The sequence below is a fragment of the Betta splendens genome, chromosome 2, assembly GCF_900634795.4.
Source record: "Betta splendens chromosome 2, fBetSpl5.4, whole genome shotgun sequence".
NCBI classification, from domain to species: Eukaryota; Metazoa; Chordata; class Actinopteri; order Anabantiformes; family Osphronemidae; genus Betta; species Betta splendens.
Window position 1 is genome coordinate 20,844,821 of NC_040882.2, and position 60,948 is coordinate 20,905,768.

Below are 60,948 nucleotides of genomic sequence, written 5' to 3' on the forward strand. Positions count from 1 at the left end.
TGGACACCGGGGGTAAGGGACACCATCAAGCTGAAGAAGGAGTCCTACCAGATATGGTTGACCTGTGGGACTCCTGAGGCAGCTGATGGGTACCGGCATGCCAAGCGTGCTGCAGCCTCTTGGCCTCAAAGGGATTTTGGCAAACTGTTCGGCACCTCAGGAAGGGGAAGCAGTTTTTACCAACTCTGTTTTCAGTGGAGGTGGGGAGCTGTTGACCTTAACTGGGAATGTTATTGGACGGTGGAAGGAGTACTTTGAGGATCTCCTCAACCCCTTTGACATGCCTTCTGCTGAGAAAGCAGAGGTAGGGGACTAAGAGGCGGACTTGCCCATCACCCAGGCTGAGGTCACTGAGGCAGTTAGTAAGCTCCTCGGTGGCAGAGCAGCGAGGGTGGATGAGATCCGTCCTGAGTACCTCAAGTCTCTGGATGTTGTGGGGCTGTCTTGGGTGACACGCCTCTGCAACATTGCATGGACGAGGGGGACAGTTCCTCTGGACTGGACAACTGGGGTGGTTGTCCCTCTTTACAAAAAGGGGGACAGGAGAGTGTGTTCCAACTATAGGGGGATCACACTTCTCAGCCTCCCTGGGAAAGTCTATGCCAGGGTCCTGGAGAGGAGAATTCAGCCGATAGTCGAACGTCGGATACAGGAGGAACAATGTGGTTTTCAGCCTGGTCGTGCTTTATACCCTCAGCAGGGTGCTTGAGGGTTTGTGGGAGTTTGCACAACAAGTCTACATGTGCTTTGTGGATCTGGAGAAAGCATTTGACCGCGTCCCTCGTGACATCCTGTGGGGGGTGCTCCGGGAGTATGGAGTCCAAGGCCCTTTGCTAAGGGCTGTTCGGTCTCTGTACAACCGGAGCAGGAGCTTTGGCAGGGCTGCCCTTTGTCACCGGTTCTGTTCATTATTTTTATGGACAGAATCTGCTTTTTGCAGATGATGTTGTCCTGTTGGCTTCATCAGACCAGGACCTCCGGCGTGCGCTGGTGCGGTTTGCAGCTGAGTGTAAAGCGGCTGGGATGAGAATCAGTTCCTCCAAATCTGAGGCCATGGTTCTCGACCGGAAAAAGGTGGTTTGCTCTCTCCAGGTTGAAGGAGAGTTCCTGCCCCAAGTGGAGGAGTTTAAGTATCTTGGGGTCTTGTTCACGAGTGAGGGAAGGAAGGAGCGTGAGTTTGACAGACGGATCGGTGCGGCGGCTGCAGTAATGCGGTCGGTGTATCCATCCGTCGTGGTGAAGAGGGAGCTGAGCCGAAAGGCAAAGCTCTCAATTTACCGGTCAATCTACGTTCCTACCCTCACCTATGGTCATGAGCTTTGGGTCATGACCGAAAGGGCAAGATCACGGATAGAAGCGACTGAAATGAGCTTCCTCCGCAGGGTGGCTGGGCGCTCCCTTAGAGATAAGGTGAGGAGCTCTGTCACCCGGGAGGAGCTCGGAGTAGAGTCGCTTCTCCTCCACATCGAGAGGAGCCAAATGAGGTGGCTCAGGCATCTGGTTCGGATGCCTCCTGGACGCCTCCCTGGGGAGGTGTTCCGGGCATGACCCACTGGTAGGAGGCCCTGAGGAAGACACGCTGGAGAGACTACGTCCCTCGGCTGGCCTGGGAACGTCTTGGGGTCCCACCGGAAGAGCTGGAGGAAGTGTCCGAGGAGAGGGAAGTCTGGAACTCTCTGCTCAGACTGCTGCCCCTGCGACCCGGCCCCGGATAAGTGGATGAAAATGGATGGATGGATGGTGAATAACGCACCAAGCAATCTCCAAATGGAACTTATTGAGCTGCATTGTCATGACACGATCAAGTCAAAATATGACTCTGTCGGTGCTGCGCAATTTCCACCTTACCTCCCTGACACGCTGGCCGAACTCCGTGCCCAAGCCGCACAAATGCTCTCTATGTTAGGGAGCACATATCTGTGCGAGAAACTGTTTTCGTTAATGAAGATGAACAAAATACCACATAGGAGTCGTCTCACTCATGAACACCTTCATTCAGTCCTAAGGATTTCTTCTGCGCAGAACCTGACTCCAGAAATTGATGCATGTTGGGGGACCTCTTCTGTATAATCTGTTATTAACAGAATTATTTTTAAGGCCCCACATGCTCAGACAAAGGAGGCACTGCGGCCTGCATGTAATGTCTTCATCCTGATAGTAGTGAGTGAGAACAAAGAGATTTCAAATCTCAGCGCCAAAACCAGGCGCCAGGCTGGGGACCCATACCTGGCTCCCCCGCTGACATCCAACTCCCGCTGACACGAGCGACAAACGGAGGAGAAACTTGGACGTCAGCCATCCTGATTGGACCAAATAATAGGACGGGCGTGACCAAAAACACGGTTATAAAAGTCGCCGTGACCAAAGATTTGCCCCTTGTTCTCTTCGACCCTCTCCTTTCCCCACCTGGAGCTTCCCTCTGCACGCCTGAAGCCTCCACCGCAGCTGAACTAACGGGGACGTCGTCACAGAGAACGGGCCTGATCACCCATCTACTTCCAGCCACACGGCAGCTAATTGCCTGCCTCCGCCGCATCAGATGATCACGACGCGATCACCGCGACGCACACCTGGACCGAACCGGACCGCAACAACGCGAGCACGCCACGCTGGATCTTCTCACCAGGATTGCGCAGTAAGTCAGAGGCATTCTTAGGTCTGAGCAGAGTAGAACTCTTAGGGGATCATTGTTTTATTGTTGTGTTGTTTTTTTCCTGAACACGCGATCTGATCACTGTATTTCCGCGATCACGTGACTGTAACGCTGTTATAGAGCTGCGTGAATCTAAGAGGTGCACATTGAAGCGTTGTAATCTGTGATTTCGCTAGCTTAAGTGCTTTATTGTGTTACTGTTGCGGTGCTCTGTTTCTTCTGCGACCACGGCAAGCGCACATTTCAACCACTGCACGCTTCCGCGATCACGTGACTATATCGCAGAATATAGACCCACGTGTTTGTGAGACCGCAAGCCTTATCCACGCTAGTCCCACTTCACACTTTACACGCTTCTTTCCCTGTAAGCGCCAGACACGCGCGCTCCATTCAAAGGGCTCACTGGCACACGTGCAGCTGTGCCACCTCACCACGCTCCTAAAGGGGGGGCGCCCTCCTCCTCCTTTCTCTTTCTCTTCCTCTATTTCTCTCTCTGTCTCACACACACACACACACACACACACACACACACACACACACACACACACACACACACACACACACACACACACACACACACACACACACCCCTTTTACCTCAGGCAACACGCCTGACACATACACATACGGTACTTCCAGACGAACACCATAAGATTAAGTTGAATAGTTATGACCCATGTGCATCATCAGAGTAAATGAACAGTGAAAAAAACTAAAATGAATATATAAAATATTATTTTATTTACTGATGGCATGGTCTGTCCAAAGTTGAAAGAGATATCTTTTTTAGGTGTTGGCCTTGATGGTCTGTGATGAAAAGATTTAGGTTACAATTAAAATGAATAAAGTTAAAGATACTGTATAGAAGCCTGATATTTTTTCAGTTTTTGTTTTTATTATTTTCTTAAACCTGTTCTGGTTTCAGTATTTAAGCAAAAATTCAATTGTAATATATGATGATGGTTAATACAGTAGTTTACTGTATCTTAAAGATAATAAAAACATAAAGAAAATTAATAAAAAAAAATTGGTCTGGCCCTCGACAATGTTCTTTTTTAATTTTGGCCCTCTGTGAGTTTGAGTTTGACACCCCTGAACTAGAGGATTTAATGTTGGGGTTGGACCTGAACCATAATGATAATGATCTCCTCCATCTTTGATTAATCTAATTTCCCAGTCAGTGTTTTCTCCCTCCTTCATGTCACATGTGAAGGTCACAGACTCTCCAGTAACAAATCTGGACCAGTTGGGTTCAAGGGTCAACACAGCATCTAAAACCAACAATAACATAGAAACAGCATCACAACCATTAAGATATGAAACTTGTTGGGTCTCAGTTTAGCTTCATTTTTGAAGTTGAATACAGTTTTTAGTTTTATTTAATGAAACTGAATTCTTTATTTGTACAACTCTTTCAACTTTTAGCAAATGTGTGAAGCCATTTGACAGAAGGAAGAAATGACAGACGATCCTGCTGCAGCCAGACACAGTCAGAATCATTACTTCACACAGAGCTAATAGCTGATGTGAGCGCTGCACAGGAGCCTGAAACTGGACAAGACAACAACTAAATCTTTAGACACGCTGTCATTTATCGAATTCAACGACTATAAATAAAAAGTCACTTCACTAAGATTCTCCCCTGTTACAATTTAAACATTTGAACAGTAACCTGGTCTCTGGTGTTCACACATGAAATACACACAGAAAGATGAATCTACAGTAGGAAGAAAAGAAGGACAATTACTCACCAGCATCATTTTTGTAGACGTTCATATTTAGCACTGAAACGAAGATGAAAACATGATCAGACATAAACAGTAATAAAGACATTTATCATCCAGGTGGTGTTTTATCAGATTCAGTTACTGTTATTTAAAAACTGTTCCTGTTAAATCTGAGCCACACTAACAGTAAACTGTGAAGAACATCCCAGTTTTACTGTGAATGAAGCTGGGTCACATCCCATGTCTATAAAAACCACCATGTTAAATAAAGTCAGAGCTGCTGACGTACTCACAGAATAATGACAGTACACAGAGCAAAGTCAGCTCCATCTTCACATCCACAGACACGGTCACTGTCGCTGTACAGGAATGACAGCAAACACTAAGACACACGCTACAGATCATCACCTGATTCAGAGCTGCTCTGTTCTTCCTTCCTATTCACTCAAACAGCTCTGACCACAAGTTTGTGCTTCCTGCTGCACAAATGTGTTAGATTGTTTGTTAATAATCTATTAAATGTAAAATAAAAATGTGAATTATTGCAAACATGGAACTAATGAACCTTGATAATATAACGAATAATCTGTGTTATTTGTGTGTCTGTGCATGTTGTGTTGTTGTCATGCAGTATGAATGAAAGGAAGTCAAAACCTATGTATCAAATCAGTAAACACACACTGAACTGAATGTAGCTGCAGGTTTTATTTAGTTGTGTTTGACAGTTTTTAACTTTAGCTGCTGTGGCTGAGATAAAACAGTTAAGTTAAACACGTCAACTCTTCACTTTCTCTTTTTACATAAAATGTGTAAATAAAACATAAAACGTATATATTATCTGATAATTTCATACATTATTTCTTAACCCAGAACCTCTAAACTACCAAAAACACAGCTCAAAATAGTGAAAACATGTGTGAAGAAGGAGCCAGGGTCAGATAACAGAGCTTCATAAACACAGATGTCATTCTGAAAGCAGACACTTTGACACATTATCAGTCTTTCAAAGAAGTGATGCCTCCTAAATGAAGCTTCATACAATAAAAAGATCAGAATGAATATAATGATCACATTTCTACAATTATCACATCAGACATGAAAGAGGATGTTTATACATGACTAAACACATTTGTAGAACATCAGGAACCTGGAGAACAGTTAGTGTGTGTGTCTCATACAGACCAGAACCAATTATCAGAGATGAGGAGCAGCAGGACAGTGATGTGTCTAAATCATTCACATACTGTAACATGTCACCCTCAGACTTTATGAAGACGCTTGCACGCGATGCACTTCCTCATTATTTTGACACCACTACTGCACCTCACTAGTATCACCAGTGTGTTGTCACCAGCACAACACAGACTCTATTCTACATTAGTCTTAGTTCTAACAAGTACTTGTTTACACCCACATTAAATCCATTTTAACAACATTAAATCTAAATATTTACAATCAGTTTCTACTGGTAGGATCATTTTTTTCGTTCTAATAGCACTGAGACAATTCATTTCCCTCAGATTTCACATTGCCTTTTTTCCTATCTTTTCTTTAAGTCTTTAAGTCCCTGTCTCCCTGACAGAACACACGCGTTTGTTCATTAGTGGAATTAGATTCGTTTGTCGCCCTCTTGTGGTCTCTTAATACGATACAGATCATTGCAGTAATGTTTTATTAGATCATGTCTACTTGAAAACCTTCCTACAGGCAACAAAGACTGTTTCAGTTTGGACCAGAACATATCAACATTATTGGTACATTCCTGTACTAATGGTATATAAAAATGTAAAAGTAAAAAGCTACAACAACACTCAGCACCTTTGTGTCTCCACTACATTACTGTGCTGTGAATTGAGGATGCTGAGTGTAGAGTCAATGCTTCATTCATCTACCGTCACTGCTTTGCATGTTTCCACCTCACTGTGATCTCTATGCACCACTTAGACACAGTTACTGCTGCTCTACATGTTTAGAAGTCGTATGACACAGAATCCCAAACACTTACATTATACATGTTGGACACACATTCACACTACGACTGGTTAACCTTGTCTGGATGGAGAGAAGGAGACAAAGCACAAGGACACAACACACACACAGAGAACAGGCAACGTTCACATAGAAACCTGAGCCCATGTATAAACCCAGTCAGTCCAAGTAAAAAACAAACCATGATCATGAACACGTCCTCACACTTCATCACATAGATACAACTATGTCTCATTTTTCAGTGTTTACATATTTACATATGTTATGTTGTGTATTAACTCATGGAAATGATCCTGCACTTTCCTTTAATATTATCCAGTGTTTTAAAGTGCAGAACATTTACTAATACTGTATGATACATTTAACGTTATAACCCATCATTCAGAAACTAGAATCAGGTTTTAAAAAGTTATACATTTTTATACATACATTGTTTTTATGAAATCATAATTCAAGAAACCTCTCACACTGTATAATGTATGAAAGTTCATCTCTTACCTGCAACAAAGCAGCTCAGATTCCGTACATGCTCAGTCCACTTGAATTAAGATCAGCAAGTGTGAAACTACAGTAAACAAGCAACAAAGTCAAAGGCAGCAAATGGTCACATATAGTAGGCGTCATAACCTTCAAGGTAATGAAGTCATAAACACGACAGCTTGTACCTTTTCACTTGCAGCAAATGAGACCTGAGATATTTTAACTTATTTGATGTTTTCTACAGAGTCTAAACCTAAAATAAACTAAAGATGAACATTACTGATTAAAGTCACAGGCAGGAAACTGACCAGAATAGCAACAGGTAGAAGCCACAGTTGGTCTATTTATGATGATGAAACCAAAATGTTTCCAGGCTTCACTTCTGAATTTAGAATAAAAGAGTCACCAGATCTAGTTCATGCAAACCTTCGCATTAAGGACTGAGTTTATCTGTCAGACTTAAAGGAAAGTTACATTTTATGCTAAATGTTAATTGTCATGACAGGATCTTTATATGAATCTAAATTAATTACACATCTAAAGCAACAAGGTTAATTCTATTAGAGTTTGGTCATTTTGCCTTTTAGTGGCAAAACACAGGAGGTCAAAAGGACTCTATGACCGAAAAGCTACGTTCCATAAAACGTGCTGCACTTTCATTTATTGTCACATTATTTCTTGTCAATTTATGTAGATTGTCTTAAAGAAAAGCATTTTGAATTTTTAAGGCATTTTGAATTTCAAATAAACATTGACTCATTCTGACTGATTTCCTATAAAATCCGCATAAGCCACTTAGTCACTGACTTTTTAACGTCACCATTTGTATTGATTATCAGAAGCTTGATGAGATGGTTCTGATACACGCTCAGCGATATCGTTTACAGCAAAAGAACATGCATCGCAATCATACAATAACCCATAACCCCACTGTTGGCTTTTATCCGCTGATTGTTTAAAGGCTAATACAGAATGTACAGAGATAAAAAGACAAAGTATCCAAGCAAGAGAAACCAAGGTCAAATATTACAACACAGGATAAGAACAAGACGTCTTTGGCCTCTACTTCCAAAATTGTCTCCATATAATTTAAGATTAATTGTCTACTTGTTAATAATAATAACAAATAGAAAAGCTCCATCAGTAAGTTCCTAGTAAATGTTGCATGTCCTGAGACAGGAGACGTTGTGGAGTGTTCTGGTTTGAACAGAGTGAACTACAATCAGCAGCGTTACAGCTGCTACTGGCTCAGTCACTCAGCGACTACAATGAGGAGAATTAAGTATTTATATTTATTGATGTGTTTAAATACTGCATCATATCATATTTTATATGGTGTGCAATGGATTCAAATGATTAGTTTTATAGTAATGCAGAAACAATAACATTCCTCGAAGTTGGGGCACCAGGTTGTTTATAAAGCTGGAACCACGCTTGTATCAATCTAGTCAACGGCAGATGTTAATTCAATGAGTTACCAGTTATGAACAACAATAACCACTTTCTTGCGATAAAACCAAATCAGACAATTCTTGTCACGGTTCAGTGACCTCTGCTTAAATCTGAAGAACAATGCACACAAAACCAGATTCCTTTTAACGTTTTATTAATCTAACACTACTGGATATATGAATAACATAATATGGAAATTCTCAAATAAACAAAACACAAATGAGCAAACAATCAGCATGAGATGATCAGCAATGGATGAACACAGTGTTGGTAAATGAGGGTGTGTGTGTGTTGAAAGCTTTGTATGACAGATGATGTTAATGGCAATTAATGAACATATGTGAACACGATCACAGAAAACACAGCAATCAGCAATGAATGAATCGATAAGTGAAAGGACAAAGAATGATCAAGACCTACACACTTTGATCAAGCAAAAAGAGTATTTGTTTCTAACTTATACAAATCTAAGGATAACTAATGAATTTGGAATATTTAATTTTAGCGCTTTAAGAAACACCAGACTTCTCAGAGGATCAGAGATGTTCGTCTTGCCTTACTTTAGAGCTGTAGCCGCTGTGCAGCGTCTCCCGTTACCGGTTGGTTGAGCAGGCGTGCCCTCTCTGGTCCAGGTGCCACGGCCTCTGGGCCAGAAATCGTCGCCAGCGGTGATGATGACAGCTCAGCAAAGTAACAGTCAGTAAGGCTGGACTTTCAAGGTGTTTCAAAGCGTCACCGCCTAGCTAAACCAGCCCAAACAGGAAACGGTCTGGAATCTTTTTTAATTAGTTTCGTTAATTAGTTTTTAATTAGTTCAATCAAAAATTGCGAGTCAATTAACGACTGTTGGTTATAGTTTCAGTTTCTTAAGATGACCTTCTAAACTAACAAAATTTGCTGCTCGTTCGTATTTCTAAGTTTAACGTAAGTTTACAAAATTTAAGAACAAAGGAAAATTAAAGAAAAGTAATGCGATGCAAAAAGAGAAGGTGAAAGAAGTTTGAAGATAGAGGGAAATCCAATTCCACTAGGGTGTCACTGGTTTAAATACCCCTGGGGCAGTGGTCACTGCGGGGCGGAGAAATGACTTCAACCAGTGGTGAAGAGTTCCACCTCTTCAGATCAGGAATCAAACTATTTGATTTGGACTGCTCCTAAATCTGGGATTACTAAGCTTTCCTCTTTTCATCAAGCTCAAAGTTCCATCACACCATAACACACTTTGATCACTTTGGCACTCAAATAAGCAGAGAAATCAGAATGGTTAAACAGTAAATTAAATGCATAGAATATTAATGTCTTATACGTGGTCCTTTAAAACGCTGTAACAAATGAAATTTTATTCATCATGACTGGTCTTGTCTTATGTAACACCCAAAAAACACTAAAACATACACAAATAATAAATGCAACCAAAATTAAATTATAAATGGCTTAATCTAGACATTACTAATTAAACAATTTTTATCACTTAAAATACAACACAAATGCAATGAGGTTACATAATTTACCTTGTGGACATGGAACATACAGTATGTATGGTGCACAAATTTAAAGAAGGTGAGTATCTTTTATTTCAGTTTTATACATTCACACAAAGGAAAGCAGGCGGCACGGTGGTGCGGTGGGTAGCACTGTCGCCTCACAGCAAGAAGGTTCTGGGTTTGATTCCTGCACGTTATCCCCGTGTTTGCGTGGGTTCTCCGGCTTCCTCCCACAGTCCAAAGACGTGCATTAGGTTGATTGGCTTCTCTCCATTGCCCGTAGGTGTAAGTGTGTGAGTGAATGGTTGTCTGTCTATGTGTTGCCCTGCGATGGACTGGCGACCTGTCCAGGGTGTACCCTGCCTCTCGCCCGTAGCCAGCTGGGATAGGCTCCAGCACCTCGGAGAATCTCCCAAAGTTCCTCATACTCGTGCTCCTGGAGGTGTCACTTTAGCACTTTAGCACTTTAGTTCCAGGGTTCTGAGGTGCCTTTTCCGCGGCCCTCTGCTTCCCCCGGGTTGGGAGAGTTGGGCAGGGCTGGGGAGGAGCTGCGGTCCCTGCCTGGGGCCACATGGACGGCAGGCCGGAGACCTACCCTCCCCACGAATGTGATCAATCGATCACACCGATGGGGTCGGCCCCGCTCTGCTCGTGTGGGGGTGGTGGACTGGGCGTGGGCCCCACTCTGGGCGCGGGGGAATCTCCTGGCGGGCTCCCTACAGACCGTGGGTCCTCTGGTTCCGGTCTTTCAGGCCGACCCTCCCACCAGGGGGGAGTGTTTGCCCCTGGTTCTCATGGGGCGGACAGCGTTGACCCCCGGTGGCCCACTCTGACCTCAGGTGCTGTCTCTGTGGCTGCTGCAGCTCTGTGGGGGGCTCTGTGTGGGCGGCTTGGGTCGCAACACCTGCCCTGAAGGTGTGTGGGCTCCCTGGCTGCTGGGATTCCTTCCTCTGCTTGCTGGATGGGCGTAGTGGCCGAGCCCCTCACATCACCCTGGCTTCCACAAGTGGCATTGTTCATGCACCAACGTCTGCCTCACCCTTTGGGTGAATAATATCAAGCTACAGCCTTACTAACCTTGTAGTGGGACACTTTCCAAATCCAACTGTAAGTATTACTGATACTTATCACTACCAATATCAATAATGTGTGAATATGGAAATTGTGGTGTTGTATGTCATGACTTTTATTAAGTAGTATAGGATATGTATAACAATGCATATGTGTATGTATATGATATGTATATGCATGTACACATACCTTAACACTATTATTGGTATTAGTATTAATCTCCAAGGTAAACCACAGTACAACAGTTGTTTAGTTTAGTTGAATGTGTTAGCCTAAGGTACATCCCTGCTTATTTATTTTGCTCCAATTGTTTACTTTTGCTTGGTTTCAGCAGCTGGTTGCACCCCTACAACCCCCCCCTCCACACACACACACACCCTCCCGCATACACACCCTAAAGCAGAAACTTAACCTGTCCACCAACACAGAAACATATTTGAATTGTTTATTTATTAAATAAACCAGAAATCACAAAGAGTATATATATTTTATATATACCCCTCTTGTTAAAGCAAAGCTGTCCATCACAATATGGCATTCAGCATAAGATGCTGCTTGTTAAACTGCTGGACAGAACAAAAAATAAATAAATAAATAAATAAAATTTAAAAAAAGGCAATAATAATAATAATAATAGGGCGGCACGGTGGTGCGGTGGGTAGCACTGTCGCCTCACAGCAAGAAGGTTCTGGGTTTGATTCCCGGAGGCGGACCTGGTGCCTTTCTGTGTGGAGTTTGCACGTTCTCCCCGTGTTTGCGTGGGTTCTCTCCGGGTTCTCCGGCTTCCTCCCACGGTCCAAAGACGTGCATTAGGTTGATTGGCTTCTCTCCATTGCCCGTAGGTGTGAGTGTGTGTGTGAATGGTTGTGTGTCTATGTGTTGCCCTGCGATGGACTGGCGACCCATCCAGGGTGTACCCTGCCTCTCGCCCGTAGCCAGCTGGGATAGGCTCCAGCACCCCCGTGACCCCGCACTAGGGAGTAAGCGGTTAAGAAAATGGATGGATGGATGGAATAATAATAATAATAATAATAATAATAATAATAATAATGTTTTACACTATATTGAAATAAACATAATAAGTCAAACTTCATGGAAAACCCAACAATACTAAAACAATATTAACACCAAACATACATTATATTATGACATCTGACATATCAAAGCTGAATAAGTTATGAAGGTTTGACTGCTGGTAACACAGTCTCAGCATGTTGGTACTTTAACTGAGCAGTGTCGTCTTGTGGTTCTTGTATTGTCGTTGATCAACTTTTCTTTATGCATCTGTATAAAAATACAAATTGACATTAAACATAACTTAGATGCGCCAAAGACTCAAAGCATTGAAGAGTCAGTTGGAAACACGTGATCTGCTGCAGTTCGCAGAATGTTAAGACGTTGTGTCATTAATGTTCAAGTCAACTCTTTTTGTTTTTTGTTAATATTTATAGTTTACTTTAACTCTATCACACCTCCTGAACTCAGCTGTGATGTGATCTCAGACATCAACATTATCTGTGGTTCTGACTTGTTATACAGTATAAACACACTGTATGAACAGTAATGCTAAACTACTGTGAAGATCATATTTGTACCTGCATTTGGATCCACGTTGTTGCAATTATCATCTTCCTCTGTATCATCATGTGTCCCTGTAAAGATGCTAAAGTTTATTAAAGGTTTCCACAGCTGTAACCCAATTATTACTATGATCTATCATTAGGTGTAGTTTTTGTGAATTTATCTTGTCAGGACATTGACTATGAAGCAGCACTGTGGTTTTACTGGGTTCATCTGTTGGTTCCTCTAAAATCATCACATCTGTTTCAGTATTTAGTGTCATATAATCTCTGCATTAATCAGATATTATACTGTACCACCATCATTGTTTCCAGAGCCTTCGACTGATTCATAGACACAAACATCACCTACATGTGAGTAAAGACAAAAGAATCAAACTTACTTTAAACAGTGTGTGTCGTACAAAGTGAGTGTTACTGATCATGACAGTGATGATTGTCAGACTGACCGTGGAGCAGAGAGGAGTAAAGCTGAGGTTCAAGCTGGTTGACTGTTTGCTGTGTAGCAGATCTTTTATCAGTGCTCACACTTCTGTGTGCTGTGAAAATGGAAATTATTGTTACAGCTAAAACAAGAGAGGAGACTGTAGAGTTATTATGTAGATTTATACTCAAACTGCTCCAGAGCTTTATCAAGTCTTAGACAGACACAAAGACCTCACCTTTCATGTTTCTCCAAACACACAACAGCAGCAGCAGCAGCAGGAAAACAATCACTGAAAGTCTAACAACCAGTCCAACAGTAAAGGAGGCAGAAAATGATGGAGCTTCAGGACTGAAACCTGTAATTATACGGTATTTGAAAAAAACTCAATAAAATACTCATAAACAAAGTTAATGACACCACTACTTAAAGTCAAATCAGAACATTGTTCTCACTTAGTGTACTAAATATTATTTAACTTAAACTCCATCTATAACAGACACTAATAGTTATCTGGAGTAATTAAGCAGTTTACACACTAGATTCCAGGTCATGGAACAAAAGAACATTGATGGACCATGTATGGACTTTACAAAAGGTGTCTATAAAATGATATAAAAAGTAAAATAAAAACTCTGCTTCGCTCATTTCCTTTTAATAGGAAAATCAAATTAAGACAAAAATATTACTGTAGAATGAACTAATGTATGAAACAAATTTTAATTAATATGCCACATACATTAGTAGTATGTTCACACTCTACTTCAAATACCGAAAACTCATATTGTGGCATCACATGAATGTCACAATCAAACTCACCATGAACAGTGATGTTGACTGAGTTACTGAAGTGTCCTGATCCAGACTCACACCAGAACACTGCAGAACCAGACTGTGATGTGTTGATGTCACATCTGGATCCAGATGTTGTCCAGTAGGAGCAGGATGACAGGAAGCCTCCTTCAGGAAACCTCCTGACTCTCCACTCAGTAGAGTTTCCCTCACAGCTCAGTGACACAGAGTCACTGGTGAAGTGTTGAACTGTGTCAGGACTCACTGTGAGAGACGCTGACGGATCAACATCTGAACAACAACACATTTAACAACAATCAACAGTGGAACTTTAAGGAACAAATCCACACGGTTCCTCTCAGCAAACGTTGGTAGAGAAAGAAGCAAGAGTCCAAACAAACTGACCTCCAGACCAGACGAATGCTGCTTTGCTGTAGTCAGTGTAATACACTGGTTCTCCTCTTGCAGCTCTACACACATATCCTGCTGTGTGTGTGTGTCCATCAAGCATGTAGGAGCCCTGTTCAGTCCCATGCTCACTACCAGGTAGCAGCTCATATCTGTAGGAGCTGTGTGAGCCATCAGGAACAGTCTGGTACCAGTAGAACCTCCATCCTGCAGATGGAGGCTCAACCTCACAGCTCAGAGCTACTGAGGCTCCAGGACTCAGCCAAGATGGAGACGCTGTGAGGACACACTGGGCTTTATCTGATGGAGAGGAAAGTAACCGGAGCCCTATTAAGACCCTATTACTGTAAATATTAGAAGCTGATTTGCCATACTCAAATTTAAATGGTTGTTGTTCCTAAATAGTACAATATGGTGCTTGGTGTCAGTGGAAAGGAAATTCCTTCTTTCGTGTTTTCCTTTTTTCGTAAACACTTGATTAAATTTTCCCTTATATTTATAAGCAAATATCTCTTCGGTGACTGGTAGGAGAAACTCCAAACAAATGGGAGCTAAAATAATGACGCCTTATGCATTTATATATGAAGAAATTAATCAAATAGTGTTAAAAAAACAAATGAATCCTTGTCTTCTCTTCAGCGAGAGGAAGTTGCCTTTGCTGTAAACTGCTCACTCCTTGCAAGTAAAATCCTGACGAAGGTCTCGACTGATTGTGTCTGCTTTATTCAAGATTTATAAAAGGAACTAATAATTTCCCTATTTCCCCCATTATGCTAACGGCTACAACCAGTCAACCGAGCCTTTGTCCCCTTAAAATGGTCTGCAACCACACACCTGTGTGGAAAAAAAGCTAATGGCTATCAGCCTTCGGGCGGCCACAGGCAGGGAGCGGTGGATCAGGCTTTTGTCCAGTTAAAATGCACTGCCGTGGGTTGCTGCAGCTTCGCACAACTGTGGGAAACAGCTAATAGCTATCGGCCTTCGAGTGGCTACAGGCAGGGAACGGTGGACCTAGCTCGCTGTAGTAAGTGCATGCTTGATACGTGATGTCTTAATATGTTAGTTGGTCTGTTTAAAATCTAGTAACCCACATGAGAGACAAGCTAATAGCTAGCTTTGCTAATGGCTACAGCCAGTTGACCGAGCCTTTGTCCCCGTGAAATGTGCTGCTCTGGGTTGCTGTAATCACACACCTGTGTGGGGTTCAGCTAATAGCTATGGGCCTTCGAGCGGCTACAGGCAGAGAGCGGTGGCTCAAGCTTTTGTCCTGTTGAAAAGTGCTGCCGCTCCTATTTGTGTGTTGCGTTAGCATTATTATGCATTATTATACATATTATGCACATATGCATTATTATACATAATCTCCTAATACTTAATAGTAGCTGTGACATACAATGTCACAACTACCATAATCACTACTACATTGTTCATTATCATCGAGACTAGGTTTGAACCACAAACCTTTGCTTCATCTGACTGTCACTTTACCAACTGAGCTAAGAAAGGTCTTTCCACCACCACGACAGCGTCCTCGTTGCACCGCCTCTGGCCAAAGTAGGACACTGCGCTTGTCTGATCCTAATACAACAGTAAGATTGTACAGTACAGTAACAAATGTTGGTACTGTGTGTTCTCAGCCTTTGGTTTAAGCGCTGTTACATTTAGAACTAACGCATTTAAGGGTCATAATGAGTATCCATGAAATAACTACTGTTATTATTATATTTTTAGTAAATATTTGTCAGTGAGGCTCTTATCGTATGGTCAATTTACAGAGATAACATAAAATAGACAAATTAGAAGTGCTTTATGTGTAAATAAAACACTGATGTATAAAGACATCATAAATGTCTTTATATGAAACCAGGCATCCAACCCAAACAAACCATGATACTTAATTTTGACTGACTGGTCAATTCCCTCAAGTTTTTATATCTTTATATCTACTGTATTTTCTACACTATGATGACGTCACAGAGCACCTCAGCGTCACACTGCTCTCTACTGGGACGTCTCTGACATCAGTCAATTACTGTCTCTGTGCTTTATAACATGAATCACTTACGTTTCTTATTGTTGCCCTTTGTAAAATATGACCTGAGACCAAATTGATTACTGGAAAACTCTCTGAAATCTGATACAATTAACTTTAACTGGTTTTACTGGTTTTTATTTGATTTGTTTTCCCGTGGGCACTAAAACACTGGTATCTACCACTGTCTCTTGTAGACAGAAGTTTTTTTGTGGATCAAATATATGTCCTCAGCCAAGATAGCGAGTGAGGGTCACAAGCCAGCTCTGATGTTTTAATTGGTTCATCAAAAAATCATCAGGATGAAAGTCATCCTCCTCACCTTCTACAGTCAGGCTGATGATGTTACTCCAGTCGGTGAAGGTGTAGCTGTTCTTTCTACCTCGGCAGCTGTAAATCCCACTGTGATTCTTAGAAACCGGACTGATCTTGTATTCACTGAGTGCATGAGGTATATTTGACGCCTTTCTGTTCCATTCATACGTCCATTCTGTTCGTCCACCTTGGATCTGACATGTGACACTGACTGTTTCACCCGGGTACATCACAGACCAGTTGGGCTGCATGTCCACAGTGGCCCTGTTAGGAACTGGACGCATGAAACACAACAGTAATTAAACTACTGCATCACTAGGACACAGACAGAAACATGACATCTCACAATGATGTCATCAGTTTAATAGGGAGCATCTTCTAGTGCTGCTGGGATAATTAAACCAACTCAGCTGTTTCTGCCATCGTCAGAACAGCAGAAGCTAAGAGAACCTTATCTGCTTAAATATTAAATACAATACAAATATAAAAATATTTACTGTTGGTAATAAAATGTCTATTTTCTCAAATGTTGATAAACAGGTTTTTAGATCTCACTCACCAGTTTCTCTAACAGTAACTTTGCTGCTGTTTTGTGTGTAGAACGGTGGCTCTCCTCTCCCTCCTCTGCAGTAGAACTCACCTCCTGCTGTCACTCTGACATCAGCTCCGTCTGGGTCAGAACCTGTCATGGCCTGAGCTACAGAGGAGTCTGTGGAACGTTGGTACCAGTAATATTTCCAGCCATCAGAACCGTCCACAGAGCAGCTCAGTGTCACACTTTCACCTGTTTGTATGGTTTGTGTGGTTCTGTCTGGTTTCACAGAGGCTCTGGGTTTAGATGCTTTTCAGTTAGAGACAAAACAGAACAAAGAAAGAGTAAATGATTAGAATGTGATTTATTACAGAGAATTGATTTCATTCTAACTACTGTACAATTTAGCCTGTAGAGAGAAGCAGACAGTGGCGAGAGAGACAGTTTCTTTCTGTATTTCCTGTGCAGGTCCCTCATTACCATCTCTATATCCACTCTGTCTCTGAGTGAGAGATGGGAAGTTCGATTCTTTTCACTGACTCGGATCTTTAACTCTCAAACAGTAAAGTGAACAAAACATTTTGAGTCATTGGTTTATTCTGGCAGCACGGTGGTGCGGTGGGTAGCACTGTCGCCTCACAGCAAGAAGGTTCTGGGTTCGATTCCCGGAGGCGAATGGTGCCTTTCTGTGTGGAGTTTGCACGTTCTCCCCGTGTTTGCGTGGGTTCTCTCCGGGTTCTCCGGCTTCCTCCCACAGTCCAAAGACGTGCATTAGGTTGATTGGCCTCTCTCCATTGCCCGTAGGTGTGAGTGTGTGAGTGAATGGTTGTCTGTCTATGTGTTGCCCTGCGATGGACTGGCGACCCGTCCAGGGTGTACCCTGCCTCTCGCCCGTAGCCAGCTGGGATAGGCTCCAGCACCCCGTGACCCCGCACTAGGGAGTAAGCGGTTAAGAAAATGGATGGATGGATGGGTTTATTCTGTTCATTTAGAGTAGGCGACGCTGTAGGCGTTGTTAAAATGGCCGCGGTTCTCAAACACTGTATACTGAAGACAACATGATTTGCTTCAGCGGTTGGGAGCAGGTTTTCAGTCTCCGCCCCTTTTTAAAGTGAACAGTGTTTAAATACCTTGTTTAATCTTTCAGTACATTCATAGATTGCACCTGTTTCCTTCATGCAGAGACCAAAATGGCATGTCCGTTTCTAGACGATCCTGTAGATGAGGAGGCTGTATTAATTCACACAGCAGTGACATTTTGACGTCATATCCCCGTGCATATTTATTAGAGCGGTACCGTTTTTCTCGAGACTCCGTAACCTATGTCAATAATCGTATCCACTCATACTGTACATCAGACACATCACCCATCGTGGCCGTGCTCTTACAGTACATCTGAGCAGATTATTTGTGTTGCTTTAGGATGTATTGCAAACGGTAGTTTTCTTTATAACAATGGAGAGGAGGAGGAGTTTTACAGGATTGCAGGTATGTGGTATTTCATGCGTTTCAGTGAGGCTAATCTGAAAAATGATGATCAGTTAATAACATCTTGCTGTGACCTGAAATAAACTAATACTTACCCCGCTTTACGGGTTTAAGTAACCTCGCTTTCTGAAACCAAAAACTCTGAGTTTTCCTTATTTCGGGGTTAACAAACTCAGAGTTTCCACAAAACCTCCTTCTTGAAACGGGCCCCAGACCACACGGTCCTGTAGCTGAGCCACAGCTGTCACGTGACAAAAGAACGATCCATAAGGATCTGTAGGAAAGAACAAAGGAGCGAACTGGAGCGCATGCTGCTCGCTACAGCGCCTGCGCGGCTCGACTGTCACGTGACAAAAGAACGAATACCTGAGGACTAATGCCCAGTTAAGTGAGTCGTGAACGAATAATTTCTGTTTCCTGTCCTGCTGACTGACGTTATGCAGCTGCTACCATGTGGTACTGCATGAAAATGAACGAATCGTTCACTGAGAGGACTCGTTCCTCCCGAGTCATATAAAAGATTCGTTTATATTACAGTTTTTCTCAGTCGCTTTAGTACAATTCTCAGATCAGAATTGAAGTTTGCAAATATGTGTGTGCATTTCTCAAAACAATTTGGATTGCGAGACTGGACAATGGCAGCCAGGAGGGGCCTTTGTTTATGTGGCTGGTGATCATAAACTTTCCATCCTGATGCCTGATGATGTTGGAGTGATGAAAACTCACATTGTCCCAAACTATCACATACATACAGGTGATCTCCACTCTGACCCCTCTCTTCTTCAAGGATGAGATCTCTGTAGAGAGTTTCTAGAAAGGCTATAAGATGCTCTGTGTTGTACGGACCAATTATGGGAATATGTGTAAGCACACCATGGTCAGACATGGAACATTGTGTTTTGCTCTGGCCATATATATACTTGCCAGGTGATGGTTAATGAGATGCACGTTTGTTAGAGAAAGTCAAGTCACCTGAGAGCAATTTACCAAATCAGGACAGATTTAGAAAAAAACATATAATGGAGAGTTTAGAAATATGTTTGTCACATTATGACAACTTGGTCAACCATTTTGCAGTTAAAGTTTCTCTCTTTCTCGCTTTAGTACAATTCTCAGATCAGAATGAAATTCTCAAAACTATTTGTTCAATCTTCACATCATGATGTCACGTGTGCACATTATATAAGTTGCAAATGCTTTGGTACATCCATTCAAATGGTTATGTACAATTCTCTGCTCTTTGCTACATTATCAGTTGTTTATGTCATGTTGATCAAAATGTATTATATAGTTCACTTTGCAATAGTCTGACTCTTTAAAACATCTAGTCATTAGTTCATTGTATAAGTCTATAACTGCAAAATGGTTGACCAAGTTGTCATAATGTGACAAACATATTTCTATACATCCCTATTATATGTTTTTCTTCTGAATCTGTCCTGATTTGTTAAATTGCTCTCAGGTGACTTGACTTTTTCTAACAAAGGTGCAGTTCAATAATCATCAACTGGCAAGTATATATATATGGCCAGAGCACAACACAATGTTCTATCTCTGACCATGGTGTGCTTACACATATTCCCATAATTGGTCCATACAACACAGAGCATCTTATAGCCTTTCTAGAAACACTCTACAGAGATCTCATCCCTGAACAAGAGAGGGGTCAGAGTGGAGATCACCTGCCAAAGTATGTGATAGTTTGGGACAATGTGAGTTTTCATCACTCCAATATCATCAGGCATCAGGATGGAAAGTTTGTGATCACCAGCCACATAAACAAATGACCCTCCTGGCTGCCATTGTCCAGTCTCTTGCAATCAAACAAAAAGGTGTAACTTACATTTTACAGTAGTTTTCATCCAAACTTTAGCCATAGTTTATGTCAGAACCTCCCTCCAAAGTACACAGTAATATTGACAAAATGACTAAGTAATTTGACTGGCTTGTTCGTAGACAATGACACAAGGACTTGATATTCTGACGCCACTGACACGTTCAATGACATAAAAACTTAGTTTTGAGAGATGAACGAAAGATTTTGAGACTTTGTGGCTTTGGCAAGAAATCCACAGTGTTTTGCTGTTTGTACAAATTGTTTTGAGAAATGCACACACATATTTGCAAACTTCAATTCTGATCTGAGAATTGTACTAAAGCGACTGAGAAAAACTGTAATGACTTATACGATGAACTAATAACTAGATGTTTTGAGGAGTAAGACTATTGCACAGTGAACTATATAATACATTTTGATGAACATGACATAAACAATTAATAATGTAGAAAAGAGCTGGGAATTGTACATAATCATTTGCATTGATGTACCAAAGCATTTGCAATTTGTTCAAAGTAGTGAGAAACTGCTTATATGATGTGCCCACGTGACATCGTGATGTGAAGATTGAACAAATAGTTTTGATCCACATTGATTCTGATCTGAGAATTGTACTAAAGTGACTGAGAAAAACTGTAAAGGAATCGTTCACGAACGACACATCACTACTCTGAGTGTCATCCCTCCCAGAGTTACAGTCCTACTCCGTGTTCAGTCCCTGACCCGTTCATCCTCCCTGACCTCTAGCCTGGTGTCCTTCTGGAATGAGTCTAGTTTAGTTCAGTGTTTTAGCCGTTTTGTAGATTCTGCATCTGCAGTGTTTTCTGTTATAGTTTTCAAATTTAATAGTTTTTGTTCCTGCTAGCAACAATTTTGATACATTAGTTAGTGAGCTACTGGTAGTTTACATCTCGATTAGATATTCAGTCATCTGCAGTGACTTTGTTTTAAAGTTTTTTTTTTCATTTTTTGTTTTCAACTTCATGCATCGCCAACTTTTTTGTGTTTTGTAACTACATATTCTAAACGTAGAGGATCACTCCATCCTGTGAAGGAATAACTGTTGGTTTTCTGTCGACCCCTACACTTGTAGTCTCCACTACTGGAATCAGAAGCAGTGAAAACCCAGATTTTACTCCCATCTGGAGTTCTTCTTACGTTGCCTCGGGTCCATTCATATTCCCACTCAGTGTCTCCTCCAGCCTGGATCTCACATGTCAGAGTGACCTCCTCTCCTTTGAATATCTCAGGCCAGTCATGCTGCCTTTTTACAGCAGTCTTGTTGAGAACTTCACACATTGTGGGAAAAACACAAACCTAAAACCATGAATAGTTTTAGGTGATGAATTAATGGTGTTTATTACAATTGATAAGACCTTCACCTAATTTCTCAACAGTGACTGAGTCACTGTACTGTGTGTAGTAAACTGGTTTTCCTCTTCCTCCTCTGCACCAGTACAGTCCTTCCTGAGAGACACTGGTTCTACCCTCTTGTGTGATTCTGATTTTAGAGGATTTGTCTCCTCTGTACCAGTGATATTTCCAACCAGATGATGACGTCACAGAGCAGCTCAGCATCACACTGCCCCCTACTGGGATGTCTGTCTCATCACTTCTCAGTTTAGCCTCTGGTTCAGATGCTGTTCAGTATAAAACAAACAGTATGAGGGTCATTGTGAGTGTTCATGAAAAAACAACTCTGATTTGCTATGTGATGTATTTAGTAAATATCTTAATAATAACTCTAAATGCTACTGTTTTTTGTGATGTGACTGATGTTCCTGACAAGCAATAAGACATTCAATGATTCGTAAAGTTCATTTCCCGTATGTATTAATGAATACTTACAAATGTATCAATGGATTAATGTGACTCACCTGTTACTATCAAACGTAGAGGATCACTCCATGCTGTGAAGGAATAACTGTTGGTTTTCTGTCGACCCCTACACTTGTAGTCTCCACTACTGGAACCAGAAGCAGTGAAAACCCAGACTTTACTCTCATCTGGAGTTCTTCTTAAGTTGCCTAGGGTCCATTCATATTCCCACTCAGTGTCTCCTCCAGCCTGGATCTCACATGTCAGAGTGATCTCCTCTCCTTTGAATATCTCAGGCCAGTCATGCTGCCTTTTTACAGCAGCCTTGTTGGAAACTTCACACATTGTAGAAAAAACACAAATGTAAACCATGATTAGTTTCAGCTGATGGATTAATGGTATTTAGTACAGAGATCTTCACACATTCACCCAGTATGTCACCTGCCACACCAGAGTCAATAAAACGCTGGACTTATTCTATGCCAACACCAAAGAGGCCTACAGCGCATCCTCCCTCCCACCCCTGGGCAGAGCTGACCACAACATCCTGCATCTCCTGCCTGTGTTAAACCTGTAGTACGCAGGCAGATGGTGGTGCCCGCACAGTGAAGAGGTGGACACCTGGGAGCGAGGAGGCTCTCAGGGATTGTTTTAACACCACTGTGTGGATGGAGCTCTGCGACCCACATGGAGAGGACATAAACCCCATCACAGACTGTATCATATATTATATTAACAGACTATATTAACAGACTGCTGTGAAAACACCGTCACTCCAGACGGGTACCGAACTCGTCTGCAGTGACGGTGTTTTCAGGTGTGGAGAAGCCTGAAAACCATCTCTGGCTTCAAAGCTCCACCCCCAAAGGCTGAGGGGGACCTGAGCTGGGTCAAGAATAAGAATAAGAATAAGAATAAGAAAACCTTTAATAGTCCCGCAGTGGGGAAATTACCTCTCACAACAGCAGTACAGATGAGCAAAAATACAGTTACAGAACAGTATGTGTTGGCACAGTACAAAGCAGTACAGTACAGTTAGAGTGAGTATGAGGTCATTGCAGGGTTATTGCACAGTAATGGGTATAAGATTTGTACTGGTAACAATATACATGATTGTTCACAGATTTACACAAATATTGTGCAGAGCAGGTTGCTATATAAACCACTGATGCAGTGGGTGAGTGACTGTGGTGGGATGTGGTCAACAGTTCTGATTGTACAGTCTGACAGCAGCAGGTAGGAAGGATCTACGATATCTCTCCTTCACACAGCGAGGGTGGATCAGTCTGCTACTGAAGCTGCTCTCCAGAGCAGACAGTGAGTCCTCCAGTGGGTGAGAGACCTGGTCCATGATGGATGTCAGTTTAGCCAGGACCCTTCTCTCACCCACCTCCTGCACCGTGTCCAGAGTGCAGCCCAGGACAGAGCTGGACTTTCTGATGATCCTGTCCAGTCTCTTCCTGTCCCTCGCTGTGATGCTGCTGCCCCAGAAGACCACACGTACAGGAGGGCTGATGCCACTACAGAGTCATAGAAGGTCTTCAGGAGTGGCCCCCTCACTCCAAAAGACCGCAGTCTCCTCAGCAGGTAGAGTCTGCTCTGACCCTTCCTGTACAGTGCATCCGTGTTATGAGTCCAGTCCAGTTTATTGTTCAGATGCACTCCCAGTTACTTGTAAGAGTCCACTCTCTCAATGTCCCTTCCCTGGATGTGCATCGGTGGTATGACAGCAGGCTGCTGTCTGCGGAAATCCACCACCATCTCCTTCGTTTTCCCTGCATTGATCAGGAGGTGGTTCCGCTGGCACCAGTCCACAAAGTTTTGAGTGAGTCCTCTGTACTCTGCGTCGTCATCATCGGTGATCAGTCCGACGATCGCAGAGTCATCAGAGAACTTCTGCAGAACACAGCTGTCCGTGTTGTGTCTGAAGTCTGACGTGTAGAGGGTGAAAAGGAAGGGGGCCAGTACAGTCCCCTGTGGGGCCCCCACACTGCAGGTCAGAGTGTCAGACACACAGTCCCTGGCTCTCACAAACTGAGGCCTGTTTGTGAGATAGTCCATAATCCACTCCGTCAGATGAAGGTCCACACCAGCCTCCTCCAGTTTGTGTTTCAGAAGCACCGGCTGGATGGTGTTGAAGGCACTGGAGAAGTCAAAGAACATGATCCTCACAGTGCTGCCGGGCTTCTCTAGGTGGGAAAGGGCTCGATGTAGGAGGAAGATGACAGCGTCGTCTACTCCTATGCCGTGTCGGTAGGCGAACTGCAGCGGGTCCAGGTAGGTTCCCACCGCAGAGCGGAGGTTACCCAGGACCAGTCTCTCCAGTGTCTTCATCAGGTGTGATGTCAGAGCCACTGGTCTGAAGCTGCTGGGGTCTTTGGCGTGCGTTGTCTTGGGCACTGGTACCAAGAAGGAGGTCTTCCAGAGCTGTGGTACCACCCTCAGCTTGAGGCTCAGGTTGAAGACATGCTCCATAACTCCACACAGTTCGCCTGCACAGGACTTAAGGAGTCTGGAGCTGATGCCGTCTGGTCCAGCTGCTAAGACCAGTGACTTATCCCAGCACTGAGACACTTCTTCAACCCCTGTCCTTCTCTAGCTCCCAGGTGAAAAAAGAGCTTAAGAAGGGTCCTGGTCAAACTCACATCTGTCCTGGACTTGGACTCTCACCCACTGGAGGACTCACTGGCTGCTCTAGGGAGCAGCTTGGAGCAGCTGATCCATCCTCACTGTGTAAGTGAGAAATCACAGATTCTTCCTACCTGCTGCTATAAGACTTTATAATCAACAATGTTAACTACCTCCTACACCCCAACTAATAACCCACCCACTGCATCAGTGGTTAATCAGACATTCGCTCAGTGCAATATTTAGATTATGTTTATGACTGCTTACCCACTCTGACCACTGATCAGTGTTATATGTGCCGACTCAACCCAAATTTTATTGATTTGTTTCTGTATTTTGTACTTGCGGCTGTATTTTGTCTTCTATGTACTGTATCAATATTTGTGCTGTTGTGAGACGAAATTTCCCCGTTGTGGGACTATTAAAGGCTTTCTTATCTTACCTGTTTTCTCAACAGTGACTGAGTCACTGTACTGTGTGTAGTAAACTGGGTTTCCTCTTCCTCCTCTGCACCAGTACAGTCCTTTCTGAGAGACACCGGTTTCACCATCTTGTGTGATCAGCAACTCAGAGAATTTGTCTCCTCTGTACCAGTAATATTTCCAACCAGACGATGACGTCACAGAGCAGCTCAGCATCACACTGCCCCCTACTGGGATGTCTGTCTCATCACTTCTCAGTTCAGCCTTTGGTTCAGAAGCTGTTCAGTTTATAACAAACACATTAAAGGGTCATTATGAGTCTCTATGAAAAAAACTACTGTGATCTGCAATTTGACATATTTAGTAAATATTTTTGTAATTGTAAATGCTACACTTTATTTGTAATGTGGCTGATTTTCCTGACCAGCTCTGAGAAGTTCATTGAATTCTGTCCTTGTGTTGCATGTACTAATGAATCATTACAAATGTAACAATGAATAAAACTCACCTTTGACTCTCAAACGTAAAGGATCACTCCATGCTGTGAAGGAATAACTGTTGGTTTTCTGTCGACCCCTACACTTGTAGTCTCCACTTCTGGAACCAGAAGCAGTGAAAACCCAGAGGTTCCTCCCATCTGCAGTTCTTCTTACGTTGCCTCGGGTCCATTCATATTCCCACTCAGTGTCTCCTCCAGCCTGGATCTCACATGTCAGAGTGATCTCCTCTCCTTTGAATATCTCAGGCCAGTCATGCTGCCTTTTTACAGCAGCCTTGTTGGAAACTTCACACATTGTAAAAAAAGCACAAACATAAACCATGAATAGTTTCAGATGATGGATTAATGGTATTTATTACAATGATGTTTACCTGTTTTCTCAACACTGACTGAGACACTGTTCTCTGTGTAGTAAACTGGGTTTCCTCTTCCTCCTCTGCAGTAATAGTTGCCTCCATCTGTGATTCTGATACTGTTAGATTCAGTGTTTGTTCTGATCAGAGCTGCTGATCTGAACCAGTCGTATTTCCATCCATCAGAACCGCCCACAGAGCAGCTCAGTGTCACGCTGCTTCCTGCTGCTATGACTGTGTTGTCTGATGTCAGTGAGGCTCTGGGTTTATCTGATGTCAGTTTACAGAAAACATTAAATAAACATGGTTAGAAGTTCTTCATGTACAAATACATGACACTGACAATCATAAATCTTTTTATATATGAAACCAGGCATCCAACCCAAACAAACCATGATAGCTATTTTTATCTAACTGGACACAACATTTTGGAAAACATCTACAGTAAAGTTGAATGTGTACAATAAAGTTGCCTCATTTTATTTCCTCCTCTTTAGCTCTGAACCAGTCATGTGCATCTTATAAAAGGGTTTTTCTCCAACACGCTGATGCATCATCTTCTGTTTTAGTGTTCTTTTGTGTCTAATAGAGTATGTTAGAGTATGTTTCCTACAAAATGATGACGTCACAGAGCAGCTCAGCGTCACACTGCCCCCCACTGGGACGTCTCTGACATCAGCTCTCAGCTGGGCCTTTGGTTTCTTTGAGGTTCAGTTTAACAGTGACAAAACAATTTCAACTACTGCCTCTGTGCTTTATAGCATGAATCAGACCAAACTAACAACTGGAAAACTCTCACCAAGTCAATGATACACGTGATACAATTAACTTGATGGTTTTATTTTTATTTTTTCCTCTCCACTGTTGCTGTCAAATTAAATGCTTGCTGTATGTGGGATTTGTTTGGTTTAGTTGTGTGAGGTTTTAAACCTTACTTTGGCGCTATATAAATAAAATTGAATTGAATTGAATTGGTTTTTATTTGATTTGTTTTCCCGTGGGCACTAAAACACTGGTATCTACCACTGTCTCTTGTAGACAGAAGTTTTTTTTGTGGATCAAATATATGTCCTCAGCCAAGATAGCGAGTGAGAGCCACGAGGCAGCTCCGATGTTTTGATTGGTTCACACCTCACCTGCTACAGTCAGGCTGATGATGTTACTCCAGTCGGTGATGGTGTAGCTGTTCTTTCTACCTCTGCACCTGTAAATCCCACTGTGATACTTAGAAACTGGACTGATCTTGTATTCACTGAGTGCATGAGGTCTGTTCATGTCTCTGTTCCATTCATACGTCCATTCCGTTCGTCCACCTCCATGGATCTGACATGTGACACTGACTGTTTCACCCGTGTACATCACAGACCAGTTGGGCTGCATGTTCACAGTGGCCCTGTTAGGAACTGGACACATGAAACACAACAGTAACTAAACTACTGCATCACTAGGACACAGACAGAAACATGACATCACACAATGATGTCATCAGTTTAATAAGGAGCATCTTCTAGTGCTGCTGGGATAAGTAAGCTCAGCTGAACTCAGTTGTTTCTGCCATCGTGAGAACAGTAGAAGCTAAGAGAACCTTATCTGCCTAAATATTAAATACAATACACATATAAAAATATTCACTTTTGGTAATACAATGTCTATTTTCTGTAAACATTAATAAACAGGTTTTTAGAACAAATTAAACTCACCAGTTTCTCTAACAGTAACTTTGTTGCTGTTTCGTGTGTAGAACGGTGGCTCTCCTCTCCCTCCTCTGCAGTAGAACTCCCCTCCTGCTGTCACTCTGACATCAGCTCCACCTGGGTCAGAACCTGTCATGGCCTGAGCTTCAGAGGAGTCTGTGGAACGTTGGTACCAGTAATATTTCCAGCCATCAGAACCGTCCACAGAGCAGCTCAGTGTCACACTTTCACCTGTTTGTATGGTTTGTGTGGTTCTGTGTGGTGTTATAGAGGCTCTGGGTTCAGATGCTGTTCAGTTCATGGACAAAACAGAACAAAGATAAACAGTAAATGATTAGAATGTGATTTATTACAGAGAATTGCTTTCATTCTAACTCAACTGAACCTGTAGAGAGAAGCAGGCTTAAAGCATTGTTTCCACATGTATCTGTGATGAGGTAGTTTACATCTCGCTTAGATATTTTGTCATCTGCAGTTGTAGCCGTTTTGTAAATCCTGCATCTGCAGTGTTTCTCATCCAGGGCATGTGCAGTTTAAGACATTAGATCAATACATCGCACAATTTATGTGGACAAACAAGCCGCCACGAATCAACTTAAAAAGTTATCAAAAATGCGAACACTGCGGTGGCCTGGAACTATTTTCTTGCAAAAAGACTGAACCATGTCCGTAAATTAGGGTTGGGTAATACTGCAGACTTTGGTGTCGTACCAATACCAAGTACATTTTATTTTTATAAAAACCAGTATCACCAATATTGATTCCAAGATTGATACTTTTTGACAAGTAATACATTATCAAATATAAGTAAATTTTTAAGATTTTCAGGTGTTTTGACTTTTGTTTAAATTGTATTATTAATTAAAAAAGCCTAGACAACTTGAAAATATAACCACACACTGCTACTCTTTCTTGCTTTCATTCTTCTGCTTCATCGGTGTTCTCCTCATGCTTGTTTGTTTGCTGGATCTTAAAGTTCCGGCATACACCGCACAGGCACGCCACTTACATAAAGGCACTTACTTAGAGATGCAGCCAGACAAGATAGGTAAGTTGCGTCTTTGAAGAAACTGCAGCAGTACAGTAGTTACAGGAGTAAAAATTCAACCAAAGTATTGATATTTTTGTTGGTGTATTGATATCAATATTAGCGTTGGAATCAGGATATCAGGATCGATCCGCCCACCTCTACCACAAATGGTTAAAACCCATTCCAACAGACACCTCATTGTTAGACATTAAAGAAGCATTTTGCCGAAATAATAAAGATGCAGCACCAAAATCAAATATCATAGGTGCTACCAGAGTATACTGTATCATAAGAACATCACTGACAGCCTGGTGAAATTTTCTTAAAATGATTGGATCTTCTAACAAAACAAACAAATGGATCGGCTGGGTCCAAAATGGTTGGTTCGTTTTGTTACAATGCAAGCAAACTAAACTGGACCAGAAGCGCTCACTAACAGGCTGCTGAGGCCTACTGATGAGACTAAAGTGGAGGACCCAAATGCAATGACCCAGGGACAGAAACATAAATACAAATAGTTTTATTAACAACTTGTTCCAAAGAGGTGTGTATTGGCAAAGATTAAGCAAAGATCCAGTAATTTTAAGAAAATCCCTCCAGGCTGTCAGAGATGCTCTTATAATAATACTCTGGTAGCAACCATGGTGTTTTTGATAAACACTATAGTTGATGGAAAGAGGAAGCGTGTGCCTCTGACACAGACACCTGCTTATGACAATCTTCAGCAAAGGAAAGAGAAACAGCACAGTGAGCTACATCTGCCGTACTTGGAGACGCGCTCTGCCGCAGAAACTGGTTGAAACAACAGGAGAGAACTGTCCCTGCTACGTCAGGCTACACCCACTCGGTCGCTCATATCAGACTGATGGTTGGGGAAGGAAGAAGGTGACGGTTCCTTTTCATGTGATATAGAAGAAGACGGTATCGCAAAACACACACATCCATACACGCAATGAAGAAACACGCTTACAGCGGATACACGCTCAATTAATCAAAATTCATGCTTATCTGCTTGCAATGAAGACTCGCTTTTTGCTCAAAACATTTCAGAGTGATTTTTAAACGATAACAAACAGCTAAATGACAACTGTTGCATGACTTTGCAGCCTGATGGGTTCAAACTATTTTAATTTGTGAAAAATTCACTTATAAAATCATTTATATTTCCCACAACGCTTAAGATGAGTGGCCAATTTGTGTAAACTATAAGTCTGTCTGGCCAGACTATAGTTTTCCTATACAGTAGTTTGTTTCATTCTTTTCTGTTTCTAAAAACAGACAGAAGAAAAGAATAAACAAGACACTGAAATGGACTATTAATGACTATTAAAAGGGAAGACGACTATTAGAGAGAAGTAATAATAATTACTGTACGTACAGTACCAGACTATTAAAGACAAACTTACTGTTCACTGTCTTGTGCAACCTCTGATGGCAAGACACTTATTCCGTTTTGCTTTCAAACTTATGCCCAGTTAAACTATTTGGAAGAGATTTCATGTGTAGTTTAGGCATTTCATTGAATTTCACTCCAAACGGAGTGCAGGTTACATCTACAGACATTCTAAATAATCCCTCTTTTGTTGGTGTTAACTTCAGCTCAGCTGTACTCTTATCATTGGCTGCTGAGGGGGGGCTGTAACTGAGGCCCTCATGCAGGCTGCATCACAGCTTGTTTACCCATGTGATACAACTTTTTCTCACCAACTACTAACAAAAAGAAGATTTTTGATTTTTATTCTATTGTACAGTTTCACACTTCCCTCTGTCAAAACATGATGGGGACAGATGGCAGGATGTGGGTCCTTGTCATTAGGTTGGAGACTGGTGAGCAACTTCCAACCCCATATGACATACTGTATTTACCTACTTTGCATGCTTTTTGAAAACTTTGTCATGAGCAGAGAATTCTCTCATTATCTCAGCATTCTATCCATTTTCCAAACCTTATTCCATAATGCAGGGTCACAGGGGTGCTGGAGCCTAACCCAGCTAACCCAGCTGGCTATGGGCGAGAGGGTACACCCAGGACGGGTCGCCAGTTCATCGCCAGTTCATCACAGGGCAACACACACACACACTCACACTTTTTTTCAGAGGCCGCTCTGCAACACTTACAGGAAGCCCTGCTTTCCTGTGGCTCACACACAGATATGATGTAGGTTTGATCAAAGGATGTGAACAGACCATGTAAACAACAACACCCATCTATGGCTTTGAAAGGAAGCCATAGATGGCGTTACTGTAGACACCACTAAGCTACTGAAACATTGGATGCTACAGGCCACAAAGAGCCTGTCAAAATTAGTTTGTTCAGACAAAGGTCGTTTTTCTGGGTCAGTGTAATTACAGCTGATGGTTGATGATGCATCTCACCCAAAAGACATTTCTAGGTATGTGTTGTTAATGTACTATAGGAACTTGATTCCTAACTTTACCATCTTTGAGGCCCCACTCAGGGTTCTGATGCAGACATCATCGTCCACTTCTTCTCTCACAGACGTCTGAGGCTGAACAACTTTCACGGACCTCATGCTTGCTTTTCAGCCCTCCTACTTTGATCTTTGATCTTCCTGATCTGACCCTACGCGACCTTTCACTCAAACAGTGGATGAGAAATCAGGTTGTACGACTTCTGTTCTTTTGTCCTGTAGCCAATTTTCCTGCCAAGCTTCATCCAGATGCTGCTGAACGTCCACGGTGTCTATGAGCAGTGGCTGCAGCAGAGAAAGACGTACTGCATCATGTGACAAGTTTGGCTACTCTGGCGTCACCTTGTTCGTTCCTCATGCTGTGTCCTTTTTTTTGAAAGAGAAAACATCACATATTTCTACAGCCCGATGGCTTAGATACAACACCACCTTTGCTTGACATGTCGAACATTACTGTCAAGAGGTGCGATGTGCTTAACCCAGCCACTCTTCTTTCGGGCCCTAACGATTCAATTCAATTCAATTTTAGCTATATAAATTACAACAAGGTTATCTCAAGGCACTTTACCAGGTAAAGAAGGTAAGACCTTACATAACTAAACCCAACAGATCCCACATACAGCAAGCCTTTAATTACAAATTGACAGCAACAGTGGAGAGGAAAAACTCCCTCTCTAACGAGGAGGAAACCTCCAGCAGAACCAGGCTGGATGTGGGCGGCCGTCTGCCTCGACCGGTTGGGGTGAGAGGATAGAGAGAAAGAAAAGCACACCAACAACAAGCAACAGCAGAGCACAGGCAGGATGTTTGGACCGTAAGCCTCACTACTTTGTCTCAGTTTTGAACCAGGTTTGCACCCCGCGTCCAGATATGTCCGGAGTGCTAATACTGTACCTAAGTCTGATCTTGTCCTCTTTGTTGATAGCTCCGCCTCTAGAGACCCTGCTTCGGGCCAATGTCAGGTTGGGTTTGCAGTCTGCACCTCTCATACTGTTTTACAGTCTGGCGCTTTGCCAGGACATTACTCTGCTCAGGCTGCAGAGTTGATCCCGTTGAGAGAGAGAGTCTGTTACCATCTACACAGACTCCACAGATGCTTTTGGTGTCACACTTTGATGCTCTGTGGAAGCATAGGAAGTTTGAAGTCTGATTGCGAACCTATCTTACATCATGATAAGTTTCCTGCTTTGCTGGACGTAGTTCTGCTTGCTACAGCTTCTGCTGACATGCAGCTGCAGACGCTGCCCAGCAACCCCCTCCTTCTCCTGATCCTCGTTCCCTCTTCAACTCTCTCCTCCTCTCTCTCTCTGTGCTCTAAACATTTTCTACCGCACAGGAACGCAGACTCTGGCAGACGAATGGTTCCACCTGTAGCCATGTAGTCTGGTTTGGGCCTGATGGCAGCCGTGCCGCCCAAACACTTTTTCCCCACAATTCAGATTTCCCAACAGGTAAAAAAAAAAAAAAGAGAAAAGAAAAGACTACAGGACCATTACACACCATCCAACCAGGGGACTGGGCGATCGTTAAGGAGTTCAGGAGAAAGCACTGGGACTCCAAACAGTGGCGAAGCCCCTTCCGACGACCCACACGGTGTATTCTACTGTTACAAACGAAGGTCAAACTGGACCTGGCTACAATGGCCTACAAAATGGACTGGACAGAAGACCCAAACGCAACGACCCATACACACAAGCTGTGCAACAATAATCTTATTTAATTAAACCACAATACATACACATGTACCCAAACATAATAACTAACTAAAATACACAGCCATACAGGGAAAATGCACGGTTGCTAAAGGCCCAATAACTAAACATAAAGTGACTAGATGACTTACAACCCCCCAACTAATAACCAAACACAGGACAGCTCAAACCTTCACAAAGACACAGACGGGACGCCTGCAAACAATAACATTTACGCAACGTGCTATGTAAAACAGTAAGGCGACAACAAAACAAACAAAAGCCACAGGGACAAGGAGTGATAAGTAACTAAAGATTACTGCCGAGCAGGAAACCTTAATGACCCTACTAAGAACTGACTCGCAACACACGGCTGTAAAGATCGCAGAGAGCGACTTGGATCCACTCGATTCACTGCAGGAAGGGCCCGGACCCAACAGTCGACCCTCCATCTACATCCCACAAACCACCACTAACGAAAAGAACTGAGAAGGACGACCCTCGCTGTGCTCACACACGCACTGAGGCGAGGCTGCGTTGACCGTTCAGGTGTGAGCCAAGCGCCGCCTGAATCACACTATCAGACCATACATCTACACACACGTTCCTGAGAAAACACACGCACGAGCAGCCTTGAGTTGCCGACGCTGGACGACGTGTAGACTCTTCACATCACGGAGTGACAGTGACTCAGACGACATTGGGAGGAAACCTGGCGGTGATAACGAATCCCAAGTGTCTCTTTGATCAGCTGATCACAACCTGAAGAACCCCAAAGAACTGTCAATGTGTCAACACACAGGTTGGAAACAATCTAACGCTACTGATCAACAGGAAGAAGCAGATTGTTATGAGACAACAATTGTAACCATGCTGTTAGACTTCATTTTATGTTACTCTGATCGTTAATTTGCTCATATGGTTGATATACATGTATGCCTTTATGTAATTTCACACAGTATATTGAATGAGAAAATTTCATAAACCTGAGTTTAAGTATCCTAAAGTTGATTTGGTGTTTGATTTGCTCACAATCACTTTATTCACTGCTACAGTTAGTTTGAATTCTTCATCTACAGATGATGAAGATCATCAGACAACATAAAATGGACATGTCAGCTGTAGCAGCAATATGTGGTATTCTGGTATTGTGGTTAACCCCTGATTCTCCTATTCACTCTAGACCCAAATGTACACTTAAAGATCCAAAAGCACACAGTACCCTTTTATACAGTAGATTAGTTAAACATGCTGTAAATTACTGATGAATAATGTAAAAGTCAAATCATTCCTTTACTGTAGGTAACTATCATGTTGTTCTGTTGAATGGCTTAGTTACTGAGTAAACATTTATTATTGAGTTAATATGTAATTTATTTAAAAAAAAACTTACATGTCACTGTGAGTGTGATGACATCACTCCACTGTGTTGACTCATGGTTTCTTCTGCCCATGCAGTAGTAGTTTCCACTGTGAGTCACATCAGCTCTGCTGATCATCAACACTTTACCAGTTTTATAAGCAGGTTGGTTTGAGCTGGTTGTTCTCCATTCATACTCCCACTGAGCGTCTCCACCTCCATCGATCTCACATGTGAGAGTGATGTTCTCACCACTGAACGTCTGAGTCCAGCTGGGTTGTTTGGTCGCAGACGCTCTATAGGAAACTGTTGATGACAAACACACACAGTAAGAACTAGAGTAAGAGAAGCTTTTAGTTCTATTCTACTTCAACAAAACAAAACAGGTCTCAGCTTTGCTTTATGTTTATAAGATAAATGCAGGTCTTCTGTTGTTTTTTAAGTGGAACTGGTCTATTTAGTTGTTGTTGCTGTTGACCACAAATAAGTCCTGTTAACCTGTAGAAAACGTCAGGCCATTAGGCAGAAGTAGGAAGAAACGGTGATGCTGTAGATCCTGCTGCAGCCAACAACTATTTACATTTAAAACTTAAAACCTTAGAAGGAATGTCTAAACAGCAATGACAGCAACCATCACACTAAAACTGAATTTAAGCATAATTACTTAACTTCAAATAACTATTGATTAGAGTCATGTTTGGTAAAGATTCAGTGAACTGTTTAATTCATCTGAAGCTTATTTGTTTGTCACATCCTTCACATCTGCAGCCGTTTGTAATGTGAACACAGTCAAATCGCCAACATGAGACTGTGTCATGTTATAATTCAAACATCTGAGCAGCAACCTGGTCTCTGATGTTTACACATAAAATACACACAAAAAGATTTATTTAAAAAAAGAAGGACAATTACTCACATCTCAGCATCAACTCAGCATCATTTCCTTGGACGTTCGTATTTAGCACTGAAACGAAGATGAAATCATGATCAGACATAAACAGTAATAAAGACATTCATCATCCAGGTGGTGTTTTATCAGACTCAGTTACTGTTATTTAAACTGTTAAATTATTTCCTGTTAAATCTGAGCCACACTAACAGTAAACTGTGAAGAACATCCCAGTTTTACTGTGAATGAAGCTGGGTCACATCCCATGTATATAAAAACCACCATGTTAAATAAAGTCAGAGCTGCTGACGTACTCACAGAATAATGACAGTACACAGAGCAAAGTCAGCTCCATCTTCACATCCACAGACACTGTCGCTGTAGAGGAATGACAGCAAACACTAAGACACAAGCTACAGATCATCACCTGATTCAGAGCTGCTCTGTTCTTCCTTCACTCAAACAGCTCTGACACTAATGTGATGTGTGTGTATGTGTGTGTGTGTGTGTGTGTGTGTGTGTGTGTGTGTGTGTGTGTGTGTGTGTGTGTGTGTGTGTGTGTGTGTGTGTGTGTGTGTGTGTGTGTGTGTGTGTGTGTGATGTGAGGTTAATGTTGTGTAATAGAGTAAAGGAATTATTGTAAACATGGAACCAATAATACTAATATTACATATGTATCAGAGTATCAGATCAGTAATCACACACTGAACTGAGCTGCAGGTTGTGTTTGACAGTTTTCAACTTAAGCTGCTGTGGCTGAGATAAAACACCGGAAGTTAAATTACCTCTTCACTTCTTCCTCATAAAACTTGTGGTTTCCATTGCAACCGTGTAGCTAACAGAAATATGTCATGTGAGATATACAGTAGTTAATATACAAATCATTTGATGAGTTAATACATTATACAGTATATTAACCTAAATATGTAAACCTACCAAACCTTTACCTATGTGAGACAGTGAAGACGTGTGTGAAGAAACTACTACTACAGCCAGCACACTGTGTGTGTGTGTGTGTGTGTGTGTGTGTGGGGGGGGGGGGGGGGGGGGGGGGGGGGCGGTCTAGGATAGAGAGGAGTTGGACCAGCATCCTCCTCTCAGCTACAGCATGTAGGGGGTCCAGCTCCACCCCAGAACAGAACCAGCCCTCCTGATCAGTGTGTCCAGTCTGTTACTGTCTGCTAAAATCATGCTGCTGCCCCACAGACCACAGCGTAGAACACTGGCCACCACACACTCATAGAACATCCTCAGCATGGAGCTGCTGACGTTAAAGGACCTGAGCCTCCTCAGGAGATGCATCCTGCTCTGAACCTTCTTGTTACAACTGAGGAGTTCTTTTTCCAGTCAAGTTTATTGTCCAAATACACTCCCAGGTATTTGTACTCGGTCGCCACCTCCACCGCTTCATTTTTTAATAGTAAGAGGAGTGACAGGACTCACAGATTTCCTAAAGTCTATCACCAGCTCCTTAGTTTGTGTGTGTTCAGTTGGAGGTGGTTCTGTTCTTCTGGTACTCTGTGACATCACCAGCCTGGATACCTCCTACAATAGCAGTCTGTGCTGCAGACCATGGTGTCAGACACACAGTTCTGCAGGCGCATGTACTGGGGGCGGTTGGTGAGGTAGTCCATTATCCATGAGATCAGGGGGGGCTCGACCTCTGTGTTCTTCGGTTTCTCTCCCAGCAGCATCCATCTATTTCGCCTAATCCCGTACGTGGGGTCGCAGGGGGGCTGGAGCCTATCCCAGTTGGCTGAGGGCGAGAGGCGGGGTACACCCTGGACAGGTCGCCAGTCTATCACAGGCGTTTAGTAATTATCTCAGTGTATTTAGTTCCCAGCCTGTACCTCAGTTCTCTGCCAGATCGTAGCGTTTTCACCTCATTCCAGCATTTATCCACCACTCCCGCTTGAGTAAGGACCTGTTCTCCTTCGTACTTACCTGTCTGTTGCCTGCTCCCTGTCGGTACCGTTGCCTAGAGTTTTGATCTCCCGTGAATGACTATTGCCTGCCTGACGCTTCTATTTGCCATTTTGAGGAACTGTTCCCCAATAAACTGCATCTGCTCTGTGCGATTCACGACACCAAGCCCAGCTTCTGCCCCGTCGGCTCCGCTGCCGCCCAGCAAAGTCAAACCTCGGTTCCTGCCCCTGCCGACCCGGAGGAGGCCATTCTTGTCACTCTTGTCCCTGTTGGCCTCCGAAGAGGAGGTAAAATATCACAACTTTCACCAGATAGGAATATGTGACTTCCTCCTGTTTACCTTGATGGGGAAACAACGAGCAACATTCTGGAATCTACAAGGCAACATCAAATCTCTAATCATCAGCCAACGTCCAAACAATATTAGCAAAATGCTGACCAGGACCAACAAGAAGTGTACTTCTTTCTTTACCTCCAAATTGTCTTCATATAATTTGAGTTCAAATGGTCTACTTGTTAATAATAATAACAAATAGAAAACCTCAATCAGTGGGTCACTGGTAAATGTTTGCATATCCTGAGACAGGAGACGTGGAGTGTTCTGGGTTGAACAGAGTGAGGAAACACAAACCACCTGAGAATCAGACACTCACTGCATTACAGCTGCCACAATGAGGAGAAGCCTTCTCGCTGTGAGGCCACAGTGCTACCCACTGTGACATTCAGCCTCCACGCCGCTAGAGGCGCTCTTGGGACTTTTTGGTGTGGGTCTGAGTTTTTAAATTTCCTGTGTAATTAGTTGACCCACCTGTTTGGTTTGTGTATTTAAGGGATGTTTTTTCTTTGACACATTGCTGGTGTGTTCGCGGTTGTAGCTGGATGCTACACCAAGTTATGTCCAAAGAGAGGAGAGTAAGAAGTGGAGTTCCTGCGTTTTGATTTGATGTCCTGTGAGGTTTGTGAGTGTCTTATGTTTCATGTTTAGTGTCTTATGTTTCATGTTTAGGGTTTATGTTTCATGTTTAGGATTTTTGCCCGTAGTGTACGGAGCGTTTTAGTTTAGATAGGTTGTTAATCGTTTTCCTGCATTGCAGTGATTTTTAGTTCTTCCTTTTGTGTTGAACTGAGTCCTGCGGTGCAGTGAGTTTTTGTTGTATTTAAATAAACCACCTTATGTTAACTGTTAAGTCACTGTGTTTGGGTCGTGCATTTGGGGTCTTCCCTCTCCTGTGTTCCCTGCGACCTGGTCTGCCGGTTGCGGCCAGGTGTCTGTGAGGGATTACACAGAGCTGTGTGCTGGAAGCACGTCGGCCGTGGTGCCTGAAGCCTCCGCTCAGTGTGAGCGCGTTCTCCTCCCGGCTCCGTGAGAGCCGTAGTTCTCCCCGCTTGGAGCGGGTGCTGTCACCGCCTCTCTCCACAACATCCCCTCTCCTGTCCCAGGGTTCCGTCAAAGCCCCGTCGGTTCGGAGCCGACGGGAGGAGTTAGTAGGTTCCCTGTCAAACCCCGCCGGTTCGGAACCGACGGGGCGAGTTCGTAACACCCACTGCACCGCCGTGCCGCCCCGAGGAGAATTATATAGAAAGTATTTACATCTATTGATGTGTTCGAATACTGCATCATATCATATTTTATATTGTGTTTAATTCACTGCTTGTAGCCAGTTTCCTGTTTTGTACATTAGAATGTTACTCACAGATTGACTCAGTCAAATCACGTATGATGCTTTAATTAACATTGTTAACATATGTAACATTATTCAGTAAATCTAAAATACACTTATATAGTCCAAATCTAAAAAAGTCCAAAAGTAACATCTAAAAAATTACATTAAAAAACAAAAAGCACCTAAACTATCTTCCATCCACCAGGCGGCAATCAATATGCTGAACATACAGTAATAATGTTTCACACTATATTCACATAAATCACACATCGACACTTAAATCGCACAACAATATTAACACCAATTGTTAAATTATATTGTGAACTGACGTGACAAAGCTAAATCTAAGTTCTGAAGGTTTGACTATTCTTGGAGCTGGTTTCTGTTGAATTCTTTCAGCTACTATCTTCTACATGTGTATCATATCATATAATATTGCCTGTATTAACACTCACTCTGATAAAACTATATAAATGCGGGTAACAGTCTCAACATGTGACATGTAACAGAATGTTATCATCTTGTGGTTCTTGTTTTGTTGTTGATCACCTTTTATGAATCTGTATGAAAATACAAAATGACATTAAAGTGAAACCAGTTAATCTGCTGCAGTTCGCAGGCACTGACAGTGTCTTTAATGTTCAAGTCAACATTTTTTTCTTTTCTGTATTAATATTTAAAGTTTAACTCTATCACACCTCCTATTTGTGGGTCTGACTTGTTATAATCTGCATTAACTCCCCTCTAAATACGTTTTACTATAAACACACTGACAATGAACAGTAAGGCTAAACTACTGTGAAGATCACATTTGTACCTGTGGCTGCATTTGGATCCACATTGTTGTAATCATGATCTTCCTCTGTATCATCATGTGTCCCTGTAAAGATGCTAAAGTTTATTAAAGGTTTCCACAGGTGTAACCCAATTATTACTATGATCTATCGTTAGGTGTAGCTTTTGTGTATTTATCTTGTCAGGATATTGACTATGAAGCAGCACTGTGGTTTTACTGGGTTCATCTGTTGGTTCCTCTGAAATCATCAAGTCACATCTGTTTCAGTATTTAGTGTCATATAATCTCTGCATTAATCAGATATTATACTGTACCATCATCATTGTTTCCAGAGCCTCCGACTGATTCATAGACACAAACATCACCTACATGTGAGTGAGGACAAAAGAATCAAACTTACTTTAAACAGTGTGTGTCGTACAAAGTGAGTGTTACTGATCATGACAGTGATGATTGTCAGACTGACCGTGGAGCAGAGAGGAGTAAAGCTGAGGTTCAAGCTGGTTGACTGTTTGCTGTGTAGCAGAGCTTTGATCAGTGCTCACACTTCTGTGTGCTGTGAAAATGGAAATTATTGTTACAGCTAAAACAAGAGAGGAGACTGTAGAGTTATTATGTAGATTTATACTCAGACTGTTCCAGAGCTTCATCAAGTATTAGACAGAATTTACAGAGTCTCACCTTTAATGTTTCTCCAAACACACAACAGCAGCAGCAGCAGCAGCAGCAGGAAAACAATCACTGAAAGTCTAACAACCAGTCCAACAGTAAAGGAGGCAGAAAATGATGGACCTTCAGGACTGAATCCTGTTAATACATGTTATCAGACAAAGACAGAATGGAACAATAAGATACTCATTAAACAAAGTTAATGACATCACTCATCATCATCTTCATTCTTGAAGTCATGGTTCACATGATGGTTGACAAGAACAAGACAATTTGTAACTTAAACTCTGTCTGTAGAAACTCCTTTCAGCTCATCCCGTTAGAGATCGCCATAGAAAATGATTCGCGTAGTAGATAAATTAAACTTTGTTTATATAGCGCCAGATCACAACAGAGTTATCTTAAGGCACTTTACAAGGTAAGGTTTAAGACCTTACACAACTAAACCCTAAAACGCTCTGGCTGCTGGGCTCCTCTGTGAACTGGCGGTCTTCCAGGGTTCCTCATACCTAACTGCTGGCCATTAAGACCAGAAGCTCTGGCCTTAAAAACAGCTTTTTTCCATCTGCTGCTGGACTTAAACAACAAAATTATGCTGATCCATGGTGCATTGATATTTATGTGTGTGTGTGTGTGTGTGTGTGTGTGTGTGTGTGTGTGTGTGTGTGTGTGTGTGTGTGTGTGTGTGTGTGTGTGATGTGAGGTTAATGTTGTGTAATAGAGTAAAGGAATTATTGTAAACATGGAACCAATAATACTAATATTACATATGTATCAGAGTATCAGATCAGTAATCACACACTGAACTGAGCTGCAGGTTGTGTTTGTGTGTGTGTGTGTGATCAGGATGAAAGTCATCCACCTCACCTTCTACGGTCAGAGTGGCAAAGTTACTCCAGTCTGTGAAGGTGTAGCTGTTCTTTCTACCTCGGCACCTGTACGTCCCACTGTGATGCTTAGAAACTGGACTGAACTTGTATTCACTGAGTGCATGAGATATGTTTAATGCGTCTCTTGTCCATTCATACGTCCATTCTGTTCGTCCACCTCCATGGATCTGACATCGGACACTGACTGTTTCACCCGTGTACATTACAGACCAGTCAGGCTGCAGGTCCACAGTGGCCCTGTTAGGAACTGGACACATGAAACACAACAGTAACTAAACTACTGCATCACTAGGACACACACAGAAACATGACATCACACACCAATGTCATCAGTTTAATAGGGAGCATCATCTACTGCTGCTGGGAAAAGTAAACAAGCTCAGCTGAACTCTGTTCTGTTCCTACCATCATCAGAACAGAACAGAACAGTAACTTGTCCACTCTAATATTAAATACAATACAAACATAAAAATATTCACTGTTGGTAATAAAATGTCTCTTTTCTGAAACGTTGATAAACTCACCAGTTTCCCTAACAATGACTTTGCTGCTGTTTTGTGTGTAGAACGGTGGCTCTCCTCTCCCTCCTCTGCAGTAGAACTCACCTCCTGCTGTCACTCTGACATCAGCTCCGTCTGGGTCAGAACCTTTCATGGCCTGAGCTTCAGAGGAGTCTGTGGAACGTTGGTACCAGTAATATTTCCAGCCATCAGAACCGTCCACAGAGCAGCTCAGTGTCACAATTCCACCTGTTCGTATGGTTTGTGTGGTTCTGTGTGGTGTCACAGAGGCTTTGAGTTCAGATGCTGTTGAGTTCAAAGACAAAACAGAAATTTAAAAAATTACGTACTAAAGGTAACTCATTTCGGCTTATCCCGTCAGGGGTTGCCTCAAGAAATTATGTTTGTGTTTCATACATTATGTCACAATCTGAGGTTTTCATCTCTGCATTTCCTGTTTTATTTTGGTAGTATTGGTAGCAATCTACGTGCCATGCCCGCTTCCGCCATGGGCACACCACGTTCAACTCCGGTTCTTGGCTCCCCACCGACGTCCCACCAACAGCCAGCTCCTGCTGTTCCTCCTGCTCCAGGTCAGCCTGCTCCATTCATGGACCCTCCGCCTGTCTGCCTGTTGCTGCTGCTCTTGTTGTTAAGTCACATGGGACCCCGGCTGCACCAGACTCCCCACTATGACTGAGCCCTACTGCTCCAAATGTGCCCAACTCAAGCTCCAGTTTAGCCACGTCTCAGCTCATGCTCCAGCCCCAGCCTACGAACCATGGTTCCTCGGCTCCACGCACTCAGGGTGACCCTCCCACTGGGGGGAGTGTTGGGTTCTTTTGGGGTGGACAACGTTGACCTTTGACCTGCAGCTTTGCCTGGAAGGTTCTGTGTGGGCTCAGGTCGCGACATTTGCCCTCCTGGAACTGAAGGTGTGTGTGCCCCCTGAACACTAGGTTTCTTTCCTCTGCTTGTTGGCTGGGTGTAGCGGCTGAGCTCCTCCCCTCACACTGGCTTTCACAAGTGGCATTGTTCATGCACAAACATCTGCTTCACCCTTTGGGTGAACAATGTTAAACTACAGCTTTACTAACCTTGTAGTGGGACACTCAACACCTGAGGCAGGCTTTCTAAACTTAGCTGTAAGGTTCACTGATACTTATCACTATCAATATGAATAATGTGTTATAATGGTAGTTATGGCTATTATTAAGTATTATGAGATCATGTATATTAATGCTTATGTGTATGTATATAATTTATGTATATGTGTGTTTGTATGAGTGTGTGTACATACCTTAACACTATTATTAATATAAATATTAATTTCACATGTAAACCCCAGTACAGCAGTTGTGTAGTTATAAATGTGTCAGCCTAAGGTACATCCCTACTAATTTATATTGTGCCTATTGTCTGCATAATTGATTTGCTTTGTGCCAGCAGCTGGTTGCACTGTTTGGTCTGCTCCTCGGGCACCTTCCTCTGTCTCTTATCCAGCACATGATTGTGGACACACTCTTGATCTTGTTTTAACTCATGGTTTTACAATTTTTAAACTTGAAGTTTGTGATGCCGTGTTTTCTGACCATAGACCTGTTATATTTGACATGCCTCTTCTGTGCCATATAGCTAAACCTGGCATGCCTGCAAGAGGCTCCCATATCATTAACTTCTCCACTGCTGCTCAGTTCTCCCTTGTGCTTAGTCAAAGCCCAATAACGATCCCAGCTGGTTCCTTGAGGCCCGCAAAAAACAGACATGAGCCCTGGTTAAACAACACTACACGTGCTGCCAGGCGTAAGTGCAGGAGCTGAGCAGAAGTGGAAGAAAGACAAGTTACAGGTGTCCTTCCAGATGTTAAGAGACAGTTGGAGGCTGTACCAGAAAACTGTAAAAGCTGACAGAATTAACTAGTTATTGTATCCAACTGTCACTACCCTCGTGTTTTATTTAAAACCATTAACTCTGTTCTTAATGCCCCTCATTCAACTTGTCTGGAGAATACTACTGAACTATGTGAGAACTTCTTGACCTTTTTTATTGAGAAGCTTATTAGCCGTAGGGCCCTCATTAAGTCTTCTTTTATTGACCCTTCCCTCCGTGTTACTTGCCCCGCTGTTTTCGATCAGTTTGAGCCTGTTACACCATTTTTTCTGGAAGAAATAATGACTCACATAAAGCCCGCAGGGTCTCACAATGACCCAATCCCACCTCGTCTTTTTAAAAAGGTCTTCTCCAGTGTGTCTCCCTACGTTCTGAGCAATATTAATGCTAGCCTGACAAATGGTGTGATTCCAGCAAGTTTTAAGCATGCAGTGGTGACACCTTTAATCAAGAAGCCTAGCTTAGATTCATCTGTGCTCCCAAATTTTAGACCCATCTCCAAACTACCATTTCTTTCTAAGGTTTTAGATAAAAGTGTCTATTCTCAGTTCTTAGATGATTAGATGCCTTTGACGCAGTGGACGATCAGTTTCTCCTGTTCCGCCTAGAAAACTTATCCGTATCCGTAGGCACACTGAAAGGGAGACATGCCGGTGGAGGAACAAGGTAATGTATTATGTGCATATTCTACCCACAGTAACTGTTGGCTCCAGGATGACGGATTGGTGGAGGCAAGGAGACGGAAACCGGTTTCCAGCTGCTGGTTCATGCGCTCTGTCTGCCCATTGGCTTCGGGGTGGTAACCTGAGGTAAGGCTTACTTGAGCTCCAAGTAACTCGCAGAATTCTTTCCAAAAACGGGACACGAACTGGGGCCCTCGGTCTGAAACGACGTCCTTGGGGAACCCGTGCAGCCGGAAAACATGTTCCAGCACTGCCTGGGCTGTCTGCTTGGCTGAGGGAAGCTTGGGTAGTGGAACAAAATGGGTTAGTCTAGAGAACCGATCGATGACTGTGAGGACTACAGTGTTACCCCGGGACGGAGGAAGACCTGTTACAAAATCCAGAGCAATATAGGACCAAGGACGATGTGGAACTGGTAGAGGCTGGAGGAACCCCGGAGGCGGCTTGTGCGATGACTTGTGGGCGGAACAAACAGGACAGGCAGTGACGTATTCTCGTACGTCCTTTAGTACGGAAGGCCACCAAAAGCGGCCAGTCCGCTGGACCGCAGGGTGGCAACTGTAGGGCGAGGTGTGGGCCGAGTGGACTACCTCCCCTCGAAGCTCCGGAGGAACGAACAGCTGATTTGGTGGGCAAGACGGAGGCACCGGAAGACCTCGAGTCGCCTCCTGGACACGGCTCTCGATGGACCAGGTTACGGCCCCAACAAGACAGGAAGCTGGCAGGATTGTGGTTGGTTCTGACATCTCCAGCTCAGACTCTCTCTCTCTTACCAGTGCATCCGGTTAACCGTTTCTGGATCCAGGGCGATATGAAAGATGAAAATTGAACCGGGCAAAGAACAAGGCCCAACGGGCTTGACAGGAATTAATACGTTTAGCAGTAGTGATGTACTCGAGGTTTTTATGATAAGTAAATATTTGAAAAGGCTGCTCAGCCGACCTCAGAGTCCGGGGCATCCACCTCCACCACGAACTGACGGCTAGTATCAGGCATGCGCAGGACGGGAGCCGTGGTAAAGGCAGTCTTGAGTCGCTGGAAGGCAGTCTCAGCTTCAGGCGACCACTGGAAAGAGACCTTAGACGAGGTTAGGTTATGGAAAGGTGCGGCTATCGAGCTAAATCTATGTATTAACCGGCGATAGAAATTGGCAAAGCCTAGGAATCCCTGGACATCTTGGCCGCACTGAGGTTGCGGCCAGTCGACGACGGCCTGCGTCTTGGCTGGATCCATCTGGATGCCCCCAGGGGTAATTATGAATCCCAAAAAGGAGATGGTGGTGGCGTGAAACTTGCACTTCTCAGCTTTGACGAATAGGCTGTGTTCATAGAGCTTCTTTAAGACTTGACGGACATGATCCCGATGTTCTTCTTCGGTGCGCGAAAAAACCAAAATACCTTTGAGGTACACAAAGGCAAAGACGTTGATCATGGGGCTCAATATGTAGTTAACCATGGCCTGGAAAATCGCGGGGGCGTTGGTGAGACCAAAAGGCATCACTAGGTACTTGTAATGTCCGGCAGGAGTGTCAAAGGCCGTTTTCCATTCGTCCTCTTCTCTGATGCGGACCAGGTGATATGCGTTCCTCAGATCCAATTTGGTGAAGAACCTGGCTTCAGCCAGGAGCTCAAAAGCTGAGGAAAGCAGGGAAAGAGGGTAAGAGTCTCGGACTGTGATGGCGTTGAGTCCACGGTAGTCGATGCAGGAACGCAGAGGGCCATCTTTCTTTGACACGAAAAAGAACCCGGCTGGGGGACGATGATGGGCGGATGATTCCGGCGCCTAAGGATTGGTCAATGTACTCAGACATGGCCTTGCGTTCAGGAGCTGAGAGAGAAAATAACCTTCCCTTAGGGGGTGTGGTACCTGGGCGAGGATTGATGCAGCAGTCGTAGGAATGGTGCAGCGGGAGAGAAGTGGCTCTCCTCTTACTGAAAACTTGGCCAAGGTCATGATAACAAGACGGGATGAATGAGAGATCGAGCTTCTCCTCTGGCATGGCTAGCGCTGGGTTGGGCACCGACTGAGGACTTGGAGAAAAACATGATACGTGGCACTCAGCCCCCCAGCCCGTCACCTCTCCTGTCCTCCAATCTATGTTGGGGTTATGGCGTCTGAGCCAGGTATAGCCAAGGACCACGGGATGTGCAGAAGACTCGACCACATGAAAATGGATCTGCTCTGAATGAGCATCCGGGAAAACCATGGTGATGGGACCAGTACTGTGCGTGACCTTCCATAGTCTAAGACCGTCTAAGGCTGTGGCTTCTAATGAGGTAGGTAGTGGAAACGTGGGCACGACCAGACGCTTGACCAGGCTAGCATCCATGAGGCTAGCGTCGGCACCGGAATCCACCAAAACTGCCTGCTGAATAGACTGGGTCCCCACTGAGAATGTGGCTACGGGTAATGGCCTGACGGAGGATTTGCACAGTGTAGATTGGCTCACCACTAACCTCCGGACTAGTGGGGAGCGTTGGCTTTTGCTGGGCATGACAAGGTGATATGGCCGGGTTGGCCATACAGACAGACCTGAGTTTCGTCTGCGGTCCTTCTTTGCGCTCGTCAGACGGTGGCCCAAACTTCCGCCTTTCCCGAGAGATGGGACACGGCGAAAGCAACCTTGGCTCGCTCCGTCAGAAAAGACGGGGCATGAAGCTCGAATTGTATCTCACATTGGGTTAGGAAAGCTCTGCAATCACCTGTGTCACCGGAGAAGCGCGTCGGAGCTCCGAGTTGAACGTGTGGAACGGCTGAGCTCGGCGTGGGTATTGCGGCGGCTGGTTTTACTCGCTGGGTAAGTTCCGCCAGTTGTTCTCCGTACGCCATCATTAGATTTTCCTGGCGAGCTGGGTATCTGGAAAGTTCCCGAAGCATAGTGGTGATTCGTTCTTCACCACTACTGGGCTTGCAGCTCGGTCTTGATGGACTTGGCGCCGGCAAGATTGTTCTGTCACAAACCGACGGTGGAGGAAGGACCCAAATGCACAGCGTTGACTTGAGTATGATAAGAAGGTTTATTAGCAAGGTCAGGCAGGCAGAGGTCATACACGGTGGAGTAGCAATCAGGATTCGACAAGGAGCAGGCAAAGACGTGGTCAAGGTACAAGCAGAGGTCGACTTACAGTACAGGACGGTCATAGGCTAGGCAAGAGCAGGGTCGAGGACAAAGCACGGTCAGTAACACAAGGCAAGAGATCAAGGAATGCTGGAATGCTAGTGAGGAATCAACGTAGACAATCTGGCAGCGGACTATGGCTAGAGGTGGAGCTTAAATACTACATGGTCTGATTACTGATATGCAGGTGATGATAACAACAGGAAGTAAAGCTGGGTAGACTGGGTGTGGACTAAACAGGAAATGGTAACAAAATAAAACCGGACATGACTAGACAAACGTAACTAAGAAACATGAATCGTGACAATATATGTATATGTATTTTATCTTAAGTGTGTACAGCACTTTGGCCAACTGCGTTGCTTTTAAAGTGCTCCTATAAATAAAGTTGGATTGGATTGGATATTTCTTACATACTCCTCTTGTAAAAAAGAAATAGACAAGATGTGTTGGTCTAAGCTTAGCTAAAGTATTTATTTTTAAACGTTTCCATTTTTTGATTATTGCAGTTTCTAGACAGAAGGTCTGACCAACCATGTAAGCAGCTGTCACACTTAAACTCTATTCAAGCATAATTATTTGACTTCAAACATTTATTTATTACACACCAACACCAACATGAGATTCTGTCATGTTATAATTTAAAAAAATAATTTAAACATTAATTTTATAATTTAATGTGAGTAGCAACCTGGTCTCCGGTGTTTACACAAAAAGATGTGTCTAGGAAGAAAAGAAGGACAATTATTCACCTTCATCATTTCCATAGATGTTTGTATTCAGAACTGAAACAGAGATGAAAACATGATCAATTTGATAGGAAGTCAAAACAGTAATAAAGCCAATTTTCATCCAGGTGGTGTTTTATTAAACCCAGATAAAGTTACTGTTATTACTGTTATTTAAAAACTGTTAAATTATTTCCTGTTAAATCTGAGCCACACTAACAGTAAACTGTGAAGAAAGTCCCAGTTTTACTGTGAATGAAGCTGGGTCACATCCCATGTGTATAAAAACCACCATGTTGAATAAAGTCAGAGCTGCTGACGTACTCACAGAATAATGACAGTACACAGAGCAAAGTCAGCTCCATCTTCACATCCACACACACTGTCGCTGTAGAGGAATGACAGCAAACACTAAGACACAAGCTACAGATCATCACCTGATTCAGAGCTGCTCTGTTCTTCCTTCCTATTCACTCAACAGCTCTGACCACAAGTTTACGCTTCCTGCTGCACAAATGTGTTAGTTTGTCTCTTAAGCAGAAGTTTGCAACTAATAAACCTAAATAATAGATATAATAAAAATAAAAATAAAGAATAATCTCTGTTGTTTGTGTGTCTGTGCATGTTGTGTTGTTGTCTTGCAGTAGAATTAGTAGTAAAATTTAATGTAAAATGGTCTTGCACTTGTATAGCAATAGCACCGGGCACCTTAGGGTTCAGTGTCTTGCCAAGTGAAACTTTGGCACATGATTCAGTAAAACCAGGACTAAAACCATCAATTATTGGCGGACGACTAATCTAGCCCTTAGATGTGACTGTGATAAACTGCTTGTCTCTGTGTGTGGCCCTGTGATGGACTGCTGACCTGTTCAGGCTGAACCCTGCCCCCACTCAAAGGTCAGCTGGGATTGGCTTCGTCACCCTTAAAGAAAAAAAAGCAATGGAGAAAAAGAAAGATGGATGAAAAACCTTTGATGACAGTATCAAGAATCAGTATCGAATCGGTTAACACACAGTAAACTGAATGTAGTTGTTTTGCTCAATCGTGTTTGAAAGTGGTTAACTTCAGCTGCTGTGGCAGAGATGAAACAGCAGAAAATAAATACACCAAACTTCACTTCCTCTTTACATATAAAATTTAGGTTTTCCATTGCAACAGTGTTGCCAACAGAAACGTGTCATGTAAGAGACAGTTTATACATAAGAAGATCTATTGATAGATAAGTACATAATTTTAAAATTATAAAATTATGGAGAGCTAACATGAGGATTTAATACAAAATGTTTCAACCTACCACCTCCAACAACAAACATATTTCCTCATTTTCATTAAAAGGAATATAGAGAAAGGTTCATACTATAGAAACATTTACATGTTGTTCTAGCTTTTGTCAGCGAGGCGAACACATTTGTCAGCGAGGACACATTTAGAATCTGTAACAGTCTGGTCCTCAGTGGTGCTGTGATGTTTCTCTTGTCTGTGTGTGAGGTCATTTTATGTTAATCACCTGCACTGTCTCTATGTGCCTTTCTTCTGAGCGTGTCTTTGTTCTGAGCTATGGTTTGTTATTCATTATCCTCACATTGTTTGTATTGTTTAGCCTGTAACTTTGTTAAAATATTTATATTTCCATTTGTCTTGAGGTTTGTGCATTTGGGTCCTGTCTTGTTATTCGTCTGGCCTTTTATATGTAAGTTGAGTGAGTGTAGTGTGTTTAAATAATCCCAGTAATGGATTCTTGCTGGTTTCTCTGCCTTTAGCGGCTGTAATAATTCCACAGTTATTTAGTGTGTGGGAGAAGGGAGTCAGGCAATCAGTGGTTTACATATATTCAACTGATAAGTTAGCTTCATTGATAGCGTTGTCATTCGGAAGAAGACACTTTGACACAGCATCAGTTTTTCAAAGTATAAATATCGCAGGAGATGATTCTGATGCCTCCAAAATAAAGTTTTGTTATTTAATATCTCATCAATATCAAATATCTGAAATTCTCTATTCATAAGAATCAGACACAGAACCTACTGAGGCAGAAGGTCCAATATTAAACAGGGTCAGAAACACAAGCAACAAAAGCAACAAGCAACAAAAAAAGATCAGACTCAATATAATGATATCTAGACAATTATCTATACACATGAAACACACCTGCAGACTGGACATCATCAGTCTGGGGAACAATTACTGCATGTGGCTCACACAGGGCAGAACCAATTAACCAGGTGGGAAATTCTGGACCAAACCAGTAGCAGAGATGAGGAGCGGCAGAACAGTGATGTGTCTACATAATATATTCACATACAGTACTGTCACATGTCTCCCTCAGACTTTATGAAGACACTTGGACACAAAGCACTTCCGTTTGTCCTCTGAGCGTAGAGGTGGGAGTTTTGCTGCTTGATCTCAGAAAAAAGCAGATTGTGGTAAATTACTGGATGAGTTTGCAGGAAAACAGTGACAAGTATCCAGAAGAGAAGGTATTAGACTGGTCTTGGGAAAGAAGAGGAACAATGAGCTTTGGGTGGAAAGGATGATTGGGGTAGGAAAGAAGGAGACGGAGTGAGCACTAAGTAATATATTCAACCGTTTATTGCGCTGTGAAGTTTAAGTTATGAGCTGATGCCTGTGTGTATGAGACTGTAGGGAGTAGCGTTAGCTTACTACAAATGTCTGGTTTGATCCAAAATAAAAAGCTTCTAAACAACTTAGAAACAATGTTTTTATTCAAACACACTGATAAAATGTCCAGTGTGTTTGTCTGTAAACCAGAGGAGTAACACACACGGCAGTCGGTGGAACAGCTAATCGTCCAATCACAGCAGGTCGGGAGGTTCATCAGTGCAGTGCATTCTGGGTGTTGTAGGATTTGACCATTTTTAGCCACAACACATAATACTGCTGATTTTCCCTGTTTTCTCCGAACATAGACCACCAACGTTAAGTGTTTCACACATTTTGGCTGATAAACATCCAATTTTTATAACACAACTTGCTTTTCAGCGGTGAACTTTCCCTATAAGTCAAGTTAAGTACATGTTCCGTATTGTAAGTCTACTCTGTTGTTGAACCTGTTCTGTTGTTGTTGTTGTAGCCTGACATTCCTGGATACTGTTTGAAGTGCTCTCGATCTGTGCCTGTTCTGACCACCTTTGCCTGCTCCCTGTCTGTACTGAAGCCCTGCCTGCCGGTGTACCAACCCTTGCCTGTTTGACTATGCTGCTCTAAATTAACTGCATAAACTGCCTGGAGCTGTGCTTTTGGGTCCAACAACTCGACTGGTCCTGACAAATGTGCAAAAGAGCAGTTCCAATAGGTATAAACAACAGTAAGATAGTTATAGATCAGAGTGTTTCCGGTCTTTTATTGTTGAGGAGACATATGGCTTGTAGAGGTTAGTAAGTCACAGTCTGAATGTGAGTGCCAGATGCTTCGATACCTTTTTCCAGATGGCAGGAAGGTGAAGAGTGTGTGTGATGGGTGTGTCCTATCAGCCACAATGCTGATGACTTTGCAGATGCAGCGTGAAGTGTAGATGATTACAATAAAGGGGAGAGAGACCCTGACGACCTTCTCAGCTGTTCTCGCTGTCCTCAGTAGGGTCTTGCAGTCCGCAGTGGTACAGTTCCCAAACCAGACAGTGACTCAGCTACTGAGGATGCTCTCTATAGTGCCTCTATAAAAGGTGGTGATGGTTTCTCGTGCAGGGAGCTGGTGTTAAGGGGCCCGGCGAGGTTCTCCTCTAGGTATAAACACAGGAACTTGGTGCTCTTGACGATCTCTACAGAGGATTCACATGTTCCTCCCGTGGATCAGTTCTCGTCTCATGTCCCAGGTTACGTATTCTTTGTTTCTTTTTGATCCTGTGATATTTAGTTCTGTTTAGGTTATCTAGTCTTGTGAGCTGAGTCTTCCTCAGCCATAGCCTCCACCAACCCGCAGGAGAAGCTGCATTTGGTTGACAAGGCTAACAACTTATGTTACTCCAGGCCATGGCTGTTTAGCATGCCAGAGATAAGCAACTTTGTGCTGGCCTTGGCGAGATCACAAAGCCTGAGGCAGCTTCACCACCAGCCTTCCACCCTGCAGTTGCAGCTCCCCAACCTGGCCCCCCTTCTAAGTCCTCCGGAGTAATTGGTGTTTGTTATGCCCGACTGAGTGCTTCAAGTGTGTCCCAGAGCTCAGGACCTGCTATTACGCTCTCCCCTACCGAGGCTCAAGCCTCCTGATCGGCTTCTACAGCTCGTCATCGCTGCTCCAAGCCCTGCGGCAACTCAGTTGGAGACATCCTTCTCGGAACCCCAGGCCACAGACTGCTGCAGCTGTCCAGGCTCCATGTCCCGTTTCTCCCACGGCTCCACTGTTGCCTCCGGTCTCACACCCTTTTGCCAAAGCCCCTGTTCAACGCCCAGCTTCGAGTCCCGCTGTAGCCCCAGCTCCAGAGGCCAGAGGTACCCGTTTGCAGCTCCACCTGGTCGTGAAGCGATATATTTTGCATTAATTCCCACTCCAAAAACTTTGAAATCCATCTTTTTTTGGATGTTGTTGTTGTATGAATGTGACCAGACCTGGATTTAAGGAGGGTCAGAGCATGTAGTTCTCCCACAATGAATTAGCTCACACAAAGAAGTCCATCTCAGGTGGAGGGTCAACATCATTTATTGTAAATATACTCAGTAAAAATTGCCATACAGCAATACAAACAGCATGTCACGACCTGTACTGTTTCCTGTTTTATTTTGAAATACTTCCTGCTACACATGAAACTGTGTTTCATGTCACCTCCGGTCCTCATTACTCACACCTGACAATAATCAGCAATCAGCCTTGGTATTTAGTCTCCACCTCACACACCAGCCGTTTGCCAGATTGTTAGTTCACGTTTGTTTGTTCACTTACCTGCGTCAACTCTCCAGCCTCAATACCCAGTAAGTCCTTCTTGTGTTCCAGCTCTGGTTTTGTTGTTCACCTTGCCTTGCCTGTTCCCTTGCTTCTGGTTTTGGACTCTGCCTGGTATTTTGACGTTTGCCTGATATTGACCACTGATTGCCTGATCCCTGTCTGTGCCGTTGCTATCGTTCTTGCCACTCGTGTACCGACCTCTGCCTGTCCGACCAAGATCTTTAATAAACCCTCTGATACCTCACGTCGTGCCTGCCCTGTGCGTTTGGGTCCTCCACCGTGTGTTTTCTGACACAGCAGGTACAGTGAATGATGACACCTACACAATATTCAGCTAAAACCATTATCACTAAATGATGTTAGAATAGAACTATTTAAAAAAGATAAGACAACCAGGGTTCACACACACAGACGTGGACCCAATAATGAAACTTTATTCGTCACACACAATGAAATGTGTCCTCTGCATTTAACCCAGCAGTGGGCTGCCACACACACACCTGGGGAGCTAGTGTGAAGTGTCAGCGGCAGGGCTGGAACCAGGAAGCTTTCCTTTCTCTGGCCGATGCCCACTGAGCTACCAGGCCTCACTAATGACACACATCAATGGAAGATTTGGATGTGAAAAATGAGCTACAGTTGAAGCAGTAATAAAGCAGGGATGGTTCTGATACACGCTCAGCGATAACGTTAACAGCAAAATAAAACATGCATCACAATCATACAATAACCCATAAAGCCACTGTTGGCTTCTTTCCGCTGATGGTTAATAATACAGAATGTACAGAGATAAAAAGACAAAGTATCCAAGCAAGAGAAACCGAAATAAAATATCACAACACCGGATGAGAACAAGACATCTTTGGCATCTTCCTCCTACTGTAATTGTCTCCAAAGAATTTGAGAATAAATGGTAGACTTGTAAATAATAATGAGAAATAGAAAAGCTCAGTGAGTCACTAGTAAACGTTGGTACGTCCTGAGGCAGGAGACGTTGTGGAGTTTTTTGGTTTGAACAGAGTGAGGAAACACAAACCATCCCCAAACATCATATCATATTTTATATTGTGTTTACTGTACTTCATGGATCACATGTCATGCTTCAATTAACATCATTAACATACGTAACATTATCCAGTTAATCTAAAATATATTTATCAATAGTCCATAGCTAAAAATAACAGAAAGAAACAAAAAGCACCTAAAGTAACTTCCATCCACCAGGTGATGAACTTTAACATCAATATGCTGAACATAATAATGTTTCAGACTATATTCAAAAAACATAATGAATCACACTTCAACAATATTAAAAGCAAACATACATTATATTATGACACACAAAATGACAAAGCTGGGGCTGCAGCCAGCCATTATTTTGTTACCATGGAAACAGCAGAGACCCCCGGGCTCCTTCTGGCTCTGGGGCCACAACCACTAAAAACACGTCCTCATGTGTTAAAGCTGCTGTTATTTGCTGCTTTTACATGTATTGTCTGCACGGTTGTTGACTTGTTCTATGGTGACGCCGTTAATGACTAAGTAGCGATTGCGGAGCCGTCTCACGCTCGCAAGTCGCTGCGGAACAAATGAAGTAAGAAAGTAAGTTTTTACACAGCAGAATTAATGAAGCGTCTTCACGGGATGGATGCACAGTGTTTGTTACCGCTGCTGCATCCGTTATCCATTATTTCTGTCACCCATTATTGTTGATGATGACATGGATTTGTTGTTGCAGCCACAGACAAGGCTAAATCTGAGTTCTGAAGCTTTGGCTGTTTTTAGTGCAGCTGGTTTCTTTTGAAGACTTTCAGCTACTACTGGATCTTCTACATGTGTCACATCGTATTATACTTTATATTATCACCTGTTTTAACACTGCTCTGATGAAAACAATAACTTTATAAATGCTGTAAACAGTCTCAGCATGTTGATCAGAACATTGTCGTCTTGTGGTTCTTGTTTTGATCAACTTCTGTTTATGAATCTGTATAAAATGACAAAATGACATTAAACATAACTTAGATGCACCAAGGGTCAAAGCACTGAAGAGTCAGTGGAAACCAGTTAAACTGCTGCCGTTGGCAGATGATAAGTATGTGATTCTGACTTGTTATAAACTACAACGACTCACCTCTAAATGCATTTTACTATAAACACACTGAGTATGAACAGTAATGCTAAACAACTGTGAAGATCATATTTGTACCTGTGGCTGCATTTGGATCCACGTTGTTGTAATCATGATCTTCCTCTGTATCATCATGTGTCCCTGTAAAGATGCTAAAGTTTATTAAAGGTTTCCACAGCTGTAACCCAATTCTTACTATGATCTATCATTAGGTGTAGCTTTTGTGTATTTATCTTGTCAGGACATTGACTATGAAGCAGCACTGTGGTTTTACTGGGTTCATCTGTTGGTTCCTCTGAAATCATCAAGTCACATCTGTTTTAGTATTTAGTGTCATATAATCTCTGCATTAATCAGATATGATACTGTACCACATTCATCATTGTTTCCAGAGCCTCCGACTGATTCATAGACACAAACATCACCTACATGTGAGTGAGGACAAAAGAATCAAACTTACTTTAAACAGTGTGTGTCGTACAAAGTGAGTGTTACTGATCATGACAGTGATGATTGTCAGACTGACCGTGGAGCAGAGAGGAGTAAAGCTGAGGTTCAAGCTGGTTGACTGTTTGCTGTGTAGCAGAGCTTTTATCAGTGCTCACACTTCTGTGTGCTGTGAAAATGGAAATTATTGTTACAGCTAAAACAATAGAGGAGACTGTAGAGTTATTATTTAGATTTATACTCAAACTGTTCCAGAGCTTCAAAACTTAGACAGAATTTACACAGTCTCACCTTTCATGTTTCTCCAAACACACAACAGCAGCAGCTGCAGCAAAACAATCACTGCAATTCCAACAACCAGTCCAACAGTAAAGGAGGCAGAAAATGATGGACATTCAGGACAGAATCCTATTAGCAGGAGAAGACAGAATGGATTAATAAGATACTAATTAAAGAATGTTAATTACATCACTACTTAAAATCAGAGCATTCAATAATAAACACGTTTTTTTACTTTTGCTTCTTGAGGAGTGCAGATGTGTTTTCTCTCTGCTCCCACTCTACTTTTGGCTTTCAGTGTTCTTGTCCTGTCTTTTCTCAGCACCCTGATCTGCTATTCTGGAATAATTTTTGAACATGGAACTAATCAACTGGTCACTCAGCACATTTTTTAACAAAGAAAAGCATCACCAGGGGCCACTGTCCATCGAGGATTCAATTCAATTCAATTCAATTTTATTTATATAGCGCCAAATCACAACAAAGTTATTTCAAGGCACTTTACAAAGTAAGGTTTAAAACCTCACAACTAAACCCAACAAATCTAGGATCTATTCATACTTTGGACTTTGATAACAGGGATAATCATAATTGGCTTTGGTGGTGCCCTGCTTTATCGGAAGTTTGGAAATTCTGCAGCCGACTCATTGGTGCGCCCACCGGCCGTGGAGTTACAAACACCCCTGAGGCCATGGTTACTCGGCTGATGCAATTACATCAGAGGATGACTCTAATTGCAGGACAGACTAGCAAGATCTCAGCCCAGTTGGAGGAAGACAAGAGACAGACGAATAACATCTCCAGACAGACTAAACACTTGGTAAATATGGTGACAGCCTTGCAGAGCAAGAATTGCATGTGTGACTCCTGACTCTCCACTCAGCAGAGTTTCCCTCAAACTCAGATGCTGATGAGATGATGACGTATCAACCTCTGAACAACAGCTTCTCAGAGCCTTCCTGACCTGCTCTGAGACATTCAATGATTGTTAAAGTTGTCCTGTATGTAATAATGAATCATTACAAATGTAACAATGAATGAATCAAACTCACCTGTTACTATCAAACGTAGAGGATCACTCCATGCTGTGAAGGAATAACTGTTGGTTTTCTGTCGACCCCTACACTTGTAGTCTCCACTACTGGAACCAGAAGCAGTGAAAACCCAGACTTTACTCCCATCTGGAGTTCTTCTTAAGTTGCCTCGGGTCCATTCATATTCCCACTCAGTGTCTCCAGCCTGGATCTCACATGTCAGAGTGATCTCCTCTCCTTTGAATATCTCAGGCCAGTCATGCTGCCTTTTTACAGCAGCCTTGTTGGAAACTTCACACATTGTAGAAAAAACACAAACAGAAACCATAAATAGTTTCAGGTGATAGATTAATGTATGAATTTATAATTTATTAATTTAGTTAGTCCTGTCCAGCAGTTCAACAAGCAGCATGTATTAGTCTGAATATCATATTGTGATGGACAGAGAAGCATATAAGAAATATATATGCTCCTCTTGATTAATGGTTTATTTTTTGTTTTTTTAATCCATCCTAAATATATGTGGCGTCGCTGGGTTGGTGAACAGGTTGGGTTTGTGTGTGTGCATGTGGAAGGGATGCAACCAGCTGCTAAAACAATAGACACAAAATAAATGAATTAGGATGTACCTTTGGCAGACTTATTCATAACTAAACAACTGCTGTACTGTGGTTTAACTGTTACTACTGTAATACTAATAATATTAATAATAGTGTTGGTAATAATAGGTATGTGCACACACTCAAACATACACATGCTGTACATATATCATATACATATACATACACATACACCTATGCATTATTATACATAATGTCATAATACTTAATAATAGCCGCGACATACTGTACAACGTCACAACTACCATAATTACACATTATTGATATTGGTAGTGATAAGTACCAGTAATAATTGCAGCTAAGTTTATAAAGCCTGTTCATCAGCTCAGGTGTTGAGTGTCCCACTACAAGGTTAGTAAAGCTGTATCTTAACATTGTTCAGCCAAAGGGTGAGACAGACGTTGGTGCATGAACAATGCCACTTGTGGAAGCCAGGGTGATTTGTGGAGCTCAGCCACTACGCTCATCCAGCAAGCAGAGGAAGGAATCCCAGCAGCCAGGGAGCCCACACACCTTCAGTTCCAGGAGGGCAGGTGTTGCGACCCAAGCCGCCTACACAGAGCCCCCCAGGCAGAGCTGCAGCAGCCACAGAGACAGCACCCGAGGTCAGAGTGGGCCACCGGGGGTCAACGCTGTCCGCCCCATGAGAACAAGGGGCAAACACTCCCCCCGGCAGGAGGGTCGGCCTGAAAGAGTGGAACCAGAGGACCCACGGTCCATAGTAAGCCCACTAGGAGATGCCCCCACGCCCAGAGTGGTGCCTAACCCCAGTCCTCCACCCCCACATGAGCGGAGTGGGGCCGACCCCATCGGCCCAACCATGTCCCCTGGCACCAAACCGGGCCCGCAGCACAAGGCTGGAAATTGGTGGGGGTCTGCAGAAAAGAGACCACCCAGGCAGACGAACAACATACCCCGGGCGGAAAACAGGGCCCCCAACAAACCAACCGCACCACATGCATACACACACACACACAACAACACACACTACCGTAAATGTTATTTATTACAAAGATCCTCACCTGTTTCCTCAACAGTGACTGAGACACTGTTCTGTGTGTAGTAAACTGGGGTTCCTCTTCCTCCTCTGCAGTAATAGTTGCCTCCATCTGTGATTCTGGTACTAGATTCAGTGTTTGTTCTGATCAGAGTTTCTGATCTGAACCAGTCGTATTTCCATCCATCAGAACCGTCCACAGAGCAGCTCAGTGTCACGCTCCCTCCTGCTGCTATGACTGTGTTGTCTGATGTCAGTGAGGCTCTGGGTTTATCTGATGGTCAATTTACAAAGAAAACATAATAATACAGTTAGTAATGCTTTAAACACTGGAGGAAAGATTTCTGCATGAATAAAACTCTGTCAATCATAAATGTCTTAACAAAAAGCCAGGCATCAACCCAAACTATCCAAAATAGTCATTGCTGACACAACAGGACACAAAATATATAATGAAATTGTGTTGGACTGTTTACCTTGAATGAATTAATAAAAACATGTAATAAAAGGGTTTTCTGCAACACTAATGGTGCCTGTGATCCCTGAGTTACCTTTGTTGCCATGTGCTTTTAGCCAGACTTCCTTTCGTACTTTTGTGTTCCTAGTGTTTTTCCCGCCTGGTCTCTGAGTTAGGTTTCATTTAAAAAAATGTTTTTGGTTTTGCCTTTTATTTCTTTTCTTTTATTAAATATTTTTTCTTCCAGTACTGGCCGACCCTGGGTGATTAATTTTGTTGCCATCTCAGTCTGCCGTTTTGTGGCCATTCGGGTAATACAGTATATAAGAATGAAGGGACACTCAGATTGCTTGATAATTTCTACACACAGAAGGTATCATTTATTCTTCTGGTAAAACGCCTTGGCAGATGGTTTGGCTCAAAAACTACAACTAGCGCGTCTTGGTTTCCTATGTACCCCCAGAAATGGCCAGACTGTCCCAAAGTTTTTCAGTTTTTTCAGTTCAAAGTTTTTTTTGCGGGACGTGACAATCTTTAATGTGATGTTGCTCTTTTGAGAGACTCGTGCTCTTATTGTGACATCTGACATGTACAGTAGATGTGAAACATCTTTGCATTATGTTCATCACCAATAGGTCATTTAAATGTACTGCATTAAATATCATTTATGAAGCTCAGTTTATACAGTAAATTAATCAGATTTGGTCTACACAGAAACCCAGCGTCAAAATTAGATAATTCCTTCCACACTTACCAAGTTATTGTGCTGAATGGTTGAGTCTATAAGATTATGGTAAACATAAAAGACGTGTTATTAAAAAACTCACATGTTACTGTCAGTGTGATGGAGTCACTCCACTGTGTTGACTCATAGTTTCTTCTACCCATGCACCAGTAGTTTCCACTGTCATTCACATCAGCTCTGCTGATCCTCAACACTTTACCAGTTTTATTAGCAGGTTGGTTTGAGCTGGTTGTTGTCCATTCATACGCCCACTGAGTGTCTCCACCTCCATGGATCTCACATGTGAGAGTGATGCTCTCACCACTGAACATCTGAGTCCAGCTGGGTTGTTTGGTCACAGACGCTCTAGGGGAAACTGTTCAAAATAAACACAATTGGTAGTTAAGTAGAATTAATCAGAATTGTCATTTACTATTTTATTATTTCTTAGTGACGAAATATTTATTGTTGCAATCAAGATGTGTATTTTCTTCAGTGCTGATACATTTTTAACATGTTTTTTTTTTATTTTTTAGAACATGTTAAACTCACCAGTTACTCCAGCAGTGGCATTATTCGTTGTGTTCTCATTAATGAATGACTGAGTCCAGCTGGGTTTTGTGCTTAAAGAAACTCTAGGGGAAACTGTTCACAATAAACACAATTGGTAGTTAAGCAGAAGATGTCATTTTTACTAATTTAATATTTTTTAGGAAACATGCATTGTTGCATTCAAGATGTGTATTTTCTTCAGCGCTGATACATTTTTAACATGTTTTTTTTTCTTTTTTAGAACATGTTTAACTCACCACTCTCTTCAACAGTGACACTCTGAGTCCAGCTGGGTTTTGTGGTTGCAGAGACTCTATAAGAAACTGTTCATGACAAACACACAGCAAGAAGACAAGAAGCATTAGCATAAGAGAAGCTTTTACTTTGATTGGACTTGATGTTTGGATGTTGATTTGACGATATATTTTAAAGACTGTACCAATGCTGCGAAACCTAATTTAAGGGAAGAAAAAGATGTACTGTATTACGTCCTAGGTTAGGTCTTAGGTCTCAGCTTAACTTCATGTTTGTGATTTTAATACAGGTCATCTCTTATTAGAGACTGGACAGAACACCAGGACTAAATGTTTTGACACACTGACAATTGTCAAGTGTATTTATATATTTATACATATATATATATATATATATATATATATATATATATATATATATATATATATATATATATATATATACCAAAGGTCTGAACAGTCGCCTCAGCACCCATCACACTACAATTCAATTCAAGTATAATTAGGGAAAAAACACCAACATGAGATTCGGTCATGTAATAATTTAAACATTTGAGCAGTAATCTGGTCTCTGGATGATATACACAAAAAGATGAATCTAGGAAGAAA

At 42.7% G+C, this 60,948-nt stretch overlaps 3 protein-coding genes across 4 annotated transcripts; all 3 read right to left on the reverse strand.

Moving 5' to 3' along the window:
* Window positions 1-11,305: 11,305 nt before the first annotated feature.
* On the reverse strand, window positions 11,306-27,814 carry LOC121202739 (basement membrane-specific heparan sulfate proteoglycan core protein-like). The gene is made up of 13 exons (XM_055502511.1): window positions 27,685-27,814; window positions 27,116-27,387; window positions 25,641-25,917; window positions 25,153-25,410; window positions 16,967-17,248; window positions 16,415-16,681; window positions 14,058-14,360; window positions 13,680-13,943; window positions 13,099-13,218; window positions 12,886-12,975; window positions 12,734-12,784; window positions 12,452-12,508; window positions 11,306-12,140 (listed from the first exon to the last, which is right to left on the reverse strand). Exons 1-13 carry the CDS (start codon window positions 27,812-27,814, stop codon window positions 12,133-12,135), a joined length of 2,379 nt encoding a protein of 792 aa, XP_055358486.1. The 3' UTR covers window positions 11,306-12,132.
* On the reverse strand, window positions 17,843-48,893 carry LOC114867613 (uncharacterized). 2 transcript variants are annotated; one of them, XM_055507011.1, is made up of 9 exons: window positions 48,273-48,893; window positions 47,969-48,001; window positions 41,550-41,831; window positions 41,003-41,272; window positions 40,148-40,273; window positions 39,933-40,022; window positions 39,781-39,831; window positions 39,488-39,550; window positions 38,718-39,230 (listed from the first exon to the last, which is right to left on the reverse strand). In XM_055507011.1, the coding sequence occupies exons 1-9, from the start codon at window positions 48,376-48,378 to the stop codon at window positions 39,223-39,225; spliced, it is 1,029 nt and encodes a 342-aa protein (XP_055362986.1). In that variant the 5' UTR covers window positions 48,379-48,893; the 3' UTR covers window positions 38,718-39,222. The 2 variants fall into 2 exon arrangements, 1 of the variants encoding a protein (XP_055362986.1); XR_008694039.1 differs by lacking the exon at window positions 38,718-39,230 and adding an exon at window positions 17,843-17,873 and having other exon boundaries at window positions 39,488-39,831.
* Window positions 48,894-56,679: 7,786 nt separating this feature from the next.
* LOC121202740 (leukocyte immunoglobulin-like receptor subfamily A member 4) lies at window positions 56,680-60,599 on the reverse strand. The gene is made up of 3 exons (XM_055502513.1): window positions 59,637-60,599; window positions 58,378-58,626; window positions 56,680-57,026 (listed from the first exon to the last, which is right to left on the reverse strand). The coding sequence occupies exons 1-3, from the start codon at window positions 59,863-59,865 to the stop codon at window positions 56,680-56,682; spliced, it is 825 nt and encodes a 274-aa protein (XP_055358488.1). The 5' UTR covers window positions 59,866-60,599.
* Window positions 60,600-60,948: the final 349 nt, after the last annotated feature.

What these genes read in the sequence shown, in the direction of transcription:
- LOC121202740 (XM_055502513.1), bottom strand. Translation starts at nt 59,865, where the DNA reads ATGTTCAGTGGTGAGAGCATCACTCTCACATGTGAGATCCATGGAGGT. An exon ending in CATCACACTGACAGTAACAT is followed by an intron (nt 58,627 to 59,636) that starts GTGAGTTTTTTA and finishes ATTGACCATCAG; the next exon opens with ATAAACCCAGAGCCTCACTG. An exon ending in AGTCACTGTTGAGGAAACAG is followed by an intron (nt 57,027 to 58,377) that starts GTGAGGATCTTT and finishes CAATGTGTGAAG; the next exon opens with TTTCCAACAAGGCTGCTGTA.
- LOC114867613 (XM_055507011.1), bottom strand. Translation starts at nt 48,378, where the DNA reads ATGATCTGTAGCTTGTGTCTTAGTGTTTGCTGTCATTCCTCTACAGCG. An exon ending in AGTCATTGTTAGGGAAACTG is followed by an intron (nt 41,273 to 41,549) that starts GTGAGTTTATCA and finishes TCATGTGTCCAG; the next exon opens with TTCCTAACAGGGCCACTGTG. An exon ending in TTACTCCTCTCTGCTCCACG is followed by an intron (nt 39,832 to 39,932) that starts GTCAGTCTGACA and finishes ACTCACATGTAG; the next exon opens with GTGATGTTTGTGTCTATGAA.
- LOC121202739 (XM_055502511.1), bottom strand. Translation starts at nt 27,814, where the DNA reads ATGACAGGTTCTGACCCAGGTGGAGCTGATGTCAGAGTGACAGCAGGA. An exon ending in AGTTACTGTTAGAGAAACTG is followed by an intron (nt 27,388 to 27,684) that starts GTGAGTTTAATT and finishes TCATGTGTCCAG; the next exon opens with TTCCTAACAGGGCCACTGTG. An exon ending in TTACTCCTCTCTGCTCCACG is followed by an intron (nt 12,785 to 12,885) that starts GTCAGTCTGACA and finishes ACTCACATGTAG; the next exon opens with GTGATGTTTGTGTCTATGAA.